Here is a 72,089-nt window from a genome sequence, read left to right on the forward strand (position 1 = left end):
ATAGAGTCTCCAGTAGGCCTAGAGAATTATACTTGGAGGCTACTCAGCTAGAACATCTAGAACATACCAAAAGACAACTCCAGCAAAAACCCTGTTTCCCAAGGACAAATAAAGCAGCTTGCACCAATGACACTGTGCCCTGGATGCTATAGGCTCACCTGCTGCTCTCCCCTTAGTCAGGGTTCTCCAAAGAAACAGAATCAATAGGGTGTGTGTGTGTGTGCGCATGTGTGTGTGTGTGTGTGTTTTCATCTACTCATTTCTCATAGGAATTGGCTCATATGATTATGGAGGCCAAGTAGTCCCACAATCCACAATCTGTCATCTCCTGCTGGAAAACCAGGAAACTGAAATTCAGTCCAAGTTCAAAGGCCCAAGAACCAGGAACACTGATCTCCAAGGGCAGGAGAAGATGAACATCCTAGCTCCAATACACAGTGGATTTGCATTTCCTTTCCCTTTTGGTTTTATCCAGGCCTTCAACAGATTGGATGATGTCCACCGACATTGGTGAGAGTAGATGTTTTTTTACTCAGTCTACTGATTGAAATGCAAACCTCTTCCAGAAATGCCCTCACAAACACACCCAGGATAAATGTCCTACCAGCTACCTGGGCATCCCTTAGCCCAGTCAAATTCCATAAAATTAACCAGCACAACTCCCATAGCAGAACACAGGGATAGCCACTATTTCCAAAGCATACTTTAGATAGTGATTTTTTCTTTACATCACTGTCCCTCAAAATGAAGCTTTATTTGGGTATACCTGATACGAGAACTGGGTCACATTTAGTATCAGGTAAAGGTGGCAAAGATTTCTTCCTTGGGAAGACTGGATTCATAACATGGGAAATTACTGAAAGTAAGAATGATGGTCAAATAAGCTGGTAGATGATGAAAACATGACACATCCATTATGGCCCATCATTTAGTCCACTCTCCTCCACACTCAAACTTCCAGATTATAACTACACTATCAACACTAAAAACAAAATGGTCATGTCAATATAACCCAGCTCTCCATTGTTACAAACAAAAGCACACTCGTCCCCTCCTTAAAGATAGAGAAGATAATGCTTTATGCCTAAATCTGGCTTTAAGTCCAGAATCTACAGGTGATATACATCTCTCCTCTAATTCTGTTATATCTGTATTCTGAATCCAATAAACTAAACCATAAAGTTAACCAATACATCCTATTTTAAAAAAGAGGAAAAATGGAAAATTATTTAAAATATATACATATTTAAATGATACAGTAAGAAAGAAATATGGGTAGATACAATAATCCTCTTTTCTGCATCTGTTCACAATGCTGTGGCTGATATTTATGACTTCTGTCCTCCACTACCCTTTCCATATTCTTTGTCCTCAGTCAGCACCTCGGGTGGTTGGGGTTCTTCTCTTGGTAGTTTGACTCACGTCATCTTTTCTCAAGGATTGAACTCTGGCTAGTCCTGCCTATATGAGATTGCAGTGGTCTTCCAAAAACTTTTACTACAAGATATGGGGTACTGGGGGTACTACAGGGGAGCCAACATAATATTAATAGCAGGAAAACTAACCACGTCAGACCTCCCCCATTGTGTATAAAGTACACTATTTTTCCTTAGTCATTAAGAGCTCACCCTGGTTAATTCTTTTTTATTTTTTGCCTGTTTATCCAATGACATTAGGAGGTGAAGATGTCTGGGTAGCTGTCTTACCTCCAATTCAGCAGAACCACCGTCACATGCCCTAGTGGAAGCATCCCTTCTTTGGGCACTTGTGCTCTATCTACCCCAGCAGGGGCCAGTGTCATGGGGATAAGAAGCAATATTTTATGAGTCTATCATGAGGAGTAATAGTGAAAGGTGCCACTTCCACTTCCATCCTCAGTTTCCTGGCACATGGTTTGGCCAAGGGTACAACTGGTAGAGTATTTATTGTATAGGAGTGAAAGAGGCCTTTGTCAAATTTGTTTTCACAAAGTTTATCAACAGCTTATTGTTTATAAAGCCACTGAACCGTGCTTTAAAATGATTAATTGTCAGAATTCAATATTTTTCCACATGAATTTGTGTTACCTTTGGGATTTTTCAATAAAAATGCAACTGTCTAAAATCCCTAGGCATTATTTCAGTGATATCATAATCATGGAATCAACAGAGGATGAACCCATGAAAATATAGAGAATCTTACACTTCTTTTAGAAATTGGGTATCCACATGAAGAAGTAGAAATGTGACATTATAACTACCATTTTGGAATGATGCTTTGTATTAGTCAGCTTAGCCTAGATTGATAACAGCCCCCAAATCTCAAAGGCTTACAACAGCAACCAAATATTTTTTGGTCACAGTAGATGTCAGCTGCATTAGCTATGATTCTGCTCTCCATTTTCAACCTAGGACCAAGTTGGAGTACCAGCCCTTTCACATCTTGGGATATAAATCTCAAGTGGTGAAGGGGAAAAAGAAAGAAAATGTTAGAACCTCATGAAGGCTCTTAATATCTTTCACTAAAATGCCATGTGTCACTCTCACCCACATTGGCCAAAGCCAGTCAGAGGGCCTGATGTGGAGTAGGGAGCATCTTGATGCCAGTGGGAGAGGAAGCTTATGCCTCTCAAATAATTGGGAACAGTAATGCAAGCTGTCCCATGCCCTGACATGAATATTTACTCCACTCAAGGCAAAGTAGTGCAATCTAAGCTGAAACTACTTTAAAAATGTTTAAAGCTTTTTATTTGGTTGGATAAAATAGATTTAAAAGAACAATCTTAAATCTTTCCTTGGGGCAGTACATTTTCTTAATATTTTTCTTCCATAAAAGGCAGTAATCAGGAAGCTTTTATTATCATAGTTGATTGGTTTTAGAACTTCAGTATAACAGTGCCGTCCAGAACATGAAGAAGATGGCTTTTCAGTCTCTGTTGGTACATCGTCATGAGCCCTAGGATTTACACAAGAGAGTTTTTACTCACATTAATATTCTGAGAGGTTAAGTAAATTTCCTGAGGTCATGGTCATATTAACTGGTGCATAATGGATTCAAACCAAAGATGATTCCAATATTTAATATACTAATCTTTCCATTTCATATTGATGAAGAAATCCTTGTTATTTGCTTGTTACTGTGTGAGATAAGAAGTTCCATGTTTTCTGTATGTCTTTAATGATCTTCAACCTCCTTCGGGACTTTACTTAAGATAAGCCTATGTCCTTAATTATGTCACCATGGATTCTGCCCTGGTGTATTCTGCCTTATGTTTGTGATTACATAGTTTGACTACAAGCTTGGAAAAGAAAGACCTAATATAATGCCTTGAGTCAGCTGCCACTACATATACCAGAATATATTGTATTGCTTCCACTGAAAATTTTGATGTTATATTTCATTAATTCACCACTCTGGGTTGATCGAAAAGTACTCTAAGATTCTGTAACAGATCTATAGTTACTGAATGTGTGTGAAAGGAACAAATCAAATTGTTTTCCAGCTAGCAGGATGAATTATCTTCCTATAAAGGGTACCTATTATAAGGAAATTTTTCTTATAAATTTCAGCAGGCAGCTCCTAATTTACCTTATTCATTTTATACAAAACACATTGAGAAACTGTTTGCATGAAGTCATTGATTAGAAGTTACGTCTGGAATTGCTGTTTTAAAATACTCTAAAGGGATATCTTTTATAGGCTTTACTACTTAATACAGCCCACCAAAGAATGTTTCCCCATGAGCAATAACTAGGAATCTTAGTTTAACATATATATTGAATTTCTAGAATTATTTTGGCAGAGGAACACTTGCAATAGATACCTTATCAACAGGACTTTAAGTAGCCTTGCCGACCCAGGGTTTTTACAAAAGAATTTGGGGAGATCAGGAACTTAAAATTATTCTAAATGTCATCTGAAAAAAATACATACATGGAATGACCTGGAAAGGAGGAGGAAAAGGTAAAGGGAGAAGGAAATAAAGAAGACTTGTTTTCCAACTAGAAAAACATTATTATAAAGTTACAGAAATTAAAAACCATCACTGAGCCAAAAGCAGGGAGACAAATCAATGTAACAGAATACAATGCCAAAACAGTCCTATAAATATGAGAATTTGGTATATAACAAGGGTATCATTTCAAATCTGTAGAGAAAACATGGTCCCTTTAATAAATGATATTGTGAAAACTGGCTAGTGTTTTAGGGTAAAACATCTGGATTTCTGTATCATTCCTTTGCCAAAATAAATTCTGAATGGATCAATGACTTAAATATTTAAAAATAAAATTAAATATAAAAAGTACTTATTATGGATTAATATTTTTATCATGTAATTTCCTTGACTTTTCTGCATTTGTTGTTCAGGTGCATGTTTCATTGAAGCAAGGACCATCTTTACTTCAGTCACCATTGCATCTGTAATTCCTAGCATATCATCAGGCGCCCTCAGAAAATAGCTGTCAAAGAGCTACAAGAAAAAATTAGTAGTTTACCACACATAATTACTAGACACTATTGTTTCTTACAGTGGTCTGCAAATCCATCTGTCCTGTTTAAGAAACTTATGGATAGAAGGGAACCTAACCATTCACATTCATCACTTGTAGGGAAAAGATCAATGAAAAAAACTAAATATCTCCTGAGGTCGATTTTGGGGGTAAATAAGACTTGGGTAGGCTTCTCACCACTCAGCCAAAGACTACGAGCTTAACAAGAGTCAGTTGTGTTGAATTACTGACATGCTGACATGCTGAGATTTTGCCTTTTCTATCCCCATCAGATTAACTGATAGCTTACAAGGCAAAACAGAAATCATTCTGGAGCCTCATGTCTACACCTGAGCATCAGTCTTTTTTTTTTTCTTAAACCACAAACACTGGTCTTTGCAAGGTACTATAGTTCACTCCCCTTTCATAGAATACCTACATCTCTGTTATACATGACTTATAATGAGACTCTTCAATATGGCATTCTCTTGTTGATCAGCTGCCATGGCATTCATTCAGTATGGTAGAGAAGAGCACATTGATTGTTATTGGTATTGGCTAAATTTCCTGACACCTTGTCAGAATGACAAATGAAGGAAGCAGCAAGTCCTCACACAACCATGACTGCTTAGGCAGCATCACCTGGGGTTTCAACACCAGTAGTTATAGCAGGTAGACCATGAGCTTTGGGCCAAGACATGCCCAGTTCCAAACCCTAATTTAGACACATCCTAGAACCACAACAAGGTTTTTCCTTACTTGAAAGACTTTGTCAAAGGCTTGTTCCTGCTAGCTGACTCACTGCTGATACAGGACACGAGGAACCCCAGATATCCCACCATTCCTCATTTGGTGTCTGCCCACTTACACAGAACCCTGTCTGCCTCTTCTCTTGAGCCAGGCCCAGGTGGTAGGGAGCCACATTAAGAATGGTGGACAAAGAATGATAAACTCTCTCAAGCCCATTCCAGGACAATCCAAGTAATCTAAAGGAGGATTCATACAGGAAAACAAGTTAATACAATTAACCAGAGTGAAGGGGTAAACTAGAGAGTTGGAAGGAAAGAGAGGAAAAAAACATAAGCAAAAGCTGAATGGTTGGGTGGTTCAAGGCCTAGATACTTTCGTTAGGCCTGGAATTAAGTGGAAAAGCAATTCAGCTGCCTTCTGCATGAGAGAAAGAGAGAGGAGTCCGCATAAAGGCCATTTATGGTCCAGGACAGAGAGATGAAAGAAAGAGAATTTTTAGAGCCTGGCAGAGAAGTTAGGAGGGAACAGTAGTAAAAAAGAGGGAAATTAGATAAGAAGACATTTTGAAGAAACACAGAATTTGTTTATGTTTAAATATTTTATTCTTTGTGTGGTCTCAGTGGAAAATTGCCAAAGGGATGATGTGTTTTACTTGCTTCACAAAGGGCCTTGCACAGGGCCCCATGCACACTTCCCATCCTTTATGGCTGACTCCTGCAATACATGTCCCCTAAACTCAGAGAACTCCCTTGAGGATCTCTTGTGTGGCCATTGCCCACATTGCTCTGGGATATCATGAGCATTGTTGCCTTGTACAGCTTTGCGGTTTACAAGAGAGTCGCTAAACATTTCACCAAAGTCATTCTGAAGATCCCCTTTCAACAGTTTCATGCAATGGCGATTTTCACTTCTGCAAAACTGCAATGAAGGCCACATCATCTTTTTTCAAGGTCTGTGAGTCACTTGAGATTATGGCTGTTATTAATAGACTGCAAAATCAACCATCTCCTTCTTCACCTCAGCCAGTCAGTTGAGCATTCAATATGTATTGAGAACCTATAATGCCTTTGCCTTCAAGAGGCACAGTTCAGTTCTGTCCTCAAGAAGCTGCCCCCAAGGTGTCCAGCTATGTTCCTATCTGGAGGGAGGAGAAGGCCATCCTTAAGCTTTGGGGCTGATGAGTCCAGCGCTTCTTCAACATTTCCTGTCTCATAAACCCCTCCCCTCCCATTACTTTCTCTGAAAAAGTAATTTGATATTCTGGGAGAAAGGAGGAGTTTGGAGGGCAGGAGAGGTTTCCCACACCCCCAAATCTTTCCAAGTAGCATTCCAAGATGTCACTAAGGGCAGTCCTCTTTAATTCTTCATCTGCTGCTTTGGGGCATCTACCATTTGCTCAGTGGCACCATCTCACATGAAATCAAATATCCTCAAAATCCATCAATTGACGTCTTCTGTTGGAAAGGGATAACTTGGGTCTACTTCATTGGAACCTTCAAATTTAAGACTCTTGCCTAAGACTGTGGGTTACTCTTCCATTACCACATCAATCAAATCAGCTGAATCTTAGAGAGCAGGGCTCTGAAGGAATAGAGGAGGGGTGAGAACACGCCAGGGGAGGACAGCAAGAGGTAAAAGATAAGTCTTTGACAGTCAGATCCCTGAGTACTAGGAGTGGACGTTTGGAGGCTCACTGGAAGGGAGAATGGAAAGATAAAAGACACCATAGAGCCAGGATGAACTCTGTCTACCACTGCACTTTGATGAGGTCCTGCTCAGTACATAGCTTAGAAAAATTCAAAGTCAAGTCAGGTCCCCTAAACCCTACCTAGCTAGGAATCACTGTATGTTCCCCTCCATGAGTCATTTAAGTTGGCATAGGGGCAAACCAAATTTGGGGATGGTTAAAAGATAAAAAGGTGATTGATTTCCATGTCTATAGTTGTCATCTTACTCTAAGACCTCCCATAGTTTAGGGTATTATCAGTGTTATTAACTTTATTGAGCTCTCCTAGTAAACTAGATGTTTCAGGAATTGTACATACACAAAGTCACAACACATACACATCTGCATTTGAAATTCAGAAGCTGATGAAAGTAGGCCATACATGGGATGGGTCTCAAATCCCTTTACCTGAAGAAAAGTCAGAGTAGCCACCAAGGCACTCCTCACTCCTCACAGAGGAGTTGGGATTTTGGCAGAGGCCCAGGATGGGCACAGGTGTCAACTTCTCAGAAGTAGGTATACCAGAAAGAGAAGCTGGTAGGGGGAGGAACACATATGCTCTAAGACCAGCACTATCCAGTAGAAACATAACGGCAGCCACATAGAGCAAATTTTAATTTTCTAGTAACCACATTAAAAAAGCAAGAGAAATATTAATTTAAAAGTATTTTCACCTATATATCAAAATATTTCAACATGTATCCCAAACCAAAATTATTAATGAGTTATCTTACATTATTTTCATACATTTTATTATTATTAAAGTTCTAAGGTACACGTGCACAACATGTAGGTTTGTTACATATGTATACATGTGCCATGTTGGTTTGTTGCACCCATCAACTTGTCATTTACATTAAGTATTTCTCCTAATGCTATCCCTCCCCTAGCTCCCCACCCCACGACAGGCCCCGGTGTGTGATGTTCCCTGCCCTGTGTCCATGTGTTCTCGTTCAACTCCCACCTATGAGTGAGAACATGCAGTGTTTGGTTTATGTCCTTGTGATAGTTTGTTTAGAATGGTTTCCAGCTTCATCCATGTCCCTACAAAGGACATGAACTCATCCTTTTTTATGGCTGCATAGTATTCTATGGTGTAAATGTGCCACATTTTCTTAATCCAATCTATCATTGATAAACATTTGGGTTAGTTCCAAGTCTTTGCTATTGTGAACAGTGCTGCAATAAACATACATGTGCATGTGTCTTTATAGTAGCATGATTTATAATTCTTTCGATATATACCCAGTAATGCGATCACTGGGTCAAATGGTATTTCTAGTTCTAGATCCTTGAGGAATCGCCACACTGTCTTCCACAATGGTTGAACTAATTTACACTCCCAACAGTGTAAAAGCATTCCTATTTCTCCACATCCTCTCCAGCATCTATTGTTTCTTGACTTTTTAATGATCACCATTCTAACTGGCGTGAGATGGTATCTCACTGTGGTTTTGATTTGCATTTCTCTGATGACCAGTGATGATTAGCATTTTTTCATATGTCTGTTGGCTGCATGAATGTCTTCTTTTCAGAAGTGTCTGTTCATATCCTCTGCCCACTTTTTGATGGTTTTTTTCCTTGTAAATTTGTTTAAGTTCTTTGTAGATTCTGGATATTAGCCCTTTGTCAGATGGGTAGATTGCAAAAATTTTCTCCAATTCTGTAGGTTTCCTGTTCACTCTGATGATAGTTTCTTTTGCTGTGCAGAAGCTCTTTAATCAGATCGCATTTATCTATTTTGGCTTTTGATGCCATTGCTTTTGGTGTTTCAGTCATGAAGTCCTTGCCCATGCCTATGTCCTGAATGGTATTGCCTAGGTTTTCATCGAGGGTTTTTATGGTTTTAGGTCTTACGTTTAAGTCTTTAATCCATCTTCAGTAAATTTTTGTATAAGGTGTAAGGAAAGGATCCAGTTTCAGCTTTCTACATTTGGCTAGCCAGTTTTCCCAACACCATTTATTAAATAGGGAATCCTTTCCCCATTGCTTATTTTTGTCAGGTTTCTCAAATATCAGATGGTTGTAGATGTGTGGTGTTATTTCTGAGGCCTCTGTTCTGTTCCATTGGTCTATATCTCTGTTTTGGTACCACTACCATGCTGTTTTGGTTACTGTAGCCTTGTAGTATAGTTTGAAGTCAGGTAGCATGATGCCTCCAGCTTTGTTCTTTTGGCTTAGGATTATCTTGGCTGTGAGGACTCTTTTTTGCTTCCATATGAAATTTAAAGTAGTTTTTTCCAATTCTGTGAAGAAAGTCAGTGGTAGCTTGATGGGGATGGCATTGAATCTATAAATTACCTTGGGCAGTATGGCCATTTTCACGATATTGGTTCTTCCTATCCATGAGCATGGAAGGTTATTCCATTTGTTTGTGTCCTCTTTTATTTTGTTGAGCAGTGGTTTGTAGCTCTCCTTGAAGAGGTCCTTCAAATCCCTTGTAAGTTGGATTTCTAGGTATTTTATTCCCTTTGAAGCAATTGTGAATGGGAGTTCACTCATGATTTGGCTCTCTGTTTGTCTGTTATTGGTGTATAGGGATGCTTGTGATTTTTGCATATTGATTTCATATCCTGAGACTTTGCTGAAGTTGCTTATCAGCTTAAGGAGATTTTGGACTGAGGCAATGGGGTTTTCTAAATATACAATCATGTCATCTGCAAATGGGGACAATTTGACTTCCTCTTTTCCTACTTGAATACCCTTTCTTTCTTTCTCTTGCCTGATTGCCCTAGCCAGAATTTCCAACGTTATGTTGAATAGCAGTGGTGAGAGAGGGCATCCTCGTCTTGTGCTGGTTTTCAAAGGGAATGCTTCCAGTTTTTGCCCATTCAATATGATATTGGCTGTGGGTTTTCATAAATAGCTCGTCTTATTTTGAGGTATATTCAATCAATACCTAGTTTATTGAGAGTTTTTAGCATGAAGGGGTGTTGAATTTTGTTGAAGGCCTTTTCTGCATCTATTGAGATAATCATGTGGTTTTTGCCAATAGTTCTGTTTATGTGATGGATTACGTTTATTGATTTGCGTATGTTGACCCAGCCTTGCATCCCAGGGATGGAGCCGACTTGATCGTGGTGGATAAGCTTTTTGATGTGCTACTGCATTCAGTTTGCCAGTATTTTATAGAGGATTTTCACATCGATGTTCATCAGGGTTATTGGCCTAAAATTCTTTTTTGTTGTGTCTTTACCAGGCTTTGGTATCAGGATGATACTAGCCTCATAAAATGAGTTAGGCAGGATTCCCTCTTTTTCTATTGATTGAGATAGTTTTGGAAGGAATGGTACTAGCTCCTCTTTGTACCTCTGGTAGAATTTGGCTGTGAATCTGTCTGGTCCTGTTCCTTTTTTTGGTTGGTAGGCTATTAATTATTGCCTCAATTTCAGAACCTGTTATTGGTCTATTCAGAGATTCAAATTCTTCCTTGTTTAGTCTTGGGAGGGTGTATGTGTCAAGGAATTTATCCACTTCTAGATTTTCTTGTTTATTTGCATAGAGGTGTTTATAGTATTCTCTCACAGCGGTATTTCTGTGGGATCAGTGGTGATAACCCCTTTATCATTTTTTATTGCATTTATTTTTCTCTCTTTTCTTTACTGGTCTTGCTAGTGGACTATCCATTTTGTTGATTTTTCAGAAAACCAGCTCCTGGATTCATTGATTTTTTGAAGGGTTGTCTGTGTCTCTATCTCTTTCAGTTCTTCTCTGATCTTAGTTATTTCTTGCCTACTGCTAGCTTTTTAATTTGTTTGCTCTTGCTTCTCTAGTTCTTTTAATTGTGATGTTAGGGTGTCAATTTTAGATCTTTCCTGGTTTCTCTTGTGGGCATTTAGTGCTATAAATTTCCCTCTACACACTGCTTTAAATGTGTCCCAGAGATTCTGGTATGTTGTGTCTTTGTTCTCATTCGTTTCAAAGATCATCTTTATTTCTGCCTTCATTTCGTTATGTACCCAGTAGTCATTCAGGAGCAGGTTGTTCAGTTTCCATGTAGTTGTGCAGTTTTGAGTGAGTTTATTAATCCTGAGTTCTAATTTGATTGCACTGTGGTCTGAGAGACAGTTTGCTGTGATTTCTTTTATATTTGCTGAGGAGTGTTTTACTACCAATTACGTGGTCAATTTTAGAATAAGTTCCCTGTGGTGCTGAGAAGAATGTATATTCTGATGATTTGGGATGTAGAGTTCTGTAGATGTCTATTAGGTCTGCTTCATCCAGAGCAGAGTTCAAGTCCTGGATTTCCTTGTTAACCTTCTTTCTCATTGATCTACTAGTCACAGTGGAGTGTTAAAGGCTCCCATTATTATTGTGTGGGAGTCTAAGTCTCCTTGTAGGTCTCCAAGAACTTGCTTTATGAATCCGGGTGCTCCTGTATTGGGTGCATATATATTTAGGATACTTAGCTCTTCTTGGTGAATTGATCCCTTTATCATTATGTAATGGCCTTCTTGGTCTCTTTTGATCTTTGTTGGTTTAACGTCTGTTTTATCAGAGACTAGGATTGCAATCCCTGCTTTTTTTTTTTTTTCGCTTTCCATTTGCTTGGCAGATCTTCCTCCATCCCTTTATTTTGAGATTATGTACATCTTTGCACATGAGATTGGTCTCCTGAATACAGCACACTGATAGGTCTTGACTCTTTATCCAATTTGCCAGTCTTTGTCTTTCAACTGGGGCATTTAGCCCATTTACATTTAAGGTTAATATTGTTATGTTTGAATTTGATCCTATCATTATGATGTTAGCTGGTTATTTTGCCCATTAATTGATGCAGTTTCTTCATAGCATCGATGGTCTTTACCATTTGGCATGTTTTTGCAGTGGCTGGTACTGGTTGTTCCTTTCCATGTTTAGTGCTTCCTTAAGGAGCTCTTGTAAGGCCATCCTGGTGGTGACAAAAACTCTCAGCATTTGCTTGTCTGTAAAGGATTTTATTTCTCCTTCATTTATGAAGCTTAGTTTGGCTGGATATGAGATTCTGGGTTGAAAATTCCTTTCTTTAAGAAAGTTAAATATTGGCCCCCAGTCTCTTCTGGCTTGTAGGGTTTCTGCCGAGAGATCCGCTGTTAGTCTGATGGGTTTCCCTTTGTGGGTAACCTGACCTTTCTCTCTGGCTGTCCTTTTTTCCTTCATTCAACCTTGGTGAATCTGACAATTACATGTCTTGGGGTTGCTCTTCTCAAGGAGTATCTTTGTGGTGTTCTCTGTAATTTCCTGAATTTAATGTTGGCTTGCCTTGCTAGGTTAGGGAAGTTCTCCTGGATAATATCCTTAAGAGTGTTTTCCAGCTTGGTTCCATTCTCCCTGTCACTTTCCGGTACAGCAATCAAACGTAGATTTGGTCTTTTCACATAGTCCCATATTTCTTGGAGGCTTTGTTCGTTTATTTTCATGCTTTTTTTCTTTAATCTTGTCTTCTCGCTTTATTTCATTAATTTGATCTTCAATCACTGATCTTCCACTTGATTGAATTGGCTGTTGAAACTTGTGCATGCGTCACAAAGTTCTCAAGCTGTGGTTTTCAGCTCCAACAGGTCATTTAAGGTCTCCTCTACACTGTTTATTCTAGTTAGCCATTCGTCTAACCTTTTTTCAAGGTTTTTCATCTTCTTTGCGATGGGTTAGAACACACTCATTTAGCTCAGAGAAGTTTGTTATTACCGACCTTCTGAAGCCTACTTCTGTCAACTCATCAGACTCATTCTCTGTCCAGTTTTGTTCCCTTGCTGGCAAGGAGCTGTGATCCTTTGGAGGAAAAGACCCTGTTTTTTGGAATTGTCAGTTTTTCTGCTCTAGTTTCTCTCCATCTTTGTGGTTTTATCTATCTTTGGTCTTTGATGTTGGTGACCTTCAGATGGGGTCTGTGAGTGCACGTCTTTTTTGTTGATGTTGATGCTATTCATTTCTGTTTGTTAGTTTTCCTTCTAAGAGACCCCTCAGCTGCAGGTCTGTTGGAGTTTGCTGGAAGACCCTGTTTGCCTTGATATCACCAGTGGAGACTGCAGAACAGCAAATATTGCTGCCTGATCCTTCCTCTGGAAGCTTCATCCCAGAGGGGTACCCTCCTGTTTGAGGTGTCTGTCGGCTCCTACTGGGAGGTGTTTCCCAGTCAGGTTATACGGTAGTCAGGGACCCACTTGAGGCAGTCTATCTGTTCTTGGAGCTTGAACACCATGCTAAGAGAACCACTGCTGTCTTCAGAACTGTCAGACAGGGACGTTTAAGTCTGCAGAAGTTGTTTTCTGCCTTTTGTTCTACTATGCCCTGCCCCCAGAGATGGCATCTATAGAGGCAGTAGGCCTTGCTGAGCTGTGGTGGGCTCCACCCAGTTTGCACTTCCTGGCCTCTTTGTTTACACTGTGAGCTACTCAAGCCTCAGCAATGGTGGACGCCCCTCACTGCATCAAGCAGAAGCATCGCAGGTCGATCTCAGACTGCTGTGCTAGCAGTGAGCAAGGCTCTGTGGGCGTGGGACCCACAAAGTCAGGCACAGGAGGGTATCTCCTGGTCTGCAGGTTGCTAAGACTGTGGGAAAAGCACAGTATTTGGTCAGCAGTGTACTGTTTCTCCAGGTACAGTCTGTCACAGCTTCCCTTGGCTAGAAAAGGGAAATCCCCCAACCCCTTGTGCTTCCTGGGTGAGGTGATGCCCCATCCTGCTTCAGCTCGCCCTCCATGGGCTGCACCTGCTGTTCAACCAGTCCCAACAAGATGAACCAGGTACCTCAGCTGGAAATGCAGAAATCACCCATCTTCTGCATCGATCTCCCTGGGAGCTGCAGACTGGAGCTGTTCCTATTCATCCATCTTGGAAGCCATACTACATTTTGGAAATTCGTGTTATTTTATACTGACAGTGCATCTCACTTTGGACTAGTCACCTTTCAAAAGCTCAATAGCCATGCCCTTTTTCACTTTAGCTGGCTGGCTGAGGTGAAGAAGGGCATGGTTGATTTTGTGGTCTATCAACAACTGCCATAATCTCAAGTGACTCACACAGCTGGAAAAAAAAAATGGCATTATGTGATATGTGACCCTCATTGCAATTATAGGCAGTGGCTACCATACTGGACAGCATAGAACCTGTACCATTACCATTATAGGCTATTCCGAAGGTGGATAAAGGCAGCCATGAGGCCCAGGCTCATGTTCCAGAATCTGTGTCCAGCACAGGTGGCTTTGCCAGGCACACCAGGTAAGTTCTAGGCCAGTGGTTCTCACCCATTTTGAAGCGACACATTGATGTGCCACAATCAGTTCTGAGGTATGCTATAATGTGTTACTAATGGTTTAAGGTACCAACAATTGCAAATATTTAAAGAGGATATTCAACATTATTTATCTCATTCATTTGCATATTGACTTTCCTTTTAAGTGGGAGAGAAAGGGGTGCATTTATGGCCACTGTATGGGAAATTGTGTTTAACCCTTGCACATGACCATGGGGGTATCATCTGTGTGAACACTCATTCATATTTTGTTGCAGAAAAAAGTAGATAAGTACAAAGCTTTCCTAGGAAGTCTCCACACTTGTTTAATACCTTTGCACAAGCAGGTTCTTGATGAATATGGGGCAAGTGGGAAAGACCCACTGAGTCATCTAAGCCCTGTTTTGCTGGCTTGCCCTATTTTACTATATTCTGCAATGAAATCACAATGTGCATTGAGCCTGATCCCCAACCTTTCTTCCTGCCAAAAGTGATAGAATTCTCCCTGTTCTTATGGGTACAAAAGTTCTAGAAAGAAAGATAGTGGTGGATAGTGGTGCTTCAGATACTTTTTGGATAACATATTTTTTAACATTCAGACTTCTCCATGTCCTTTAATTCTATCTACTCAAAGTGTGGTCCTCAGACCAGAAGCACGGGCGTCATGTGAAAACTCTGTAGAAATGCAAAATTTCAGGTCCCAACCCAGACCTGCTGAATTAAAATATTCACTTTACTAGGATCGCTAGGAAATTCCTGAGCACATTCAAATTGAAAAGCAGTGTCTTAGCCACATTTCCTGGGTGCTCATCTCAGTTTCCTGTGATTTAGGCAGGCCTTTCCCTGGTGCCCATCTGAGTAATGGGCCTGTTTGAGCTATGTCTCTTCTAGAAATTGATAGAGTTACCAGAGTATATAACAGGAACAGCACACAAACTTGGGAACCGCAATGGTTAACTTGGTATCAATTTGACTGGGAAATGGGCACCCAGATTTGGCTCAACATTATTTCTAGGTGTGTCTGTGAGGGTGTTTCCAGAAGAGATGAATGTCTGAATAGGTAGACTGTGTAAACTGAGTAAAGAAAATGGCCCTCCCCAATGTGTGTGGGTATCATTCAATCTATTGAGGATCCAAATAGAACAAAAAGGTGAAGGAAGGAAGGGAGAATTCCTTCCCTCTGATGAACTGCTTGAGCTGGGACATCAGTCTTCTCTTGCCCTCAGACTGGGACTTACACAGTCAGCATTTCTGGTTCCCAGGCCTTTGGACTCAGACTGGAACTACCCCCTCAGGCCTTCCTGGGCCTCCAGCTTGCAGGCAGCAGATCCTGGGACTTAGCCTCCATTGATGGCGTGAGCCAATTCCTTATACTAAATCTCTTTCTAGATATATAAATATATCTTACTGGTCTGTGTGTCTCCAGAAAACCCTAACACAAGAACTATCTCCAGGCTAGAGATTGGTTGGTTCTCTTCATTCATCTCAAGCCTAAGGAAACATCCACAAAGAAGTCTCAAGTTGTGGATAGATAGGCCAGCATTTACTGTACTCCCATCTTGGCTAAAGAATAGATCCTGAAAAACTCAGAGGGAAATTCAAGTGCCCTGGCCCTTCCAAGCCAGTTTTGCAGCCTGCAGCATTTTGTACTTTTCCACGACTTGCTGACCACCCTCCAGGATCCTAAAGCACCCTTCATGTGTGTTCAGGTTTCTAACTGAACTCAAGACCCCTGAGACTGCTCCTGTTCATATTGACACACAGCTAGACAGTGGGCTGCTGGGAAGGTAGCTAAAAATGTGACAATTTCTCATTCGAAACCCAATTGTGCCTTTAATCCCAGCACTTTGGGAGGCTAAAGCAGGAGGATCACTTGAGCCCAGGAGGTCAAGGCTGAAGTGAGCTGTGATCATACCACTGCACTGCACTCCAGCCCTCCAGCCTGAGAGACAGAGTGAGACATTGTCAAAAGGAAGGAAAGGAAGGGGGGGGGAGGGGAGTGGGGGAGTGAGGGAGGGGAGGGAGGGAGAGAGGGAGGGAGGAAAAGAGGAAGGAAGGAAGGAAGGAAGGAAAGAAGGCAGGCAGGCAGGCAGGCCGGCCAGCCTCAATTATTATTTGGAGTCCTCTGAAACCTGAAGGGAGATAAAAGTCAATGGCACAAGAACACAAACTCACTCTTTTGGGGTAGAACCTGTGTGATAAGCATAGCTGCTGAAGTGACGCAAATCAGTTAAAGAAGGCAATCAGCCAGACCTCAAATCATCACCTCTAGTGCATAAAAGAGAGGACACAGAAAGTACAAAATCTTTCTTGTAGAATGATCAAATAGAAAATTGAAGAAAGGTATTTTAGATTTTTTTAGACATTTATTATTAGAGATAAACACCAATGTAATACTTGTCACAGGCAAAATCTATCCATGGCTGCTAAAATTAATGGGTAAGAGTATAAGAAACAGAAAGTTTAGATAGTTTCAACGTATCTTTGTGCAAGTATTTGTTAATTACAAGGAGGAAAATAGCAATTTTACAGTGGAGAAGCCTGGCAGACACAACCTTAAGGGAATAATCAAAGTTAGCATCACCAGAAATAAGACCTATTGACTTCATTTGCCCACTGGCACGATGCCAGCATCTCCGAGAACCACACTCAGCCTGTAGAGATTCAATATCAAGCCTAAGGCTTTCCACACACTGGGTGCAACTAGTCTCCTCTTTCTATTGTTTATTTAAGGTTACAGGTTGGATCTAATTTGGACACTTGCCCAGACCATTTTCACAAGAACTCTTAAACCCATCTTCCTCTGGGTCCTTTGAGGAGAACTTTGAGGCTCATAATGAGATCCACCATATTTGGACCCAAAAGGTAGTAGTTGCTACCCTGCATTCCTTAGGGAGAAGCAGAGAACCCACTTAAGAGAACAGCAGCCAAGAGTTAAAAGCACATGACTCACCCCAGAGGCTCTGAAAAATTTCTAAAAAGAGGAGAATCCAGCCCAGATTCTGGTATATAGTGGAGAAAGATGGTGTTAAGAGAGCAGAAACTACCTTTGTGTTGGCATAACCACAGCGCACAGAGCAGACTAGGAAGACTCAGGCACAGAGAGCCTCATCAGTGTCATCCAAGAGCAGGTTGACTTTGGGTGTTGAATGAGATCAAGAGCTGGGGACTGAGGAGTTGGGTGTGTGTGCCAAGCATGTCACCCCTGCATGTCATGTAGCAAGTGCTCATGGCTTTTGGTACATGAATGAACCAATTAAACTTAATTAAATGATTAAGCTTAATTAAGCTATAATCCAGGCTTTTGATTTCCCAGCAGTGGGTATAGCTCAGGAGATTTGGATTTTATCTATTTAGGGAAACTTCATATAAACCAATGTACAAATCCGATCTTAGCCAACAGAGAGGGTGTTAGTCTGGGGGAAAATACATTTTATTTGGTTGGCCCGCTTGGTCCATCTCATTGTAGCCAAATCCAACAATGAATAATTTTGTTTGGTGGCCCCTGATGCAGTTTTGCATTCCTCCATGGGAGGAATGATGAGTGCTCTCAAATTTTGTCAGGCAGACTGCTGCCTCCCTTTCCACTCTGGGCACATTCTCACAAACACAAGGGACCTGGAGCATCAGGGCTTCTCCTGGCTTGGTGTTAAAGGTACACTGACACATGCTATCTTTGACCCTTTACACAGGACTCCATGGGACACCAGTCTTCTATAGTGCAATTCACTTGTCTTGACCTTCTTGCTCATGCAATTTGACCTTAGCTACCTTAGTCCTATGTCCTTTCAGTCACCTATTTTTTCTGGGAGGTGACATTAATAATCTTTGATTATTAAATCTTTTATATGGTGGCTCTTCTTCATTTCAGTCTCAGAGGATAACTTTCTAAATTCCTTTTTATATTTTATTTAACTCTTTTTTTGAGACAGGGTCTTGCTCTGTTGCCCAGGATGGAGTGCAGTGGCATGATCATGGCTCACTGCAGCCTCTGCCTCCCTGGCTCAAGCGATCCTACCACCTCAGCCTCCTGAATAGCCAGGACTACAGGCACATGTTACCATGCATAGCTAAATTTTTTTCGATTTTTTGTAGAGATGAGGTCTTGCCATGTTGCCCAGGCTGGTCTTGAACTGAGAAGCCATCTGCCCGCCTCAGCCCCCGAAAGTGCTGGGATTACAGGCGTGAACCACCATACCCGGCCTGTTTCCAAGTTCTTCTTACTTTGCTCTCTTTTAATTATCTTTGTGTCAAAACATAGATCAAAATTTTCTGTTACATACTATGGGACCCCTCACACAACTGTCAGTGCTGTATTAAGTGAAGACAAGAGGGATTCAACTTTTCACTATACAACTAAACTCTTTAAGAATTTGTCATCCAACAATTTTTCCTCTAGCCACTGTGAATTTCTTATGGTTCTTTCCTTAAGTTTGGTTACAATAATCAGACCTCCACTCAAATTGCTTAAGTAAAAAGGGAGAAATCTCAGGAGGTTACCTCTTACAGAAATATGACTTGACCACAAAAGAACCAGAACTAGAATTTGGAAGTGGTTCCTAAACCTGTTCTTTGCATTTCTGAGTGGTTGGATAGTCTGTCTCTCCTACTGATTATCAGGGATGACTGGTCACCTCATCTTCACAAATGGAGATGACTGTTTCCAACTCCTCTCACTTTGGTCACTTTTAGTATGTGTGGCCCAACTTGCCACCAGCTCCACGTCTGTAGGATCTAGATAACCCCATGGCTCCATGTTACAAAAATAATTTAAGATTAGCATCAAGATGTTTGCATAAGATGTTTGTGAGAGATAAAATGAGACTAAAATAAACACTGCAATCGTACTTATTAGGATTGAGGTGTAAATATGACTCTGAATTTCATAGGATTTTTTTGTCTTAGATAAGAAAGCCATGTGACAAGAGAGGCAGAGTCAGAGAAGATGCTACGCTGGTGGCTTTGAAAACTGAAAGGGTCACAAGTCAAATAAGATGGGCAGACTCTCTGTCTCTGGAGTCTTCCTCGAGAAAACTTCTAGAGTTTTCCTAGCTTCTAAGCCAGGAAATGTGAGGAAACAGACCCTCTTCTGGAGCCCCCAGAAGGAACCAGCCCTGTGAATGCCTTGGTTTTAGCCCAGTAAGCTTCATTTCAAACTTCTGACCTCTAGAACTATAAAAGAATAAGTTTGTGTTGATTTTTTTAAAATCTACTATTTTTTATATATAGACATACACACACACACACACACACACATTGTATTCACAACCTAGGGATGCTATAACAATACCGTAAACTGTTTAAAATAGAAATTTTTTGTCTCACAGTTTCAGAGGCTGGAAGTCTGAAGTCATGCTGTTGGCCGACCCACATTCCCTCTGAACTGATAGGGGAATCCTCTGCCTCTTCCTGGCCTCTGCTGGTTTCCAGCAATCCTTGGCGCTGCTTGGCTGGCAGATGCATGATTCCAACCTTTCATCTTCACACAGCATTCTCTCCGAGCATCTTCACATCATCTTCCCTGTGTGTCTGATTCTGTGTCCAAATTTCTTTTTTCACAAGGCTACCAGTCATACCAGATTAGGGCCTGCCCTAATGACCTCATTGTAACTTTCTTATCTCTGTGAAGACCCTATTTCCAAATCCAGTCCCCTTCTGAGGGACTAGGGGCTGGGACTTCAACATATCTTTTCTGAGGGGACATAATTCAACCCATAAAACATACATCTACAGATAATTTTATGTAAAAGCCTAAATATGGCCATATGCATACATTTTCATTTATTTTTAGTGACTTTTTAAACTTCTTTTAACTGAGCTCTGTCCTGCCCTTCTTCTCCCTCTTTCAACGTCAGCAGCCCTCCCTCCTCCCCGACCATGGCAACCAATCTCAACAACCTAATATACATCCTCTGTCCAGCTCTCTGTACTTAGATAATCCCACACAGATGTACACACACAGAGTTTATCATTTTTTCCCTCAATAGGATATATGTGCTCTTTTTTCCTTCAATAGTATCTTATGGGAATCCCTCCAAATCATTTGGTTTAACTGTAATTCATATTTTTATTCATTAAAAATATTCCTTTGTTTGAGAAATATTATAAATTATTAAGCCACTGCTTGGTTGATGAGCATTCTCTTTTTTCCTGTTTTTACTCTCTGAACAATGCTGCAGCAAACCTCTGTGTTCGTATGTCCTTAAAACTACCCTTTTATTTCTACTGGGCTACACTTCAAAGAGTGGAATTGCTGGAACGAGGGGTACGTGCCCTTTTAATTTTAATAGATATTGTCAAATGTATTTCCCAAAAGATTTTAGCACATCACAGTTCACCAGCAGAGTATCAGAGTACATTCCTGTCAGGACTCTGAGCCCAAGCTAAGCCATCATATCCCCTGTGACCTGCACATATACATCCAGATGGCCTGAAGCAACTGAAGAACCACAAAAGATAACATTCCACCATTGTGATCTGTTCCTGCCCCACCCTAACTGATCAATTGACTTTGTGACAATACACCCTCCCCGCGCTTGCGATAACGTACTTTGTGATATTCCCCCGCCCTTGAGAATGTACTTTGTAATATTCTCCCCCACCCTTAAGAAGGTACTTTGTAATACTCTTCCCATCCTTGAGAATGTACTTTGTAAGATCCACCCCCTGCCCACAAAAATTGCTCCTAACTCCACTGCCTATCCCAAACCTGTAAGAACTAATGATAATCCCACCACCCTTTGCTGACTCCTTTTTCAGACTCAGCCTGCCTGCACCCAGGTGAAAAAAAACAGCCTTGTTGCTCACACAAAGCCTGTTTGGTGGACTCTTTTCACATGGACGCGTGTTACAATTCCTATCTCCAACACTAGCATATGATATTATAGCTCTTTTCTCCAGTCTAAGTGTAAAATGGTGTTCTATTGTTAACTTCCATTTGCTTTTTTCTGACCACTAGTGAATATGAGCATGTGGGCTAGCCGTTTCAATGTCTGTGAAGTGTTTATCCTTTGTGCATCTTTATCTCATCATTTTGCCCTTTTCTCATCAAATTTAAGAGCTTTTATCATAGGCGTAAACTGTCACTTGCATTACAAATGTACTTTTCTTGTTTTGTATTAGCCTGTTGACTTTATAATTTTAAAAGTCTTTCCTTTCCTTCTTTTATAGCTTCTAGTCACAGTTTAAAAGGTCTCTCCCACCCCTAGAATATACACATAGCCTGCCAGATTTTTAAACAATACCTTGTTATATTTTTTACATTTAAAATTTTAATCTGAAATGGATTTTTCCATGCAGCATAAGGAGTCCATATTTATTTTCTTCCAAATGGAGAGCCAGTTGGGCCAGTGCCATCTATCATACATCTTTTCCCCATTGTTTTATATTAAAGTCTCATTTATACTGGGATTTGTATCTGGCTATTTCTAGCAGCCACTGTAAAGAGGAAACACAAATGCCTGGAAGGGTAACCAACATTTTAGCCATTGTAATTTTGGGGTGTTGAGAATTTAGGTAATTATTCTTCATTGCTTTGCTGTATGGTTTTTTTCCATAATAAACATGCATTATTGGTGTTACAAAAATAAATGGATGGTGGGGGGCAGGGGGAGGACCAGTAAACACAATTAGTTTCATCATTCATAGTGTCTGTCCCAGGACAAATACAAGCCAGCAACTACCAGCAGCAGCATTGCTATTCCTGGAATGGAGACCTGAGAAGATTTTACCCTCAGGGAGAAATGTAATAGGGTTGTTCCCAGAGACACTGGAAAATCTCTTTAAACGCCAGCTTGCCGGAGGTGGGGACTGATTAAGTTTTGGGAAGTCACTTCATTCAGTAAGCTCATTGTGAAATAAGCATGAGGTGGTGATTTAATGTGTGATTGGCAGGCATTGCATATTCAAGCACAAGGAGTTTAATTGATTGGAAGAGCAGGTTGCCCTGAGCTGATGCAATAAATACTACGGTTGAGTGTGCTGTTTGAAACTAGTGAAGTGATGCAATCATCTCCCATGTTCAGCAGCAGCCTAATTGCTGGCAAGAATTTAAATGCTTAAAACGGTACTTGGATGATTACAGAGCACATTCAAATTATGTAAAAGTGACCAGATCCCATAGCTCCAGGGCACAGCATCTGTCCTTAAGTGATAAGGGTCAGTTAAAGCTCTAAAATCGTAATCAGTCCATTGGCCCCAGTGAAGGCCCTGAAGGAAATTTGCAGAGTCACAGCCATCTGCTGCCTAAAATAACAAGTAGCAGGGTATCTTCCCAGTGCAAAATGACCACCTAGCAGCACAGCCCAAGGTGACCTGGACAGGCTCCCAGTCTTTTCCACCTTGCACATTACCTTAGGGAAGGTCAAAGTATGAGTATTAGCCAAAACCTTCTACAGTCCCCTTGAAGGCCTGGGATTTGCAGGAACTAGTGTCTGCTGCAAATAAAAGTACATACTGGGATTCCAGTTCATGCCGGAGGAACCCTAAAGCAGTAGTGAATGGTTTCCCCAAGCCTGCTTTTGTTAGATATGAGTTCTACATTTCAAAGAATATGTCAGTATGTTCAATTATTTGTCTTCTACTTTTAAACTTCCTCATAAAGCAACCTTTTCCGATTACATTCTCCACCCTGACTCACTCTGATTACCTGCTCTGTCATAACCATTTTTCCCGCCAAACCACTCACCCCCACCACTCTCTTTAAGTTAGCCAATCGGAATTAGTTTAGCCTGTGCTGTCTAACCCTAGCCAATAGAGGAACGACACAGCAGAGGGGCCACGTGCCCATCAGGGATAAGAACCCCTTCCCTTCCCTTGTCCAAGTGTGCGCTCATCATTGCTCCATCTGTAAGGGCACACTCTTCTGTAGAAGTAACTTGCCTTGCTGAGAATTAAAAATAAAATTTTATATTCGCGTGCTATTTCTTTTGCGGCACCAAAACTTTATAACAATTAGAGTAAGTACAACATCACATTTCTTGGCACAGCTTTCTACTCCCCCCACCCCCCACCCAAGTGTGCAAATAGCAGAATGCCAAAGCTGGGCTCAGTAAGTCAGTGGGGAGCCAGAACTGAGTGGTCCATGTAGGCTGCTCTCTGAGGGTCTGCAAACCCAAAGATAAATTTTAAAGTATCAGGATTACATCTCTTTCAGGTAATTCTCCTTAAAACAGAATTCTTCATAACTGAGTCCATAAACATTGTTGGCCCTCAGTGAGTTTGAGATGATATTCTATGATGCTGATGAAATACAAAACTATATTTCCACAGTCAGTTGATGCCCTCCTTATGACAGCCAGAGAGCCTCATGATGTCTCAGTGGAAGGCTACTCCACCTTCATCTACAGGTGGTCTAAGGGAGGAGGATCAGGGTCAGGGCCAAGAATTTTTGGGTGGGGAAGGGCAAGCAGGGACCCAGCAGTTTTTATCTTCTCCATTTCAACAGATCTTGAGGCTCTAGAGTTTTACTTGATCAGAGTCATAATCCCAGTCTTGAGCATTTTAAAGCAGGTGTTCTCACGTATCCACCTTGACCAATAAATAAAAATCTCCTATATGTCTTTTAACATAGAGAAATACATTAGAATTTCCTGGCCTGGAATACCTTCCAAGACAAACTGGTCAGGAGATAAAATGCCTAAATATTGGGGGCGTCTTCCAAAAATTCTAATTTTGGTTTTGGAATTATGTATATTGAACCCATTATTTAGCTAAGAAATGAATGACAGGATGAAAAGGGTGTTTCCCCTTCCAGGTGGCCAACAATTTTTGATTCCAAATATTTAATTAGGCTGGCTGAGTTTTTTCACTTGTGATTGGTTTTTTGCTTCTGTTTCCCCTTTCCTGGTTTTTGGCTGCAGAACAGTCCTTACAAGACTCAGCACTTGAAACTTGAGTCCCAGATGTGCCAGACTAAAATGCAGAAAAAAAACCCGATCTTTAAATTATTAGCAACACCCTTGATAGCAGATGAGAAATTTCCTCTTCAAAGACACAGGAAGTGGATTTGTATACAGTTCAAATGCAGCAGCAGGGCATTGAGAGAGTTTGAAAACCTCCAGGTCCTGAATGAACACAGCCTGTCCTCCAGGGTCAGGAACTCAGTGTCTTCCAAGGCCGACCTTCCAACTTGGTTGAACTCTATTTCCTGATGTGCTGAGATAACGCAATAAAGTTGCAAGTAGCCCTCCTCCCCCCGCCCCACACTCCCCCCCACACACACTCTTGCCTGTCCTCTCCCCAGTCCTACCTGTCAGGACAGTTCTCAGGCTTCCTATAAGAGAAACAGGTGGGAAGGCGGAGGAGAGGGATGCTTTGGTTGGGGAGAATGGTGCTGAGGGCAGCCCTGGCATGGGAATGACAGAGGGTAGGATGTTGCTGAAGACTTCTGCATAGCCCTCGTGTGGAACAAGAAAACCAAGGGCTTTATTTATTCTGACCTGTCTTGGTGGCATAGACAGCGTCTGAGTGGACATCTGCTCTGTTCACCTGTCCATCCCTCATTCCCCCTTCTTCAGCTAAGCAGCTGGAGTTTTTATTTTGGGGAACCACCTCATTCTCAGACTATGAGCTTTAGGCAGGGGGCTCCTTCCCCTACACCCCCCTGTCCATGTTCAGGGTGACATGGAACTCAGGCTGAGCCAATCAGCATCATTCTCCTGGGTCACAGAGTTTTATTGGAAGGCGATCCCTGGAGGGTGCTACCTTAGTGAATGGGTGACCTGTAGGAATGTGAATTGGAGCCACCGAGCTTGCATCCCCAATGCCTGTCCTCTAAGAGCCCACCATGGGGAAAGACAGCAGTGGATGCAGAGGCCAGGAATGGAGATGGACTTCTACAACCATGATGTGAACCCAGGAGTGACTGAAGTCACTCTAGCCCTGGCTTCTGAGGTTGTGTTATAAATTCTCCCTTTATTTTTTCTAATCTGTCCTAAGGTTCCGTTCCTTGTAACCAAACATTTCCTGATTCATCTAGTGGTCTTTTGACCACATTGCTTTGGGAGCTGAGCTATTTGAGTGTGAAACATACCTGTATGAAGCTTCCTCTCATTGGAACTGACAGTAAGTCTCTTCCCTTAGACAGGTGACTTCTGTCAGCTTCCCTAACTTCCTCCTCTTCAGGTTAACACTCCCAGTTCCTTGTAATACTTTTCACAGGAGTTTCTCAGATGCTGAGTTCCTTCATTTTTTTTTCTTTTTTCTTTTCTTTTCTTCTCTCTCTTTTTTTTTTTTTTTTAGACAGAGTCTCACTCTGTCACCCAGGCTGGAGTGCAGTGCTGCGATTTTGGCTCACTGCAACCTCTGCCGCCCGGGTTCAAGCGATTCTCCTGCCTCAGCCACCTGAGGCAGGTGGGATTACAGGCGCCTGCCACCGTGCCCAGCTAATTTTTGTATTTTTAGTAGAGACAGGGTTACGCCATCTTGGCCAGACTGGTCTTGAACTCCTGACCTGGTGATCCACCCACCTCAGCCTCCCAAAGTGCTGGGATTACAGGTGTGAGTCACCACGCCCAGCCCTTCACTTTTCTTAAGTATCTTTCACCCAGACCTACTCTGTCTCAGGCACTATTCTAAGCATTTGGACTCATGCAACCCTCACTTTATGACCATTTCACAGATGGAAAAATTGTGCATGAAGGGGTTAGGTAGGCAAACTGCTCAAGGTCACTACCTGATAAGGTAAGTGGCAGATGGATTCAAACCCATCTTGCTGCCTCCAGAGTTCATGTTCTTACCAGGACCCCACACTGTCTCTTCAGGGCACACTCCTCTAAACATAATTAAGTTTGTCTTTAGCTCTTTCAGAGAGTATTTCCTAAATCTAAATGCAGCATTCAGCTGTGGTCTGAGCTCTGGAGTGCTGTGTGGCCATTCCCTCCCTAACTGGAGATTCTGTCATTCATTTATGCTGCCTGCGATGGCATGGCATTTTTGGCCACCACTGCCCACTGTTGACTCACCTCGAGCTTACTGTACCTGGTTAATATATGTCTGTGCATCTTCCATTGTAGTCCATTCACATTTTTGTCTGTCTTCATCCAAACCTTTTACTGGGTGTAGATTTGGTATGCTTTAATGATGTTTGTTCAAAGAACACAAAAGTGAAAATTCAGATGTCAAGTTCTCTCCTCAAAAGGGTGTGGAGTTTCTTATCTCCGAGTTGCTTTTCTTCTCTTTGGGAAAATGAGAACTAGTTAGAACTCCTCAGTGCTCACTTAAAACAAAAAGAAGGCTGGATGCAGTGGCTCATGCCTGTAATCCTAGCACTTGGGGAGGCCAAGGTGGGAGGATTGCTTAAGGTGAGTCAGAGACCAGCCTGGACAACATAGTGAGATCCCATCTCTAGAAAAAAAATAAAAAGCTAAAAAGAGAGGGGGAAAAAAAAGAAAAGGGCATTCTAAGGAAGAAGAACCACATGAACCACTAAATTAGAGGTTCCTACCTGCAAGTCATAGCAGCATGACCCAAGTCATTTGCTACTTGTATATATTTGCAGATAATGTACTTTAATGATTGTGTATAACTTAGAAAAGACGGAAGTGCTCCCTTGAGTAATAGCGCTCTCACCCACTGGCCTTCTTTCTGCTGTTTCCTCTAAGAGGGAAAGGAAGGAGGCAGTGTACCCAGGATTATAGCCAGCAGGAGTGAACACACTCACACACTTCACAAAGGAGTGAACAGTCCTCCACCATTTGTACCTGGCATAACAAGGGCGGGAACTGATGCACCGGACCTGAAGCCCCTTAAAGAGGGAGGATGGGATCTTATTTGCCTTTGTGTTTGCAGAGCTTGCTTCAAAGTCTAGCAATAGAAGGTGCTCAATATATGAGTGACAAATGAACAAAGAGGTAGATGAATAGGTATATCAGTGGGAACAAGTTTGGTGCCATTGTCCTGGGACGATAAGGAGAGTAACTTGAGAGAAAGGTCATCTTGGGTCATCGGAGAAGGTAGCAGTGGCTGGCAAAGCAGAGTCACTGAATGTTAGGCAAGAGTGTTGGTAGTGAACAACCTGTAGGGTGGCAGGAGAACCGAGCTGGGCCTTAGGATACCAGAACTCTAATCCCAGTTCAGCCACTCACTCACTCTGTCATTTCCCCACAAAAGGCTTCTGTTTGCTCAAAGATGAATAAATCATAACTTGGGTTTCTTCCCCAACTGAAATTTTGAGATGCAAGACTTCTAGGCATTTAGTAGGACACAGAAAGCCATTGGTGGCACTCACAGCCTCCGTGCAGGATGGCGCTTCCCTTCCTGGTACACAGCACCTCGTTGCTTTGTGGGTGAGTCTTCATTCTCCAGCCTGACTGTCCTCCAGGTTAGAGATTTTCTCAAATTTCTTATGTGCCTTCATGACACTCAGCATGGCAGTAAATTGAGGATCTGGCAGTCCATTCATGGGCTACATCCAGCTTGCAAGGGTATTTAGTTTGGCTCTTTTTATAAAGGGTATAGCAGGCAAGCAAGGCGCAGTGGCTCACGCCTGTAATCCTAGCACCTTAGGAGGTCAAGACGGGCAGATCACCTGAGGTCAGGAATTCAAGACCAGCCTGGCCAACGTGGTGAAACCCCCTCTCTACTAAAAATATGAAAATTAGCCTAGTGTGGTGGCACGCACCTGTAGTCCCAGCTACTTGAGAGATTAAGTCAGAAAAATCACTTGAACCCAAGAGGCAGAGGTTGCAGTGAACCGAGATCACGCCACTGCACTCCAGCCTGGGCGACAGAGTAAGACTCCGTCTCAGAAAAAAAAAGAAAGAAGAAAAAAAAAAGTATAGCAGGCAGAATCACAGCCCCCAAAGATGTCCACATCCCAATCCCCAGAATCTGTGAATATGTTACCTTATATGGCAAAGGGGATTCTGCAGAGGTAATTGAAGATTTCTTGATAGTGAGATTATCCTGGGTTGTCTGGCTTGGCCCAGTGTAATTACAAGAATCCTTTAAAAGGGCATGTGATGGGCAGAAGAGTCAGAACCAGAGGGATGGCACCATGAGAGGCAATGCTGACCATGGCAGCTTTGAAGCTAGAGCTGTGAGCCCAGGAATGCAGATGGCCTCTAGAGGCTGAAAACAAACTCTCCTGAGAGCCGTCAGAATGAACGTCGCCCCACCAACACCTCGACCTTAGCCCAGTGAGACCCTTTTTGGATTTCAGAACTTCAGAAGTGTAAGATCATAGGTTTGTGTTGTTTTAAGCCATTGTTTGGGGTAATTTGTTAGGGCATCACTAGGAAACTCATACAGAGGGAAATGTGAACGTTTTCAGGCAGGACAGGCACTGCCCGTATTAGGCCCACAACTTCTCATTGTCCACCACCAGGTTTGATGTGCTCGGTTCTGCTACATTTATGCGGCTTGGTTAAGCCATAGTTGTCGTTCAAGTTATTAACTAATTGGACAGCAAGAACATAAGGCTGGGTATCAGAAGTTGTGGCCCTTAACTCTAGCACTAACCAGTGATAAGACTGTGGACATGTCCGTTGACCTCATTTGGCCTCCCTTTCTTTGTAAAATCAAGGGGTTATACCAGACTGTCTCCAAGGACCCTTTCTACTTGAGAATACCATGGCTCTGTGATTGTTTTATTCTATGTAATTTGGGTTTGGACGCTGCATTGGCTATTCCTGCCCTGGTGGTAGGATGGGAATAGTTCGCAACATCAGCAAACATTCACTAAGTGCCTGCCTGGCACAAGACATGCACGTCCTAGGATGAACAAAGAACTCGGACCTCAGCCCCTGAACTTGCCATACGGATGCAGTGCTAGAAAAGGCTAATGAGACCTAGATTCTCTTCAGCACCAGCAATGTTATATTTGTCAAAGGCAACTGATAACTAATGTGCCAATATAACATTTACACATTGAAAGTTTTATTTGTTCCCTGAACCAAGGAATGGAAATTCTTCTATTGTCTTCCCCTCTACTTTTTAATCTCCCCATATTTCCTGACACATTCTAAGGTCTGGATATTAAGAGTTTAAATATTGATTATTGCTTTTCCTTCCTTCTAATAGAAAGCAAATAGCAGTATGCATTTTTTAAAAGAATAATATTTTAACATTTTTCTACACTGAACTTAGAACAGGGAAGGAAGGTTGGGAGAGAAAAGCAGAACACAGGAACACAACGCATGGCAGGAAAGACAGAGAAGATAAGAATGTTCCCAAATACAGTTAAAGGCACCAGCTCGGCATTTTCTATTCTGAAGGAACTTTTACCATAGGGAGAGAGAGACAGGGGTGAGTTGATCAGCTGTGCTAGGGATGGAGCATAATTGTCTCCCTAAATAAGAGCTTTGCCCATTAAAGTGGCATGTAGGTAAGTTTTTAAAATCACCCTGGTTTTCCAATTTGTAAAACTATGTCTTATAAAAAGGAAAACACATCTACAATGTCTATATGCTTCAAACATCTTGTTGTACACAATGTATAAAATTTTATCTGTCCATTTAAAAATAAGTACGTACATGTTAAAGAAATTAAATAAAATTTTAAAAAAGAAAGACATCATTTTACTATCATAACAAAAACTGTCTGAAGCAGTAATATGTTCTAGTTCACTGGGCATGATCCCTTCAGGATGCAGGCCCCTAACCCATACTGGAGTAGGGGGAATCTCACCAGATTTCCTGCTGAGGGGAAGCTGTGAAGCAATGTGAACAGCAAGTTCCTAGAGATGCAAAACTCACAACATCAAAAGAAAGGACAATCTAATCTTACCTCGTACCCCTACATGTTTATGTACTGAGAGGAGATATCCAGGGAAAATATATGGCAGAGAGAAGAGGAGCTCATGGCTCCAAACTGTTTTCGTCACTATTGTAGTAGGGACAATTCTTCAAGTCTATAAACAGACTGCAAAATAAATATCGCTGTCTATTGTCTCTGATTTGAATTAATTTCTGGCTAAAGCCACATTCCACTGTAGTGGTAGAAAATTTAACTTTAGGGTACATTCCCTTTTCCCCATGATGTGCCACAGTTCTGGGGTCCTACAAAGTGCCACTTCTCTGACGTGGGAGTGTCCACGTGCTCCAGGTGACCATTGAGGCAGCTGCTGTCCAGGCCCACAAGGCGTCATAGTCTGGTGGTCTCCACTGCTGGTGTTCCACGGAATTCTTTGGCCAGGCTGCCCACAGCCCTTCTGCCTAGACACACTATGCAGCCTCGCCTCTAGGGTCCTGCTACCTCAAGGTATCCCTGCTGTTTCTGGATCCACAGTCCTCTTTTTCTCCCCCTAACTCTGGAGGAGGTGGTCTTTATCCAGAGTGAAGCTCCAATCTAACATTGGCTTCTTCTAGATATTGTTTATATCAGAAAATCTTGTTCTGCCTCTTCCCTCTTCCCAGACCACTAGGAATTAGGCTTTTGGAAAACAAAAGTCAGCAAGACCGCTTCTGTTTTCCAATCTGCCTCATGCCTTCTGAGGCAAGGAACACGGAGTGGACTGACTGTTTGAATAGAGGTGAGGAAAAAATACACGGAGGGAAAGAAGGAATGTATACCTGGAAGTATTCTGCAGCCACACTAGCTACCCTTTGTGGATGGCAACCTGGAAAGGGCTGCCTACTCCCACCTCTTGGAAGGGGAGTGTGCTATCAGCACCCCTTCTTAGGGATGTGCATTGCTCTCCCAGCACTAGCAACATGAGAGACTCAATCAGTGTTTGTTCTTTCTTGCCTTCTCTCAGGATTACAACACGAAGGTTGAATTTAAAAGCGTTCTGCTCAAAGAGCAAAATTCCTTCTCTCCTGTCAATTTTACTCTATGACAAACCAAAGAACCACTCATCTACTTTGCTGAGTAGATGCTCAATTGTACATACTGTGTCAAGAATTTACCTTCATTGCTCTTCATCTACAAATACCTGCCCAACATGTTCAAATTTCTTAAATTTTTTAATGTTTTCATTTAACCCAACATACAAAAAAACTATTTCAACAAGCAATCAATATAAAGCTATAACTATTTTACATGTTTTATTAAGTCTTTGTAATCTGGGATGTATTTTCATTTATGGCACATCTCAATTAGAACTAGTCACCTTTTAAGTTCTCAATACCTACATATGGTTAGTGGCTACTTTGAATTTTTTTTTTTAACACTGGCAGCTGGAAAAGATCATCTTGTTTCATCTCGCTTAGTCTAACATAAAAAGAAAGTAGTACTTTGAATTTACCTAGAATGGCTTGAAATAGAATTATCATCAACTATTTGGCGAACTCACCTCAGTGAGGCTGCTATTACAGGAATACTAGGAGAAAGGATAGGTACAATTTGTAAAATAAGAATTTATAACTGGTATGTCTGCATTTGTATATCACACAGAGATTTCAGAATATTAAATGGAAGATGTCAAGGAATTCATAGTTCAACAAAAAAGAAGGTTCAACTTCTGAAGTACTCTGCACAGAAAGACATAAATGAATTGTTTCAAAATTGCATTTGTCAGCCAACTGTTTGGAATTTGAATTTTTTTTTCATAAAAACGTTATAAACTATGATTTGCTTCCCAGGCAAAATTAGACTAAGGTTAAAACAAAACAGGAAAATACAAACACATCAAAACTTTGTATTTCTCCTTAATGCCATTTTAATGGAGAAGAAAAGCTCAGAAGGCTTAACCAATCACTCTGTTTAGTTTTAATTGAGAGCTGAAAACATATACTGGATTTTCAAAAATGTTTTAGACTTTAAGGGAATTAGCTTATTGTATTCTGTCCATGCTCACGTTCTTCTTTGTTCTTCATGCTATATTCATATAGTATTATTGCCAATAATCTTAGGGGAGGGACATCAGCCACATTCATAGCCAATGGAGAACAGCAATCTAAAACAGAAGATTAAGAAAGCCAGGTGCAGTGGCTCACACCCGTAATCCCAGCACTTTGGAAGGCTGAAGCAGGAGGATTGCTTGAGCCCAGAAGTTCGAGACCAGCCTGGACAACATGGTGAGACCCCATCTCTACAAAAATTTAAACAATTACCCAGGTGTGGTGGTATATGCCTGTAGTCCCAGCTACTTAGGAGGCTGAGGTGGGAGGGTCACTTGAGCCTAGGAGGTCAAGGCTGCAGTGAGCCATGATTGCACCACTGCCCTCCAGCCTGGGTAACAAAGTGAGACCCCGTCGCAAAAAAAAAAAAAAAAGCGGGGGTGGGGGCCGGGCGCAGTGGCTCGCATCTGTAATCCCAGCACTTTGGGAGGCCCAGGCAGTTGGATCACTTGAAGTCAGGAATTTGAGACCAGCCTGGCTAACATGGTGAAACCCCATCTCTATTTAAAAAACACAAAGAATTAGCCAGGCGTAGCAGCGCATGGCTGTAATCCCAGCTACCCGGGACGCTGAGACAGGAGAATCGCTTGAACCTGGGAGGCAGAGGTTGCAGTGAGCCGAGATCGTGCCATTGCACTCTAGCATGGGCAATAAGAGCAAAATACCATCTCAAAAAAGAAAAAAGAAAAAGTAAGAAAGTTTGAGAGACGCTGAAGTAACTTTGCAGGAAATTAAAGCGAAACAAGAAGGAGAAAAAAGAGTAAGAGTGAGGGAATTGCTTGCAATAGAGAAGTTACTTGAGGTGCAGTTAATGGAACTGAGAAATGAGAAAGGTGTGTGGAATTACCCTAGGAGGAAGGCGTGTTAAAAGTGCACAGAAATCAAAATCCAAATGCCTTCAGACAGGTCCATGAAAGAAGCAGGCTGGGTTAGAAAGAATAGGAAACAGGGGAGACTGTGGCAAACTAGAGAGTTTCAAGAAATACATATTTATTTTTTCGTGAAACATCGGTGTGAGCCAAAGCCAAAACCTCTGTAAGCCGAGTTTTGTCTGCTGGCCACCATTCAGAACTTTCAGCAAAGAGATGAAAAGCAGACCTGGAATCAGACTCCCTGGGTTCACATTCCTGCGTCACCACTCAGGATTCCATGACCTCGATTTCCTCATCTGGGCCAGCATGGTGGCTCATGCCTGTAATCCCAGCACTTTGGGAGGCTGAGGCAGGCAATTACATGAGAGCAAGAGTTCAAGACCAGCCTGGGCAACATGGCGAAACCCCATCTGTACTAAAAATACAAAAACTAGCTGAGTGTTGCAGTGCATGCCTGTAGTCCCAGCTACTTGGGGGGCTGAGGCACGAGAATTGCTTGAGCCTGTGAGGCGGAGGTTATAGTGAGCCAAGATCATGCCACTGCACTCCAGCCTGGGTGACAGAGCAAGAGACTCTGTCTCAAAAAAATTTTAAAAAAAAATCCTCACCTATATAATGATAGTTTCTACTTTGCATGATTGTGGTGAAGATTAAGTAAGATAATGTGGGTAAGGTACTTAGTGCAGAGTCCAGCAGGCCTCTCTGTAAGTGCTTAATGAGCATGCGCTAGAATGTAGTTTCACACCTGTAATCCCAGCACTTTGGGGAGGCCGAGGCAGGCAGATCTCTTGGGCCCAGGAATTTGAGGCCAGCCTGGGCAACACAGCAAGACACTGTCTCTATAGGGAAGGGGTGGGGAAGAGTGGATGGGTGTGGTGGTGTACACCTGTAGTCCAAGCTACTCAGGAGGCTGAGGCAGGAGGATGGCTTGAGCCCAGGAGGTTGAGACTGCAGTGAGTCATGATCACACCACTGCACTCCTGCCTGGGTGACAGAGTTAAGATGCTGCCTCAAAACTTTTAATTAAAAAGCCTAATTCTATCCTTTAATATCTTCCTGAAAAGCTTTGTCCATAAGAGAAAAATTGTATTACTAATTATTTGAACCTCCATGCTACTGGCTTTAACTTCAGTCTCCAGAATCAAAAGACAGCAGCTCCAAGCCGACCCCCACTATAGGCAGTATATTTAGCTATGGCCCTTTATTTAGAAAGGTGAGATTTTCTGGCTCATCTAAAGGCAGACTGCATTTTAAAAATTGTTATCATATAAACACTGAGAAATCTAACTACAAGAGAAGTTTGGTGAGGGTGACAACAGGATACCCAATCAGCATTTCCACCTCAGGAGATGTAGAATGGTCACAGGCTGCATTTGTATGAGAGTCTGGGTGGTCTCTGGAAGAGATGGCTCAAAGGATTTGGAGAGGTCTATTGTGCCAGCCAAGGACTCTTTAATGGGAAAATGACAAAGGGTATCACCAACCATGGGGAGAGCTCATCTTGAGGCTACGTTCATCCTGGGTCACCAAGTGCTTGCTAATAAGAATTCCTGATTTTTGCACCTTGATTTTGTATCCTGAAGCTTTGCTGAAGTTGTTTATCAGATCTAGGAGCTGTAGAAAGCAATTTGGAGATTTCTCAAAGAACTTAAAACAGAACTACAATTTGACACAGCAAACTCATTACTAGGTATATATCCAAAGGAATATAAATCATTCTACCATAGAGACACATGTATGCATATGTTCATCACAGAACTATTTACAATAGCAAAGACACACAATCAACCTAAATGCCTATCAGTGGAGGACTGGATAAAGAAAATGTGGTACATAAACACCATGGAATGCTACATAGCCATAAAAAGAATGAGACGATGTCCTTTGCAGCAACATGGATTGAGTTGGTGGCCATTATCGTAAGTGGATTAACATAGGAACGGAAAACCAAATACTGCATGTTCTCACTTATAAGTTGGAGCTAAACATTGCATACACATGGATGCAAAGAAGGGAACAGTAGACACTGGTCTACTTGAAGATGGAGGGTGGGAGGAGGGAGAGGATCAAAACACTACCTATCGGGTATTATGCTTATTACCTGGGTGATGAAATAATCTGTACACAAAACTCTCATGACATGCAATTTACCCATATAACAAACCTGCATATGGACCCCCCAAACCTAAAATAAAAGCTGGAAAGAAGAAAAGGAATTACTTTGAGGAGTGGTATTGTCTGGTCTGTCAAATGCTATCCATCCACAGAGGAGCTTTACGTCCTTTTTCCTTTTTATCACATTTCTTGAGAAAAAGGTGAATATGAAAGACCTAAAGGTCTTGGAGAAAAAAAATAAAACTTGAAAGCTCGGGTTTGCTGTAAGGCACTTGGAAGACAAGCCCATCCTGGTGGAAGCCTCGTAAACAACCCTGAAAAGAGAGAACTCTGCTATCTGGGAATGAACAGCCACAGGAGCTGCCAGAGTAGCCCAGACAGAGGCACCGCATGGTGCCTTTGCTCTTGTGAAAGTAAAATAAATCTTGGGCCCCCCAAATTAGTATGACCTATGACCTGGAAGCCACCTCCCTGCTTTGAGTTGTCCTGCCTTTGCTTCAAGTTGTCCCAACTTTCCAGACCGAACCAATGTTCATCTTACATATGTTGATTGATGTCTGATTTCTTCCTAAAATGTACAAAACCAAACTGTGTTCTGACCACAATGGGCACATGTCATCAGGACCTCCTGAGGCTGTGTCATGGGCCCGTGTCCTCAACCTTGGCAAAATAAACTTTCTAAATTAACTGAGACCCATCTCAGATATTCAGAGTTTACAGTCTCAGTAGCAACTAGGAGCACAATGTGGCCTAGTGTGAGAGAGCCCCTGGGGGGCCATTGGGACTGTCAGGAAAGTGAGCATAGTGGCGGGTACTGGGAATGTCATCCCTGATTCTGCCACCAGAGACAATCCTCCTATGTCATCCTTGCCCCATGTGCACCTGTTATTTTTACCTACTGCAGTGTATTCTTCTAAGTTGGTTTCATCTCTAACTAGACAATGGCTCCAGGAGGAGTTGAGTCTTACTCATTTTGCATCCCTACCCCCTAGCAAAGAGCCTAGAATTTTATCAATGAATGAGTAGTAGGGTTCAGCGGTAAAGGCTACTTAATGACTACTTCTACTGTCACACATATCCTGTGATTGTCATTATCTGGCTGGTATGGTTTAAGGTAAAATGAGATTAAATTAGAAACTGAGTTACATTATAGTGATTTGATAGAGAACCTGAGAAATGAAGCTGTAATCCCCTGATTTTCAACTAAGAAATCACAACTATTCTAGTATCTTCATTAATCCACAAAAGAATTGATGTGCTTTCTTGGGAGTATCCTGTCTTGTTTGATCCGCATGATCAAAGAGTTTTTAATGCAAGAATCATAGAGTGTTAGACTGGTTACAAAAATGGCTGCATTTCTCCACCCCTCCCTGTATCCACACCCATTACAATGTAACTCTGTGGCTCCTCGCATCAGGAAGTGGAGTCTATTTCCCCACCTTCTGAATCTGGACTAGCCTTGTGAATTGCTTTGACATAGAATGTGATGCAAGTGACAGCATGCTAGTTCTGAGCTAAGGCCTCTAGAGACCTTGCACATTTCTCACTCAGAACCTTGCCCCCATTATATATACAAACCCAGGCTAGCCTGCTGGATAATCAAAGACACATGGTCTAGCCACCCATTGACTCAGCTGACAGCCAGCCAACCACCACACATGTGACGTCATCCTAGACCAGAGAGCCCCCAAAATAGCTGATGCTCACAGAATGTTGAAAAGCTGTTTTTCTACTCTGATCAATAACTTTGACAGTTACGTTCTACCTTCAGTCAAACCAGTCCCTCAATTACTTTCATATTGGAGAATATCCAAAGGGGAAAATGAATCACGTCTTCATCCCTTTCTTGACACAGATTTTGAAAATCGCTAAAAAAGAATGAGTCTACTTGCAGAATTGATTCTTTCCAGGCTTCCTACCAACTGATAACAGAAATATTGGTGTTATACATGCATGCTAATAAAAGACTTCACCAAACTGCTTTATATAAAAAGAGTATACACACACATAAATATGCAAGGCTAACAAAAGGAACTTAATCTAGGTGGTGAGTTGTATTAGTCTGTTCTCACACTGCTATGAAGAACTACCTGAGACTGCATAATGAAGAAAAGAGGTTTAATTGACTCACAGTTCTACAGGCTTAACAGGAAGCATGGCTGGGAGGCATCAGGAAACTTACAATCATGGTGGAAGTGGAAGCAAGCATGTTGTATCACGGCAGAGCAAGAGAGTGAGTGAGCGAAAGGGGAAGGGCCACACACTTTTAAACCATCAGATCTCATGAGAACTCACTATCACGAGAACAGCAAGGGGGAAATCCATCTCCATGATTCAATCATCTCCCACCAGGTGCCTCCCCCAACGCTGGGGATTTACAATTCAACATGGGATTTGGGTGGGGACACAGAGCCAAACCATATCATGACTTAATACCAAAATGGCAGACCCAATGTTTGTTAGTTAGAATTAGGTTCAGCTGTGAGTGACAGAAAGCCTCCCCACCCCCCATTTCCACTCCACCACCTAAATGACAGTAGCTTAAACAGGGTTGTAGTTGATTTCTCTTACATCAACGTTTAGGAAGAATGTTAAGACCCGTTGACTCCTGATGCCAGAAGCCCAGGGTCCTTCTATCTGGTTGCATTGCCATAGGTGGCCTTGATCCCATGAGCCAAGATAGCAGCATGTGCATCCCACACAGTAGGATGGAAGAAAGGAGGGGGAAGAAAAGGCAAGCAATGCTATTGCTATCACCTCAACCAATTAGCTAACACAGCCAGCTGCAAGGAAGGCTCAGAAATGGAATCTCTGAGGCCATTTGCTCAGCTTAAATTCAATTACTATGGCATTTGGAAGACAACTAGCAATCTCTGTCATAGAATGCTTAATATCATGTGATAAGTTTCTACTATGTGACAGTAGTAACATCTTAACTTTCCAGTGAGTTCGGTTCCCAATTATGTTTATATATTGGTTGTTTGTAATCTGGAAAGCAATTTCTCACAAACATTTCGACTGGCTATCTTCCTAGGTCAATAAATACAACCTATTCTAGCCCACAATGTCCTTGAAATATAATTTTCATTTTTACTCAATGATCCTTTATTCCATCAGTCCAAGGGAAAAAAAATACATTCCAAATGACTACAGATTATGTATCTCAGGAGCAGGAAAGTTCCTCCTAAAACAGGAAAGAATGAAGAGAAAGGGGGCCCTTTGGGACTATGAGGGTGCTGTACATTTGCATCCAAGAAAATAAATCTTCTTTTCTAGGGCATTAGTCATTCTATTCTAAGGTTCTGAATTGGGGAACACAGGGCCCACTGGGGGATGACAGATCAAGATCACATTCTGACACATTCTAACCTCATCTTATCTTTGTTGAGGGACTGCACTTCTATAGACCACACAGCCCTAGATATACTTACAGGGCACATGAAGGGCAAGGTCGAGCTGTCCTGGGACCTGGAGCCACCCTTTGGCTTCACTCCTCCCCAGTTCCAGGTTTTACTATTTTCAAAGGCTTCCCATGAAGGCCAGTCTTTAACCAAGTCCACAATTGGCTTACCTGAGGAATTCTTGCCTGTGTGTGTGATAAACACATCCACACCTCTAGAAACACAGATACCAAGAAACAGAAGAGCCGAGCAAGACAAAGACAGAGACAGGGTGAAATGTGAAAAATTCAGAAGCACTTAGATTCTGTCATTTCATAGGCATCTAAATCATGGGGGACATGGACCATGAGGCATTTCCAACACAGAAATCTTTGAAATGATTTAATTTGGTAGTTGACGTTGTTTCCCGCTCCCATCAAGCGGTTTACCATTGCTGACAGATGTCTTTTCTGATTATCGCTGGGAGTCTTGCAACTTTGAAAGCTATTGATTAATGCATCTGTCTTCCCAGCCTTGGAAACCTTTTTACTAGGCTGCTTGAGAGAGTTGGTTAAAAATTCATCTTCCTATATTCAAGCTCTCTAAAAATTTGTATTAGGCTATATAAGCCATATGAGGGAGAGAAATACAGGTTTCCAAGAATAGGTTTTAAATGGGCTTGAATTCTTTTTTGGTCTACCTTTCAGGAATGTGCTCTGCTAGCTGGCTAAAGGCCATGCCGAATGATAACATAGCCTCCTTTTAACTCACTTTCAAATAGGGAAGGGCTATGTGGCGAATTTTGTGTGTGTTTAATTTTATAAGCAGACTAAGTTTCTTTCAGGAGGTTGGGTTTTGATTTCGACTACCCCAAGAAACGTTCCCCAGAACTTTCCTTTAGGTATATACAAAATAGCTTTTTCTGTTGTGTTTCACTAAATTGTTGGGCAGTGAGAAACACCCATCCATAAAGTCTCCTGCCACTTCCTGTGGGGAGGCTGGAATACTGCAGACACTAACTTAAGGTTGGAAACAGTTTGCACAGGTCCAGGGTGACTCCCTTACACAGGGGCCTCACAGCAACTGGCATGCACAGTGTCTAGGCTGTTTCCAGCAGAGCTAGACCTGTCTTCTCTTTCAGAAATCAAGTAAGAACCAAGACCCTGTTGAGCTATTCTTGAACTTCCCTCTTTTCCCTGGGCATTTTATATCATCCAGCAAACCTTGCCCTTAGATTCCGGTGCCTAACCATCCTTTCCTCCCAAGGATTTAGGGACATTCAAACGTATGTTTTCCACTGAGTAACTAAGGATTAAGAATGTACATATCCTTGCATAGTACTTCTCACATCAATACGATTAGTTTGTCCTCTTGGTGCAAACGCAGGGATGGTGATCAAAATATTTGATAACCTATAAAGCATGGCAATCCACAATAAAAATGGAGGCTGGCCATTATGTGAGCTCAGTGTATACCGCAGAATGTTGGCCATGTCGTGAGTGGAAAGATTTCTTCTGGTAATCAATGTCCAGGTTGGAAGATTCCTACCTTGTTCCCATCTTTCTTAAAAAGAGGACATAACTCTTACTGGCCTGGAGCTTGTTCTTGTAGAGGATTCATCCTTCGCTCTTCTGGGAGTTTGAGAGACAGTGTTTATAAGATGTGGTGAGGCTGAGGATCTATCTGTAGTTTCTAAACACGCCCATCAATTATAGATTATCCCTTGCTTCCAATCAGTTACCAGGGTCTCTCAATTCTGCCTCCTACATAGTCCCAAATCATTTCTGTCTTCTGTCCCCTCTACCTCTTTGGTTAGGCACTCTTCCTGCCTTGCCTGGATCTCTCATAACTGGTGTCCCTGCTGTAGGTATCCCATTCTAACCCATCCTGAACACACATGCAGGGAGGGGCTTCTCAGCACAGATCTGAGTGTGTCACCACAGTGCCTACAATATCTAAATGCTGCCCTGTAGGAAATAAAATCCAGCCTCTAATAATTCCAAGCACTTTGTGATGTACCCCACAATGTTCCCACATGCTATAATCAAAGTCCTATGCTCTAGCCAAGCCCAGTGACCTAAAACCCCTTGGAGGCGCAGCTCTTCCTTACCTCAGTGACTTTGTGGGAGCTACTCCCTCAGTCTAGAGTCTGGATTGGAAGTCTTTCCTGATCTGTCCAGGAATATTCTCTACAATCTCAGACAGCCTTATCTAAAAATCAAAAAGACTCTTCTTGAGGTCTTTACAAATGGGACCATGTGTCTGTCACAACAACCCACCCCTACTAAGTGGGCTGTTTACTCCCAGACATTTACTCCTAGAATGAGTGGAGGAGCAGAAAGAATAGGAGTTTAGGGTCTTAAGAGGACACTTGTTGCCTGGGATGGTATTCACTTAACATCTATTAAGTTGTAGCATGTGACATTGCCATTTTTGTAAGTCAAAAATGGTAGAACATCGGCCACTTCATATAGTTCAACCTACTATAAACCACGATCTCCGTTCCCATGAAAGAAAATCCAGCTATTAGTCTCCACCTGCCAGGTCTGCTGTGCAGTGGTTTAGCATCGTGGTCAAAAGCTTGGATGGCAAACTCAGAACTGGATTAGAGTTCCACCTCTGACTACTTGCTGTGTGTCACCTTGGACAAGTTATTTGCCATTTACAAGCCTCTTACATCTATAAAGTTGGGGATAATAACAATGCCTTCTTCATAGAGAGATGGTGAGAATTAAATGAGATCATTTGCATAAATGGCCGAGTTCACAGTAAACACTTTCTAAATGGCAGTTATTGTGAGCATCAAATACAGTATGTGGCTCGCTAAAATGCTCTACAAAAATTAATTTTAATTACCCTGTGTATAACTTAACAGTACAACTAATTTGCAATCTGATTGCTTTGTTGATGAACATAATCTTTAGATCCTGAATACACTGTAGAATTCCTTTCTCCTTTTAAAAACCTTTATTCACAGTATTTATTGACCAGGACCCTGGATGGGGCCTGCCTATGCCTTTCCTTCTCTTTTCTTCCTGCATAGTTCATGTGCTATTAGTAGGACCTCAAGAGACTGGAACAGAATTACCAGGGACCCCAGCACCTGCCCCATCCTCTTTCTCAAACTTCCAGACTCCCAGTGTCTACTGAAAAAGGCAAACGGGTAGGCAAGCAGCAGCACCAGGACAGGTGAGTAATGAGGGTATTTTATCTGTGAGACTGTAGTAACGCCATCCTGGGGGTGAGGTCTTCACAGGATGGCCGTGTGTATTCCTCTGTGGGCTATCTCCTGGCTTGGCCTGTGTTTCCAAGGTCACATGGAGCTCCAAGCGTGGTCACCTAACTGTCTCACTGGCTGACTCTGTGTAGCACTGAGAAGGAGAAAGATAATGGACTAACTGTGGCAGTGTGGGCCAGGTCTGGCATCTTCAAGTATGCTAATCAGTCTTTCGCTTTTCCTCCTTTCCTATAGCAAAGGCCCAGAGGGTTTGGAGCATGTGGCTCTCATCTGCTTCACAAATGACTGGGTGATAGCTGTCCTCTGACTTCAAAGAAAAGCTGTTTCCTTACTGAAAGGCTTCACATTGAAGTTCTCAGGAGAGGAAGACTCATTCTCCCCCAGGTGACCCATAGCTCTGTGCGGCAGAACCACGGTGACAGTTTGTATAGGGCTTTCCCTCCCAGCTTCCTGGGCTTCCTCTGACTCTGGTTAGAGGAGGTGCTCAAGGGGAGAGATCGAGGCCTCTGCTCCTTGCTTAACTCAGTCCAGGGCAGAAGAGAGAATCATGATGCTCCAGCCAGAGAGCCCTGGGAATGGCTGCCAGTTCCTAGGTCTGCATCCCTCCTATTCCTGCAGCCAGACCTCTCCCCTCCTCACTGTCACCATGCTCAGGCATGGGACAGTCCCGCACCTGGGTCAGGTAAACCTAAGAAGTCTATGCAACAACAGATAGAGTGACTCGGCTTCTTTGTTCTTGCTATTTGAGCCTTGTGCCTTCATCTTGATAACTGGCTTCCACATGATGGTGAACAGGCTCAACCTGTTTCCTAGTTCCCCCGTCTTGATGATTTGCCTGATACCTAGTTCTAAAAGGTGGGGGCCTGCCTAGCTCTAAAGGACTTATGGCCAGCCAGAATTGAAGAGAACAGCTGCTCCAAGAACTGCCTGCCATATGACATGGTACAGGAAGGGGCTGGTGTTCACTGCTGGAGACAAGAGAAAGTGGTCAGCAGAGAGGGAACAAGAGAAGAGACAAAGGGGAGAGCTAGGAGAGGAGCCACATGGCACCAGGAACCCGTAGTTAGCTCTTCTGCCTCATGTGGTTTTGATGGCCTGAATACAACTTGATTGTACCCACCCGATTCATGAGGGGACTCCTAGGGCTTTGAGATAAAGCAATGTCAGTGGGAAACAAACAGAAAACTACACTAAGCATTCCTTTTCAGCCATTATTTTAAACATAGGGTGTGTACCTGTGAGGCAGCAAGAACACTCTTAATTACTCCCTTACAAAAAAGTCTAGCTCATTTCCACATCTTTGCTTCCTTTTTAACTTTGCCAAAATGCATACCCAAGCACATTTTGGAGGAGCATGTCCTCAGTCTGGTCACAGTCACTGTGACATCTTGGTCTATTGAATGGTGCCTCTAGAGTTGTGCTCACTGAGCCTCAGCAGCTGTATATGGTAGCTCCAAATTTGATTCCAGGATTATTCCGTCTGCATAAGAATTTTATCGAGTCTATTTTCTATGTCTATTCGGAAAACATATAATATATCCTCAACCAGTTATCACAATCTTCATTAAAATTTGAATTTATCATGATCCCTTCCCTTCCCATCACTAACTAGTCCTCCTGGCAGGATTTGCCTCCTAACTAGCTCCATCACCTGGGCTGGAGTGTGGTGGCATGATCTTGGCTTGATGCAACCTCCACCTCCCAGGTTGAAGCAATTCTTCCACCTCAGCCTCCTGATTAGCTGGGACTACAGGTGTGTGCCACCATGCCCAGCTAATTTTTTGTATTTTCAGTAGAGATAGATTTTTACCATGTTAGCCAGGCTGGTCTTGAACTCCTGACCTCAAGTGATTCACCCATCTCGACCTCCCAAAGTGCTGGGATTACAGGCAGGGGCCACTGCCCCTGGCCTAGGACTCAATTTTTTAACCTCTGCTGCTGGTAATCCATTGAGATCTAGGCATGCAAACATAATAATGGTAATAACGGGCAGCTAGAATTTACCAAGAATTTCCTATGTGTCAAGTACTGAGCTAAGGGCTTTACAGGCATTATTTTATTCTCACAATCTCTCAGTGTTGTCATCTCTAGACTTCCATTTCTAGAAATATGACAGAATGGATATCCCAAAAAGCCTCTTACTGCAAAACATCTAGAACTGATTTACCAAGAACAACAAGCAGACTTGTAAAAGCAAATCTGAGCTGGTGAGAAAGAGAAGGAATTTCCTAGGAGTGAAAACAACAGGAAGAAAGCTGAAGGCAAAGGAAGTCAGATAAGCCCTAATAGCTTTGTCTGGCCTACCGAGTTGACTGATCCCAACCAAGGAGTCTGGGTTTTAAAAGCCACTCAGAAAAACAAGACTAAGCCTTGAGCCAGCTCCAATTAGAAAGCTGAAACTTAAATGCCAACATAAATGTATTGGAAAAGCAGCAAGGCTGAAAAAAAGCACTGATCATTCATGTTGAAAAATTGGATAAAGAAAAGCAAATGAAATCCAATGAAGGTTGAGTGAAGGAAGTTATAAAGAACAGAAATTGGCCGGGCACGGTGGCTCATGCCTGTAATCCCAGCACTTTGGGAGGCCAAGGCAGGCAGATCAACTGAGGTCAGGAGTTCCAGACCAGCCTGGCCAACATGGTGAAACTCTGTCTCTACTAAAAATACAAAAAAATTAGCTGGGTGGGCGCCTGTAATCCCAGCTACTCGGGAGGCTGAAGCAGGAGAATCTCTTGAACCTGGGAGGCAGAGGTTGCAATGAGCCAAGATCACACCATTACATTCCTGCCTGGGCGACAAGGGCAAAACTCCATCTCAAAAAAAAAAAAAAAAAGACAAAAAAAAGCAGAAATTAACAGAAAACAAAACACTTGCATCTAAAGCTAGAACCCTTGAAGAAGTACAACTTGAGTGGAAAGAGGCAACTAGAAAAAATTCCATCCTCTGGCACAGGAAGACTGCAAAGAAACTTGCCTGTCTTGGCCTGGGTCCAGGTTGGAATTCAAAAGGTTCCTATGGAATTCATAAACACAGACCTTCCCTTGCCCAGGTTGGAGCAAGCAAACAACTATTGGATAAAGGAGCATGAAAGAAGTCCCGGGTTGGCAAGGTCCCTACAAAAACCCGGAAAAAGCAAAGACGAAGCACCAGAGACCCTCCACATGGGCTGTGCCCACTCACCGTCCAAGGAAGACGGCCCCTCAAGCCTGTTGAATCCAGTTTCTCTTCCAGACCTCCAGATCCAAGTCCATACCCATTCTCTTGAGTCTTGCTTCTCAAAGCAGGGCGCTGGAACCAAGTGCATCAGCATCACCTGGGAAATGCGAATTTACTGACCCCTAGCTCAGACCCACTGAATCAGGAACTCTGAGGGTGGAGCCCAGCAATCTGTGTTTTAACATGCTCCCCAGGTGATCATGATGCACACTCACATTTGAGATATTTATACCCATTCTTCCTCCTGAGGAGTACCACGAGGACAAGCACGTTTAATACATTCCAATAATGTTGGAAACTACTGCTCTGGATTTTAATGATATCTTAGGCCTATCGAACCCTAAGAAATAAAAGTTTTAGAACACCAAGCAGCGTTTTTATTTTCAAAGCTTTGGAACTTATATGAGTCATTCTTTTTAGGTTTTATATAAAATAGTAAACCTTTAAACACATAGAGTTTTAGCTAGAGAATGAAATTATCTTACATAATTATTTATAATCTATGCAATAATTAGCATAAGACTAAGAGATACCAATTTTCTTCACATGAATAGAGCATAATTTACATAAATTATAATGCTAATAATCTATTTTCAGTCCAAAATTTGTGTGTGTGTGCTGCGTTTTCACTTGCATAGAAAAAACCACTATGTCACATAGAATAAGCATTTATTCTGTTGCTTTGAGTATGTGAATAGTTATTAAATTAGGATTATGTTGCTTGAGATACAAGTAAATCATCTAGTCACCTCTGATTCCTCACACCATGATTGGTTAGTTCTTATTTACAGTTTTCCATAATATTTATTTCAACTTCATGTAGGTCTGAAATGGTCACAGATCTCATTAAAAATGAGAACTTTTATTTCATGGAGTCTATGACATCATGTTTTCTATTTCATATTGTTGTTTAATCAGAACATGTTGGAGTTCCATAAATTTGCTTGTGTCATATTGTAGTGAAGATAAGAGGACTTGCTGCTTTAAGCAAGATCTTAGGATACTCTGGGGTCCTCTGCATTGGTTCAGTTACTACAGACTAAGGTTTATTGGCTCAGTTCTGTGAACCTATAACTTCAATGGATAATTTTTTAAATGATCAGACCTTGGCACAAACTCTATGTCAGTAATTACAACAAAAGATACTATTTGAATAAGAACATTTGTGTCCACTAAGCAAAGCATGTCTGACCTAATTCCAAAGTTTCAGACTAATACAATCAGTGATCAGAATACCACCTGCTTTCATTCTTTCCACTTAAGCACATGGCAGGGTGTGTGTCTATTGGCACAAGTGCAATCAGTGTAGGAACTCAGTAATTTTGAGAACTGCCACAGGTGGAGAAAGTATTTTTAGGCATGCTACCTGCTCTGCCCAAGCAATCTTTGCAGGTGACTCAATTTCAACTTGAGTCTCCTCACTCCACATCTCCTCTTCTTTAACACCTCTCCCTCAAATAGGTCCTTTACTCTCCAGACCCACAGTCAGGCCTACTTTTCTGGACAGAAGGTGTTTGGCCCAGGGAGTCCAAGCCAATTCTGGCTCCTGCCATGACAGACAGATGAGCCATCAGAGAGAACAGCTCCACCTCTGCCACCAGAATGACACACATCCCATATGCATCACCTTCACTCATATCAATATCTCCTTCATTTTCTTTTCCACAGCCATCAACATCAACATCCTCATCAATGTTTCAATGGGTCATGAACACCAGTGCAATTATTACCACGATCTGAAATGCCGTCACTATTTCCTACTTGCTAAGAAATGGTGTGGTCTGTTGGGAAAAGAAAAACAGCTCTAAAACCAGGCTGAAATACTTTCAAATTATAGCTGTAGTTACCATTATTTGTGAGACTTGGGCAAGTTCCTTACTTTGAACATTATTCCTTAGCTGCAAAATGGAAATAATACCTTCCACCCATGGTACCAGCAAAGATTAGACGAGATAAAATACATAAAGAAGCTAACACGGTCATGGCTCCTAGCTGGTACTCAACAAATGTAAATTTTGTATGTTGTAGATCTTCAGTAAATATAGAACAAGTGACTGAATGGATACCAAAGGGAACCAGATATTCTTAATAAACACTTTATTTAGGCTAAAGGTTTTTAAACATTAAGCTGTTGTTCATAGCCCAAACTTTCCTTCAAGTACAATTGCATGCAGAAGGTCAACACTGAAAAAAAAACAAACAGAGCTGCTTCCATTAAAGCAGGGGTAGGGGTTCTGTGGTCCTCTTAGATCCATTTGTCATTGCACATCAAGTCACCTTTGTCCTGGACTCCCAAAAGCACAGTTTGAAAACCACAGACCCAGGATATATTCTTAAAACTAAGTTTTACTATAACTTTTATCTAAGTTCCACATATTTTTGGTTAGTTCTATTTTCTTTTTGTTAATCTAAATGAAATCTTTATCATTACATCTTCTAACTTGTATTGTTGATACATTGGAAAGCTACCTTTATAGATGAGTAAATTATCTTAAAATTTTTTCCAAGTTTTTCAGTCTATTTTACTGGCATTTCCCAAGTACATGATCACACTGGATACAAATGATGATTTTTTTTTCCTCCTCCTTGTCAGAATTTTAATCTCTTATTTATTTCATGTTTTGGTGTATGCCCAAGAACTTCCAAAATAATGTTACATAAAAGTTGTCATGGTACGCATCCTACTTAGTTCTTGATTTTAATTAGCTTTCTTTTAGGCTAGTTATTCCTACTTTGTTGCCAGAGGAGTCCCAACCCCCTGAAATTCTGATTTAATTGGTCTGGAGTAGGTCTCAAGCATCAGTAATTTTTAAAAACTCCCAAGGTGATGCTTATGTTCAGAGATTGAGACCCGCCCCTCAGTTCCAGGTAATTTAGCATGGATATGATGTTGGCTTATTTAATATTGATATTCTTTATCATGTTTAGGAAAAATTTGGTGTTCTTGGTTGCCTAAGGTTTGTTATTTGTTTGCTTTAGAAATAGTGTTACAATGGTCTGTTGAGATGATTGCATTATATATTTATATATTTTTTTTCTTACTGGATATATTAAAGTGATGAATAAAACATCCTTGTATTTCTCAGTTAAACTCAATTTGGCCATGGCCATGGTAATTCCTTTACTGCATTATTCAGTTCAGTTTGCATTTATAATTTGTAATGATATCTTTTTATGTAGTCTCTGTAATAATAACAATAATACTAGCATTATGTTTAAGGATTAAATGTTTGCTATGTTCCAGATACTAAGTTCTTTAAATAATTATTTTATTTATTTCTCAGTCTTTCATCTATGGAAACTGAAGCAGAAAAGGATTAAATATCTTGCCCTTGGTCATACTACTAGAACATAGGAGAGCCAGGATTTGAACTCAGGTAGTTTGGTGCTAGAGGACATGCTTTAGGGCACTATTTCATGCCACCTGTCCATGCCATCATGTGTCACCTGGGTGACACTGAATAACAAGTTCTTTAGCCTTTCACATCTTCAGTTTGCTCATCTGTAAAATGAGGATAATAGTTATCCCTCCCTCATAGGGTTTTAGGAGTAATGTGTAAATTAATACTTGTGAAATCTCAGAACCTTGCCTGGCACTGAGTAAGAACAAAATCAAGTGTTTGTTAAATAGAACCAAACCAGGCCATCTGGCACTCGGGTCTTATACATGGCCTCTTTGGTATCAGGGTTATACTGGTATTAAGAAAATGACTTGAATAGCTGACCCCAGAATCTTTATTGGAGGAAATTCCTTGATTAAGCAGATTTCTTCCATGGTTTTTTGTAAATTAGTTTTCTACTTTTCCATAATAAATTTGTTATGTACATTTTCTCAAAAATCATTTATTTTCCATTTTATTGGCATATATTTTTAAATAATAAGAAGCTTTATACTGTAATCACCTTTTACTTCTTTTGTTTATTTGAATTTTCTCTCTGTTTCTTTAAAAAAAAAAACCTAGTTTTGATTTTATTAATTTTGTTTTGGATTTTTTCCCCAACAAGCCAGTATTTATCTCTTAATGCTATTAGTTTTATAAATAATGTCTGATTTATATATCTATCTTGTTGAGTAGAATGCTTCATTTATCTAGTTTTAATTCAATCATTTAAAGTAATAGGAAGCATCAAACACCATAGAATTGCCTATGTACACTTTTGGGCACATGCAACCATTTTTGATCTGCACTGTTACTCATCAACGCGCTTGTGGAGGGTTGCTCCAATCACTTCATTCACAGTCAGCCCTTTTCTCAGTCACAATTATTCCCTCCCCACTTGTTCTCTAGCCCCTCCCTTCTGGGGCCTCTCTTCTAAAACAGCTATTTTCTTGACTCAGTTTATCTCCTTCCAATATATGATTATACGTAATTGCAACGAGGGAGGTGAGGTTAGATGATTTTCATTCATTTTTCTGATCCAGTTGTAGAACACAAACTCACAAAGTCACAATTGATAGTTCTTCCCTATACAAACAAGAAGTAATCAGAAAACATAATAAAAGAATTGGTGCTATTTACCATAAAAGAAGAAGAGGAAAAGGAAGAGGAAGAAGAGGGGAGGAAAAAGGGAAGAAGGGAAGGAAGAAAAAGAAGGATGGGAAGGAAGGAGAGAGGGAGTAAACTTAAGAAATGTGCAGTAACTACACAAAAAAAAGACTTTCAAAAAACTTTCCGAGAGACATTTTAAAACAAAAGCAGCTTGAATACAAATGAAGAGCATTTTTAATTGAAATAGGAAAGGCTAATATGGTAAGACTGTCAATTCTTTCTAAATGAATATGTAAATTTGTTGCAACCCCAATAAAATATTAATTGATTTTTTAAATATAAGAGCAGCTGGTTCTAAGACTTTTGTATAAATATCAAAATTCAAGCTTAGCCAGAAAAAAAATCTACAAAGGAAGCATAATGAATTAGGCAAGCCCTATTAGATAATAAAACATATTATAAAGCATTTGTGATTAAGCTAGATGAATGAATTGATAGAGAATCCAGAACTAGACTCAAACACATATGCAAATTCAGTTATGACAAAGGTGACATTTAGAAGCAAATGCATTCTTCAAATGATAGTGATTCTATTCATAAAGTTATAACACTTTTTTCTTACCCATGTTTTATTATTATAATATTATACATTTATTATAGTTACATTTATTATAAATATTATGCACTTTTTAATATAAATGAATCTGTAAAGTCCTAGGAAAAAAATAAAGGAATTATTTTATATTCTGGATTGGGGAAAAGCCCTTTTAATATTCACTAAGCACTTGTTGCCAAGCGATTTTTAAGCACTTCACATATATTTATTTATTTAATTCCCACACAATGTTATAATCCCCACTTTACAGATGAGAAACTAAAGCACAAAAAGGCGAAGTGAACTTGGCGCTTGCACCAATAGTTCAGAAGCGGCAGAGTGGAAATACAAAGCCAAATGGTTTTACTCTACAGCTTGTGTTCTCATAAACTACCTGGAAAAAAGACAAAGATGAAGGCCAGTGGCAGGTCCTGGTGTAGCTTGCTGGGCTCCATCCCTCCTTGGCTGTGAAGCATAGGTAGTCCCTGACTGTCATGTCCACAGATGGGTCATTGTTAGCACAGGTATGAAATACTGTGACATTATTATTTATCCTGTGAACGAATAGCAAGGTGGCCCTGCTGGCAGGAGAAGAAATTGTGTACTACCTGGACGTGAGAACCAGGTGATATGATGTGTGAAAGGCAGTTTTGCAAACTGGTTAAGTAATTATGCTAGACCTGGCAAGACCTTACTCTAGAAATACAAGATATGATCACAAACAACCCATGTGTTTCCCACAAAGAAGAGAAAGCTGAAGAGGCAAACTCAGCAAACTTCTGCATGCCCGATGGCCAGGGCGTACTGGCATACTTGTTTAAAATATACCTATTGTGCGGATCAGTAAGCTATAACTTCTGCAGGATTTATGTGTCAGATAGCTCATTTTTGTCAACCCTCCAACCAAGCTTTTTGAAGAATTACTTCAACTCGTTCTTCACTGTCTACTCCAAATTAAATTCCAAATGGAAAAATATTTTGATATAAACCAATCTATAAACTTCCAGAAAAATACATGGGGAATTATTTTTATACTCCAGAGTGAGAAAGACCTTTCTCATTAAGCTCAGATGTTATAATGAAAAAGAAGGATCATTTTTACTATGTTAAAATTTATGTATGGAAAAAATAAAGTCAAAGACAAATAAAAACTTGGGAAAATATTTGCCCCACCCATAGCATGCAAAAGGCTAATTTTCATTATACATTCGAGAGTTATTTCAAAAAAAAACCATGAACAGAGCACACAAACAGAAAATTCACCAGAAAATAAATATAAATGGCATAAAAATATAAAAAGATATTCAACCTTAAAATTTTAGATGGTAATTTAAAATAAAATGAAATATCACTATTCATTTACTGGACAAAAATCTTTGCTAATGCACAGTATTGATGAAAGGAGAGAAAGAGACACTTCCAGACAGTGAATAGACAAATTGGTACATCTTCTTTGGAGGACAATTAAAAATGATACTAGTAATAATAATATAAATAGCTTACTTTTTTTGAGTATCAGCTATGTCAGATAGACGTTCTATGTGTTTCAGATATTCTAACTCATTTACTCCTCATAACAACCAAATGAGGTAGTTTCTATCACTATCACTATGAGAAAACTAAGGCACAAAATGATTAAGAAACTTGTTCAAGATCACATGTCTAGTAAATGGAGAAGCTGAGATTCAAACCCAGAAAGTCTGGAAAATTCAACTTAAAACACCACACCACCACACACACACGCACACATGCTAACTATGGGTTGTAATAGATGTGTTAATTAATTTGACTGTAGTAATCATAGTAATCAGTATCCAGTGTACATATATGTGTATCACATCAACATGTTGTACACCTTGAACATAATATATACACTTTTTATCTGTCAATTAGATATTTTTAAATTAAATAAACCAAGCTTGACAACACCCATAAAAATTCAAAAATTTTATACCCATTATATTCATTAGGATTAGATTTAGGTACTTGACATAGAAAAGAAAATAACTGTTGCTTAAACGAGGTAAAAGTTAATTTCTCTCCCAAATAAATAAAATCTGGAGGTATATAGCTTAGAACTGGCAGGGCAGCTCTTACCCTATAAAGTCCTCAAGAGCCTGGCTCCTTCCAGCTCCCCACTCACCACCAAAAGGGTGTGGCCCTAGGCAGCATGTGAAGTACAAGAACGAATAAAGAATAGAGGACAGAAGGCACTTGTCATCTGTCTCTCAGAGAAGTTTTTCAGAAGCTGTCACGCGACACTTCCCGTTCCACTGCTCTAGCTGCAAAGGAGGCTGGGAAATGTAGTCTTAATTCTGGGCCGCCATTTGCACAGCTTTGCATTGTATTACCAGGGAAGAGGAGGAGAAGGGAGATTGAGGGACATGTGGCCAGCTCTTTCCTTCCTGCTGACACCACAATTCAACTTCTAGGAAAATTTCTACTAGATTAATGGCACATTTGTGTAACAACATATTACACTGATTATTCCCCATTTATCCTTCCTCTCCCTGCCTACCCTGTACCTTGCAGACTGACCTCCATGGACTGCATCACCTGGGCTTCCCCAACCTCTGACTTCCACTTCTATTCAGCAGCTGGAAGAACCAGCAGAAAACCAGAGAGCAAGAGGAGATAGCAGTCAGGGTATTTATTCCTCTTGCTCCTACTCTGATGGCTGCAGTTTGGCTACTGGCTCCATTCCTCACCATGTGGCTGTAGCTCCGTTTGGCTGGCCTCTCTCCCACAGCCATGGTCTCACTGGCTTCTAGTAACACTGCTCCCTCCCCTTATCCCTTCATGCCTGGGGTGGTGAAGGCTTGTCACTGTTGGGAGTTCCTGAATGTTTAGCCATTTATTGCTGGTTCTATTCATCCTGCCAGCACCTGTGTAAATAGTACCTCCATGACTAAACTCGTCAGGTAAGCTTGGGATGTGCCATCTGCTTCTGCTGGACCCTGATTCATACACATATGTGCAAGGACTTTCATTACAGCAGTGCTTGAAATAGTAATAGACCAAAACAAATTAAATATTTATCAATAGGGAACTGATTAAATATCATGCAGTTATAGTAGTAATATAATGTAGCAGTTTAACAAATAATGGTGCACTATCATGTACACTTAAAAATTTGCTAAGAAGGTAGACCTCAAGTTATGTGTTCCTACTGCACTAAAATAATAATAATGTCTTTATGAGCTAAAATAGAGAGCTCTTGATGATAGGATGCTACCAACTGTATATTAAAATATAGATATAGATGTACAGTAAGGTTTGGATTTAGATATATTTGCATGGTGTGTTATAAATGTATATGTAATATGCATTTCTATACTTAAAGGTTTTTAAGGAAAAGACTAGAAACTGAGACTGGTGGTCACCTCTGGGAAAGAATAATGGAGAATAGGGTAGGAAAGAGCTTTACTTTCATTGAATATCCTTTTATACTATAGGAATTTTTACTACATATATATTACCTTAAAAAACTATTTAGAGAAAAAAATATTAATTTTCCTTAGGATACATATAATAGGGAAGCATATGAATAAGATAGTAGCATTCCTTTGAGATTCCATTACTATAAATTGGATTCCAATTTTCTCTCCCCACCACTGTCTGCCCTCTCATAAACCCTCCTCCCATACGGGGGCACACCAAGGGCCCTCGCTTCTAATGAAGGGCAGTACCTCATCCCCTGGATCTACTGTGGTCCTTACTGTGCTCTCCCTATGCATTGGTGTCAATTAAGGGAGTACATGTTCTGTTCCAAAGCTGTAGGAAGTGCTAGAAACCAGGAAAATGAATGATCCCTGTCCTCAGAGAGATTATTTCCTATGGAGGGACATAAAAATGTAAGAGGTGTCAACAGAAGTGAATATAGAAATTGGAGACAGGGCACAGAGACGGTGTGGTCGATTGTAATCAGGGACTAAAATGCAGAACTGGAAGGATTTCCTGTGAGGTGAGAGAGGAATGTGGTGGCAATGGTAATAAAAGGAGAATGGGGTGCCCTCTGAAGACAAGCAAAATAGAGGGCATTTGAAGCAGCAGAAACAATGTAACTTGAAGCAGGACACTTAAGATAATTTAAGACTATTGATGGGAGATTAAAACGGGGAGCCAATCAGCTGAAGGTCATTGGTGTCATCATCATCCTGGAGAGAATCAAAAGGGAAGGGTAGAAGAATGGGTTAAGAATGTCTATTACAGTCATTATTCAGGAAAGAAAAATAAAGACTAGCTAAATGTTTGATTACTACTTTAGACTGCATTAAAATATGAGCATATTAAGATGTTGCATCAAAATGTTCTTGTGCCTTTTGAGGGGAAGACACATAGGCAAGACATAATAGAGCACACTGGGGAAATTGCTGATAGTTCTTGAGGCATGACAAATAGCAAAGGAATAATAAGGCTGCAGAGGTGGGGGCAGTGGCTGTATGATAAAAGTCTTTTCTATCATCCTGGAACAGCCAGTATTTGGCTGGGCAGTGATGTAATCAGTTGTGCATGTTAGAGAGATTACTAGGAGTATGGAGGTGAGGCCAATTAGGAGACCGTGGCACTAATCCTGAGTGAAGGTGGAGAAAGGATAGGCACACAAGAAATGTTGATGCAGTAGAATCAGCAGAAGTTAGTTATTAGTTGAAGGACAGAGGTGAGGAAACAGGAGGAATTGAAGAAATCTATATTTCTAGTGACCAGATTGGTAGGGGTGCCATATACTTGGATAAAGAATAAAGGACGAAAAAGCCTGGGGAGAATGTGTGGAGCTTGAGGTTACTTGTGAGTTCCAACTTCATGATTTCACTTATAATCTCTTCCTATACTCAATCTCTCTTTTCTCTGCTCTTCAATCCTCAACTCTCCCGTCTCCTTCTTACCACAATTTTGCCTAATTAATGCCTCCTCCCTCTTTAAGAATTAGCTCAAGCAACCTTCCATCCAGAAAGTCCCTCATGACATTTTGTCTTCTTCCAATGAAGGCTGAGTTAGGTGGCTTTTCCTCCCACAATCTGGTAATGTTCTGTGTTTATTTCTATCATTATACCTTAATGCACGTCAAATTATTTTTCCTTTACAGATCAGTTTCCCCTACATGATGTTAAGCTCCTTATGGGTAGGATCTACGTCTTCCTCTCTAGTTTCCCCAGCATATAGCACAGTGTTTATTAGGATGTGATAGGCACTCAGTGATTGTTGAATGAATGAATAAGTTTTGAGTGGGAGAAGAAACACTTCTTTTTCTTAGACTTAGGTAGAACCATTGGACGGTGTCAAAAGTTGTAGTTATTAAGGGCTAAGTGAGAGTTTGAAGGTATCTGCAGTCTAAGTCTCATCTAGGAAGTAAGAGTCATTCCCCAAGAGAAAGGTGGGTTGAGGACAGTGATGGGCATTTGGAATTGTTGCTGTGGAGAGTGAAAAGGGGAGGAGCCCAAAAGGTCTGGTTGACATTGGCAAAAATAAAATTATAATGGCAGTGACCCCAGTGTCTGTATGATTCCCTCTAGCAGTTCAGTGGGCTGAGTGTGAACAAGGAGGGGGTTGACAGTGGAACTCATCAAGATCCACAAGGCGGATTCAGCAGAGGACAAAGAAGCTCTGACACAGAGTGACAAATGGGTATAGATTGGATTAGGAAGAGAGGTGGAGCCACAAGAGACAAGACTGAGAGAAATGAGAGTGAGGAAATGAAAGACTATAAGTCTACATCATGCTGAAGAAAAGAAATTGTGGGGTAAGGTAGTGGTCAGGTGTGGCTCCTTTGAGAGACTAGGGTGTTTACTTTGAGATTCCTGAGTTGGACCTCTTTTTCGGGGTGATGTCAGAGCCTAGGTTTTAGTGCAGCCATGGAAGTAGGTTGCTAAAGGGACCTGGAAGTTAAGGTTGTAGGAATCAGAAAAGTTAAATAACTTTAAAGCTGCATATTGAACTTACTGTATCAGGATTCTGAAGTTACCCACAATAAAGGCAGGAATGGAGTGAGAGGAAGAATAGGAATGGGGTTGCAGAGACTCCAGTGAACAATGGGTGTGCCCAGAGATTGAGTAGATGGAGTGAAGCAGATGGAGGCAGGAATCTCAAGGGAAAATGGAAAGGCATTTTGCATGAGAGTTGGAAAGGTAATGGTCTGGAGTGGTGATGGGGAATCTGTAGAATACCAACTGTCCTCTCCCTAACTCTGAAGTTTTCTTCATACTGGAGCACCCTCTCCAACAAGGCAGTCTTCATCTTTGCTCTTTCTTCTGGTGCCTTGATTTAGCTTTCCAGGATGACTCTTGATTTGTGTCCCTAGCCTTGTGCTCTTATTTTTTGTGTTTCTGTGGGTATTACTCCACACTCGCAGAATGCTATGATGCCTTTTCTCATTACAACATATCTGTCCTGTTTTTTATTTCCTTAATGAAAAACTAATAATTAGCTCTGCTGTGAATAAACTAGATTTCCCACTAGATAATTGCCTTGGTCCATTTTTCTTGCTATAAATTCTTGCTGTGTAATTTATAAAGAAAAGAGGCTTATTTGGCTCATGGATCTGCAGGCTTACAAGAAGCATGGTGCCAATATCTGCATCTGGCAAGGGCCTCAGACTGCTTCCACTCATGGCAGAAGGTAAAAGAAAGGTGAAGGCAGGACTGTGTGCAGAGATCTCATGGCAGGAGAGCAGAAGCAAAAGAGAGAGGGGAGGGAGGTGCCAGGTTCTTTACAACAACCAGTTCTTATGGGAACTAAGAACGGGAACAAACTCACTCCTGCACCTAGCCATTCTTGAGGGATCCACCCCCACAATCCAAACACCTCCCGCCAGGCCCCATCTTCAACACTGGGGATCAAATTTCAATGTGAGACTTAGCGGGGCCAAACAACCAAGCCAAATATTCATGCCATAGCAATGATAATGAACTAACATGCTACTATGCCTAAGAAATATATTTGCATTAGAAAGATCCTCCTAGATAAATGATGGCATAATCCAATCTACCCTACAAAGTCAATAAATAAGGAAGCCTGTTGGTGTACCTCAAAGCACACAGTCATGTGTTTTCTAGAGCTGCTTCTTTTATGAGTTTAAATCCCACATGAGCAGTTATTTCAAAGGCAAATTGTTTTAAGTTAAGAGTGAAAGATAAACAGAAATACAGATAATTTTGAATTGTTGGGAAGAAAGAGTAGAATAAGTGTCCTAAACCGACAGTCATTCATGCAAGAAAGCCTATATTCCCAGTTTCAGTTTAAGTAATTTGTGGGTTATACCATTAAAAACATCTCTGCTCTAGCTGGGCATGGTGATTCATGTCTGTAATCCCAGCACTTTGGGAGGCTGAGGCAGAAGGATCACTTGAGCCCAGAAGTTCAAGACCAGACTGGGTAACAAAGTGAGACACCCATGTCTACAAAAAATTAGTTGGGTGTGGCCGTGCATGCCTGTGGTCCCAGCTACATGGGAGGCTGAGGCAGGAGGATCACTTGAATCCAGGAGGTTGAGGCTGCAGTGAGCCATGTTTGCGCCACTGCACTCCAGCCTGGGCAACAGAGCGAGACCCTGTCTCAAAAAAATAAAATGAAAATCTCTGTTCTTGCCTTCCTCTTTATGATCTGACTGTACCTGGCTACCATGAAAGCTGCCTGACATCTGCTAAAACAACCCCATCAACAACATATGGTAATTGAGTACCCTTAAAATACTGTAGTAGGTGTGTGGATAGAGGATATCACGTATAAAATATGGTCCCTGTCCTTAAGAAACTTAAAACTTAAGAGAGAACTAAGACAAGTAGACGTGAACAAGTAAAAGTCAGAACCTGTGTTAAAGCAATATTACTTTCTTTCAACATCAAGGATCCCACATTCTGTTGCTTTGGAATTGTTAGTATTGCCAATGCATTAAAAAGTTCCTTTCAGTATTGGAATCTTGTAGAAGGTTGGCCTCTTCTGAGTACTCAAACCTGTGCATTAGTTTCCCAAACCTGTGCATTACGACATCAGCCAGTCATATGGTAACTGTCAGATCAGCAGTTTCCTCATCCTCCACTTCCTGCAGAATCTGCTGGCACTTTTGTCTGTCTATGATACCACCTGGCTTAACAAAGTAGGTCAGACAGGGCTCTTGGCTCAGACAATGACAGGCCCTGGAACATGCTTTAACTGAAAGAGACTGTGATAACATCTTCTGTAGAGACGTAAGACTAGAAATATCAACAAGAAGGTTACAGCTATAATCTTTCTTTTTATCTTTAACCCATTTTCCTCTTTCTGTGTTATATAGCCTGTGCTCTAATAAAATATACAAATCCAACAATTTCTGTTATTTTACCATAGAGTGTTACAAAAATACCATCTTACATTGTATAGTACATTTTCATTAACTGTACAAAATTCTTCCAAGTCTATGAATTCTTTTTATCCTCAAAGAAAACTCCAAAGAAGTATTATTGACCCAATTTACACAGGCCTGACTTCAGGTTCAGGGCCCATTTCACTCCACCATTAGAGCTGAGTAAGCATTTATACTACTCACCCGCAGGGATGGGAGCTCCCTTCCTTGTAGAGCAGCCGAGCCTACTTCTAAATGTCACCCTCGCTGTTTCTCTGGATCCTACTTCTCCCGCCTGCCAACTCTTTCTGCTGATTCTCTGCATAGAATTCAATTCAATGAAATTCAATAGGCAATTAATGGATGTCAGCCACAGGCCAAACACCATGCTAGGAATTGAGGTTATTAAATTAACACTCCCCAAGGAGTGGCTAGACTAACTGGGGAGACAGAAAAGCAAATTATTATAATGCGGCAACTACCACAATAGAGGGATGCACACGGTACCTCCATAGTTCCAAGAAGGGAATAGTTAAGTCTGCCTGATAGACTTAAGTAAGTGGCAGTTGGGTCAGAAGTTGAATTATCAAGGTTAAGAGGGCATTCTAGGCACATGGATCAGCCTGTGCAAAGGTAAAGGAGTGGGGAACTGTAAGAAGTTCAATTTAACTCCCCTTTCATCTGTATCAACACCCAAATGCAATTGGAAAAAAATTTCCCTTACTTCAAGGCCACTGACCTTAAGTGAGGTCACTAAGCCACTCACTCACTCACCCACAGCCCTAGACTACTATATTACAACTTCTTTCTCTGCAAGCCTCCAAATATTCCCAACCCCTTCGTCAGCCTGCATCTGATAACTTTGCTTACTATTTCACTGAGAAATTTGTATCAGTGAGAAGAGAACTTGCAAAATCACCCACCAGCACATCTACCATCCCACCTCATCTATTCCCATGTATTCTGCTCTCACTGAGGTTAATACGGATGACTGGTGAATCCCTCTCTGTGCTAACTCTTCATTGAACACTAGACTTGAGGCATTCTCGCCTTCTCAAGGCCATTGCTGCAAGCAATCTCCCCACTCTCCCATATCATTATTTCCCTAAGCATATAAAAATGCTATTATTTCTCAAATCTTAAAAAACTCCCTTCTTGAACTCATTATCATTCCCACCCCCTGCCACTGTCTCATTTTCCTTCACTTTCTAGCAAAACTCCTTGAAAGAATTGTCTCGCCCACCGTATATAGTGCCTGTCTCCAATTCTCTGTCGAACTCACTCCAATTAAGCTTTTCCTCAACACTGCTGACACTGCTTCTGTCACATGCTGATGATCTCTACATTGTGAAACCCAATCGCCATTCCTTTGACCTCATCCTACTTGACCTGCCATCAGCCTTTGACCCATTTGATCCCTTTCTCCTTGAAACTTGTTTGTCACTTGACTTCAGGAATTGATTCCCTCCTGATAGTTCTCTTTCTCCTCCTCCTTGAGTTTCTCCACCTACTCCAGTTTCCTTGGCTGGTTTCTCTGCATCTTTCCTAGGACTCAGTTCTTATACTTCTCTTCCTCATCTACTGCTCTCACTCTATAGGTGATTTCGTTCAAGCTCACAGCTTTAAGTACCACATAAAACACTGATGATTCCCATGTAAACCTCCCCTCTGAACTCCAGACTCCTATATCCAACTGTATACCCAAAATGGGGCTTAGATGTGTATGATAGGCATCTCAAAATCACCAAGTTAAAACACCAACTCCTAATATTTTCCCTAAAACTCACCTTCCTATGATGTCTAACAGTAAATGGAAACTAGCCCCATCCTGTGGCTCAGCCCAAAAAACTTAGTGTTATCCTTTTTTTTTTTTTTTTTTTTTTTTTTTTTTTTTTTTTTTTTGAGACGGGGTATCACTCTGTCACCCAGGCTGGAGGGCAGTGGTGTGATCTTGGTTCACTGCAACCTCCACCTCCCAGGCTCAAGCAATCCTCCCACCTCAGCCTTCCAAGTAGTTTCTGGGACTACAGGCGCATGCCACCACGCCCAGCTAATTTTTTTTTTTTTTGTATTTGTGGTAGAGACAGGGTTTCACCATGTTGCCCAGGCTGGTCTCAAACTCCTGAGCTCAAGTGATCTGCCCACCTTAGCCTCCTAAAGTGCTGGGATTACAGGTGTGAGCCACTGTGCCCAGACATCATCCTTGATTCCTCTTTTTTTTTCCCCTCTCAGATTCCACATTCAGTCCACCAGCAAATCCTGTTATCTCTACCTTCAAAACATAGGCAGAATCATAACCCTTCTCATCATCTCCACCACTTCCAACGTTATTCAAGCCAAGGACATTTCTAGATTATTAAAATGCCCTCTTTATCTGTCTCTTTGATTAAGCTCGTACCTCTCACCCCATTCTACTCTCCAGACAGTAACTAGAGTAATTCTTTTTGAATATAAATTAGATCAGGCCACTCAACTGACTTACCATCTCACCTGGATGAAAAGCTCAAATCTTTCAATGACCTTTGCATCTTACATGATCTGTCCTCCACCACCTCTCTAACTAAATGAATGAATGAGGAAATGAGTGAATGAATGGTAGGGGAGAGGAGACTGGGATGAAAGAAATGCCAAACATTTTTAGTCAAACTAATGAGTTCATGCTTTATCTGAATAGAATGGATAATGAGCAAAAGTAAAGAGGTTTAGTAAGATAACTATCTCCAATAAATTCTATTTCTAGGATCCAGCCCACATGTCACCTTCTATACCAATCTTAACTTCATTTATCTGCCAATCTTCCATCTGCACTCAGAAATTCAGCCACAGAAATCCAGCCTCTTTGCTATTCCTTTAATATGCCACATATCCAAACTTCCATTTCTTTGTCCTCTTTGTTCCTTTTGCCTGGAATGTCCTTTCAATCTGAAACATGTCTACTCCTGCATCTAGACTAGCCTTAAGTTCCATCTTTTTGTGAATCCCTCCCTAACTGCCCCAGAAAGAGTAATATCTTTTCTCCTTTGGGCTTCCAGAGTATCTCTTACCCACCTCTAGTACAGATTTTATCACATCACTATAGTTACTTGTTTACATACTGGCAGGTCTCAAGAGGACAAGATCCATGATCAGTTCTTGGATGGGGCTCCTGCACTTTACTCACCTAGAATCTTCAACCCAGTAGGTGCTCAATACCTGTGTTTTAAATGAAAAGGAACTGGGAAAATGAAATGAAAATTAATAGAGGAAAATATATAAGAGAAACTAGGAAAGCGAGGTGTTGTCAAAATGAAAAGAGAAAGGATTTTCAGGAAGTAAGAGGTGCTCAATGCTCCAGAGATTTTAAATAAGCTGACAGAAGTCATTGTATAAAACAAGTAGGAAAGAATTAGAGATGTAATAGCCAAGGTTCAGCAGCATATAACAGAAATCACTTTATATTTAAGCAGAAAGTGGTTTAATATGAGGAATTAGATGCTGATAACATCTTTTGAAGGGCTGAATAAATGGGCTCTAGGCTGTGCCCCCTGGAATCCCAGAACAATCCCACTCAGAATTGTCCTCGCTGGAATCCCAGAACAACCCCACTCAGAATTGTCCTGCCAGTGTAACCTGGATCTCTTCCACAATGGGAGGTCTAAAAATGGTGGCCACTGGAGCTGTTGGCTTCAGAGCCACAATAACTGCTAGCTCTGCATGAGCCCAGACAGGTGCCCTGAACCTGCCTCTGGATACCAACGACTGGCCCCTAGAATCTCTGCTAATGCTGCTGCAGAAAAACATACCTCTGTGACCATGTGCGTTAGTTTTCTATTGCTGTGTAATAAATTACCACAAACTTTAATGGCTTAAAACAATACCCATGTATTATCTCACTTCTACAGGTCAAAAGTCCAGGTGGGCTTGGCTGGGTTCTCTGCCCTAAGCAGAGAGTCAAGGTGCAGCAGGCTGGGTTCTTATCTGTAGGCTCTGGGGAAGAATCTACTTCCAAGCTCATTCAAGTTTGGCAGAATTCAGTTCCTTGCTATTGTAGGACTAAGGTCTTTCTAGAGGTCACTCCCTTGCATGGGCTTTTTCATAGATCCTCTCATAGCATCACAGCTGGTAGCAAGATCCCTCATGTGGGATTCCCCAGCCCCCAAACACTAATCTCTCTGACTTCCTTTACTGCCTTCAGCCAGAGAAAATTCCTTGCTTTTAAATGGGTTCATGTGATGAGATTAGACCTGCCCAGGTCATCTCTCTATTTTAAATCAACTATGCCAGATAACAGTATGATCACAGCAATAGCATCTCTTCATAATCATACGTTCTGGGATTAGGGTATGGAACCTCAGCTGCTATTTTTAGAATTCTGCCTACCACATTATGCTTGCCAGAAACAGCAATATAACCAATAGATACACCTTTCATTAGTCAGAGTTCTCCACAGAAACAGAATCAATGGGATACATTTCTATAGAGAAAGAGATTTATTATATGGAGCTGGCTCCCATGATTATGGAGGCTGACAAGTCCCAAGATCCGCAAGGTACGTTGACAAGCTGGAGGCCCAGGAGAGCTGATGATGTAGTTTCAGTGTGAAGCCCAGCAGTCTCAAGAACCAGGAAGAGCCAATGTTTCAGTTTGAGCCCAAAGACAGAAAAAAATTGAGGTCCTAGTTTGAAAGAAGTCATGCAGTAGGAATTTCCTGTTACTCATGAAAGGATCAGCCATTTTGTTCTATACAGGCTTTCAACTGACTGCATGAGCCCACCCACATTAGGGAGGGCAATCTGCTTTATTGTCTACTGATAAAAATGTTAATCTCATCCGAAAACACCCTCACAGGAGCACTCAGAATGATGGAGTTTTTTTGGTTGTTGTTTGCTTGTTTGTTTGCTTGTTGAGATGGGATCTCACTCTGTCACCCCGGCTGGAGTGCAGTGGTGAGATCTTGACTTACTGCAACCTCTGCCTCCCTGGCCCAGGTAATCCTCCCACCTCAGCTTCCTGGGTAGCTGAGACCACAGGTGCATGCCACCACACCCAGCTAATTTTTTGGATTTTTGGTGGAGACGGGGTTTTACCATGTTGCCCAGGCTGGTCTTGAACTCCTAAGCTCAAGAAATCCACCCACCTTGTCCTCCCAAAGTGCTGGGATTACTGGGGTGAGCCCCTGCTCCCAGCCTCAGAATAATGATCGGCGAAATATCTGGGCACATAAAATTAACCATCACACCTTCCAAATCTCATGCAAGTACTGTACGTTAGATTGGCCGAACCTAAGTCCTATCCAGAACTCCAGATACAAGGGAGTCAGGCAACGCAGAAAGGCACATGGCAACAGTTTCTTTCAAATATTTTGACCCCATGCCACTATTGGAAATGCATATTTTATCACACCCAGTATAAGCACACATATATGAGTACATGAAATAAAATTTTTATAAGACATTACTTACCTTTACTAAGTGCAATGTGTTCTGATATTTTCTTTGTGGTTCTATTTCATTTTTTAAAAATTTCAACCTATTGAAATATAATCGATAAAGAGGCATTCTATTAATATATATTTAAGGTACACAAACTGATGTTTTTATATAGGTACGCTTTGGGAAATTGTTTCTATTTTATTTTAAATCACTCTGATCTTGACCCGCTAAATGGTTTCATGACCTTCCAATAAACGAGGTATCATTAGGAAGGCAGACTGATTTTGAGGGTCAATCTACTGTACCCATTACAAATGACCTTAGGGAAGCCATTTTTCTTCAGTTACATGTCTCACAATGCCTGGAAGATATAACAAATTTCTTAAGTTGAATTGACTGCAGACAGTGGGCTTTCAATTCAAACTGAACACAGACTGAGAAAAGTCTGAATCTTTTTACAGGATAGGTCCCTGAGTATTCAATAAAATAAAAGATGGATATCAGGGAATGCCCTTTTGCCCACTCCCCACCTCAGGAAGGCTAAATTTGAAAGTCCACTGGAATACATGGGACCCATTTTTCAGGGGGAATAAATGGCTACCAAGGCAGTGTTCATGCACAAAGTAAACATGAACAAAGTGAACATGATTAAATATCATAAATTGTTGCTGAAGCATGTAAAAATTGTCAGCTTCTGAGCCACTTATAATAACTACTAAATGACTGGCTTTGATTACCATGTCAGTGCTTAAGGCACAATTTAGAGAATGTTGTTACTAAGACAACCCTCCCTTTCAACAAGTGCCCAGGTTTCATATTTCTGTTCCACACCCCCAAGATGGTGAGCTGTGTCTCTCCAGGAGGAAAGGCTCTAGTGAAGAATTCATCAATTTTCTACTCAATCTCTCTTACAAAACTACTCTCTGGGAAAATGACTTATTGTTTAAGTGTTTACTTTTTGTTATTTGAGCAAGCAGTAGGCATATTCGTGAATCCATTTTCATTTAACTGTGCTCATGCTCCAAGCAGCTTACATGGATCAGCCCAGAGAGGTTAACCTCAATAAATTCTCTATCTCTGTTGCCACGTCACTGCAGAGTTTCACATGGTCAGATTTCATTGTCTGACTGTGAAAAAATTAAGAACTTGGCTTTCCTAAACAAGAATCAATTCTCTATCTCTGTTGCCACGTCACTGCAGAGTTTCACATGGTCAGATTTCATTGTCTGACTGTGAAAAAATTAAGAATTTGGCTTTCCTAAACAAGAAACGTATTATAGAGTCTTCCTCATTCGGTTACATAAGAGTGTGAATGAAGAACAAATAGGGGCATTGTCTGATACAGAAAGTAAAGTTTTAGGGCTAGGTAGCTTGTGGTTGTTTTAACAAAATCTACAAATTGTTTAAAAATGAGAGAGTCTTGAAATCAGTGAAATTATGATGGCTTGGGGAACTTTTACCAATAGCATTATCAAATATCTGGATATACACTCTATATAGGAGCAATAAATCTCAATCATTTGTTTAAGTTAGATTTGATGAGCACCTCCTATGTGGTGTTTATTGTTCTACTGTAAATGCAGAAGTGATCAAAATAGACCAAGTTTTGCTCATTATATAGCTGGAAGAGGCAGAGGATAACTGGGAAACAAATAATGAAAGGACAAGGTAAAGGGCACGTGGGACACAGCCAGCTCAGAGTTGCCTAAAGCAAACACACACTATGCTTCTATCCCACAGTTCCAAGAACTATGACACATTTCTCTAATTGCTATGTATCATAACTGCCAGAGTGTTTCCCTTTCTCCCAATTGCATGTATTTTTTAGGAAAAGGTATAATTTATGGGATTAATACTGGGGATTCAGAAAATCAGTGGATGCCTGAGGATCAGTTTTGAAAATTGAGCAATGCCATAGTAGTTCTGGAGGTTGACAGGCAGAATATCTAATCACATACTTTAAAAAACACACAAACAGCTTCATTGAGGTATAACTGACATACAATAAACTGCTTGCTATGGTTTGAATGTGTCCCCCAAAGCTCATGTATGGGAAACTTAATCTCCACTGCAACAGTGTTGGGAGCTGGGGCCTAATAAGAGGTGATTGGTCATGAGCGATCTGCCCTCATGAATGGATTAATGTTGTTAACCCAGGAGCAGGTTTGTTACCTGGGGAGTGAGCTTTTTATAAAAGTGAGTTTGGCCCCCTCTTGCTCTCCTGTATGCTCTTCGCCCTTCTGCCTTTCTCAGTGGGATGATGCAGCACAAAAACGCTCACTGGATGCCTTTGGACTTCTTTGGCATCTTTGAATGCTTTTGGACTTCCCAGCCTCCAGAACCATGAGCCAAATAACTTTCTGTTTATTATCAGTTACCCAGTCTGTGGCATTCTGTTATAGCAGCATAAAATGGACTAAGACACTGTACATATTTAAAGTACACAATTTGATAAGTTCTGATATATGCATATATCCATGTCAACATCACCCTATCAATGTAACGGACATATCTTTCACCTCTAAAAATGTCCTTTGTTATCCCTCCATCCTATACCTCCCAATGCCCAGCCCTAGGCAATCACTGGTCTGTTTCCTGTCACTATAGGTTATCTCACATTTTCTAGAATATCATTCTCTCTTTTGGGGAATCTGGCTTCTTTCACTCAGAATAATTATTTTGAATTTTAGCCACCTTGTTTTATGTATCAATAATTCATCACTGTTTTGCTTATTAACATATGAATGCACATTGGGATTGTTCCCACATTTTGCCTAGTATAAATTAAGCTTCTATAGACATTCCTGTAAAATTCTTCATATGGACAAATGCTTTGATCTTTTTTTTTTCTGGAGATGGAGTCCTTGCTCTGTCACGAGGCTAGAGTACAGTGGTATGATTTTGGCTCACTGCAACCTCTGCCTCCAGGGTTCAAGCAATTCTCCTGCCTCACCTTCCCAAGTAGCTGAGACTACAGGTGCACACTGCCATGCCTGGCTAATTTTTGTGTTGTAGTAGAGACAGCTTTTACCATGTTGCCCAGGCTGGTCTCAAACTCCTGAAGTCAGACAATCCGCTTGCCTCGGCCTCCCAAAGTGCTAGGATTATAGGCATGAGCCACCGCGCCCGGCCTGCTTTGATCTTTTTAGTGACAATACCTGGGAGTAGATTGGGTCACATACGGGGTGCATGCTTACATTTAAAAAAAAATATATCTGTTTTCCATAATAGTTGCATTTTCACAATCCCATTAACAGTGCATGAGAGTTCCAGTTACCACATCATTTAGTAGGTCAGTCTTTTAAACATTCTAAAAGATGTGTATTGTTATGTCATTGTAGTTTTTATTTGCATTTCCCCTAAGGCCTTATAATGTTGAGCAGCTTTTTATGCACTTATTTGCCGTTCATATATCTTCTTTGGTAATGTGTTTGTTCAAATCTTTTGCCATTTTTAATTGGATTATCTTCACAAAATTGAGTTTTGAGAGTTATGTTCTGGATACAAGCCCCTTGTCATATAGGTCATTTGCAAATATTTTCTCCCAGCCTGTGTGTTATCATTTAATACTTTAAAAAGTCTTCCAAAAAGTAAAAGTTCTTGGTTTGAGAATGTCCAATTTTTTTGTAATGAATCATGCTTTTGGTGTTGTAACTAGGAAATCTGCCTAATCCAGGGTCACAAAAAAATTTTTTAATATATTTGAAAGATGTTTCTCCATTGCATTCTTGATTGTATCAGTTCTGTTGAGAAATCTGCTTTTATTTGTGTATTTTTCTCCAGGTTCTTTTAAGATTCCCTTTTTATTTTTAAATTTAAGCAATATGATTATGAAGTGACTTAGCATAGTTTTCCTCATGTTTTCCTGTGTTTGCAGTTCACTGGGCTTATTAAATCTATACATTTATAATTTTCATCAACTTTAAAAATTCTTGTCCATTATTTATTTATTTTTTCTGCCTGTCTCATCCCTTGGGGATCCAATTACACTTGAAGCATTCTTTTCTCTATGTGTTTTGTTTTAGATGGTTTCCATTGCTATGTCTTCAAGTTCTCTAATCTTTTATTCTGAAATGTCTAATCTCTCATTGATCCTACCTAGTAATCTTAGACTAGATTTTTAATTTTAGTCATTATAGTTTTCATCTCTAGAAGTTTATTTTGGATTTCTTAACTTGCATGTCTTTACTTAACATGCTCAATCTGCACTCTAACTTCTTGAACATGTGGAATATGGTTAAAATAACCATTTTAATGTTCTCTACTAATTCTATTATCTGCATAATTCCTGGGTCAGTTTTGACTGTCTGATTTTCCGCCTTATTATGTGTTGTATTTTCCTGTTTGTTTGCATGCCTGGTAATTTCTGATTGGATGCCAAACATTGTGAGTTTTACTTTAGACGGTGCTGGATATTTTTGTATTCTCATAAATATTCTTGAACTTTGTTTAGGGATTCAGTTAAATTCCTTGGAAATAGTTTTAACCTCTCAGGCTTGTTTTTAAGCCTTTTTAGGCAAGACCAGAGCAGTAGTTAGTGAAGGGATAATTTTTCTTCACTGCTGTGGCAAAACTCTCCTTAGCATTCTACCAAATGGCATGTGAATTATGAGGTCTTCCACACCAGCTATTGAGAACAGGGATTATTCCTGGCCCCCTGTGATCCTGGGTATTGTTTCCTCTAATCCTTTTGGGTGTTTCTTCCCTTGGTCTCAGCTAGTTTCCTAATACACATTAGATATTAAATATAGCAGCCTCCATGGACTACTGACTCCATCCCCAAAATTTAGGGAAACTCCTCAACTCGGCCTCATTTCCTCTTCTCTGTACCGTGGCCTGAAAACTTTGTTCAGTCAGTAAGTTAGGGCAATTTTATGGATCTCTTCATTTATTTCCCATCTCGCAAAGATCATTGTCCTTCATTGACTGACATCTTGTCTTGAGAACAATTGTTTCATGTACTTTGTCTACTTTCTTAGTTATTTCCAGCAGGAATATAAATCCAGTCCCTACTGCTGTATTTTGAGAGGAAATGTTAACTCTAAATTACATTTTAATGTTGAGTCTTACTTCTCTGGTTTTGTTTCCTGATTTTTTTTCTTCTTAGATGGTAGATTTTATGTGGACATATGGGAAATGACAATTGCTAGACATGAGGAGAAATTACAGGGAATGAGCAGACATATGGGAAATATGGTTTAAAAAGAACAAAGAGAAAGAATTGGGAATGAAATGAGAACAAATGGCCAGATCTGGGGAAAGGAGTTGATGGAGAGTGTCAAAGTCATCTGAAATCCCACCTCTCACCTCTGCTAGGCCGAATGTGTGACTGCAGAAGGAGTCAAGCTCATCACTTCAACTTGGTAACTTTAATCTGTCAGTGAGCTGGTCCTCCCAGCAACCTATCAAAGACAAGGTGCATAAATTTGTCATCTCTATTTTTCAGAAAGAGAAACACCAAAATTGTTAGACAACAATCTCAAAATCGCCCAGAGAATAGGGCCTGGTTGAGAACTAGAAATCTTAAGTATATCTTGTTACTACTTTTCCCAAATGGTTATCTAAGCATCACTCATTGTGAGAGGAAGTCACTTCACTTCTCTAAGTTGTCAGTTTCCTTATCTGGAAACTGGAATAAGAACTCCCACATGAGAGGTCAACATGAGGGTTTACTGAGATGGTGCGTGAAAACCTGTGCGCCGTGCCTGACACTGAATATTACATGTACAGTTCTGTGTATTTTCTCTTCTAGAGGGAGATACTAGAAGAATGTCTTAAATACAGAGATGAATCAGCCACCATGGGCTGTCAAATAAGAGCTGGACAGAGGACCAGCCTACAGGCCCACTCCCTACTCTCACCAGGCTATCCCAGCCCTGGGCTATCTCCTAATTAAAGAATCAAAGTCAGAAGACCTGGATTCACCCTCTAGGTATCTGACCTGGGGACAATTATTTAGCCCCTCAAGGAAGTAAAGGCATGAAGGAGACACTTGTGACAGGAGAGAAAACTAATTCAGGCAGACAGAGCCAAAAATTCCTGAGGGCAGAAAAGGACCTGGTGTATTGATAGCAAGGAAGTCAGTGTGGCTGGAATGGAGAAGAAGGAGAGAGAGGAAGAGGAGGGAGGAGGAGGAGGGGGAAAAGAAGAGGGGGAAGAGGAAGAGGTATGGGTAGGTATGGAGAGGGTGGGAGGAAAAAAAGAAGGTGAAGAGGAGCCAGAGAAGGGTGCAAACACTGACAACAAGGTATAAGCCATTGCAAAGCTTGGCTATGCAAGATCCTCCCCCGCACATTCCCTGCCTGTCTTCAGCCTGTTTTCTCCACCAAACAATGCTCATTCCATTCTTAGCATCTAATGGAAGCAAGAAAATGGAAATAACCTAAAACTCCAACAATAGAGTTTAAAGAAATTAACATCTAAGATTCATACCTCTGAAGAACATTTATGACTCAGGAAAATGCTTACACTATATTACTAAATGAAAAAAGTGGGAGTCAAAGCTGTGTAGCTAATCTTGTTTAAATGCATGCATATACACATCCTTTCTTTTTCCCAGAGAATTATACCACAGTGTTATAAAAGTGCTTACCTCTAAGTGGCTGAATTATAAGCATTTTTAATTTTTTAATTATTTTTCAACTTTTTTTTTTACAACAAACCTATTACTGTTATAATCAGAAAATAATTACACTCATAAATGAATTAAATAATTTAGTCCAGGATATCATCATCTTCAATAACATATTTCAATTCACAAATTTATTAGGTACTCTCAGGGTATTAAGAGGGTTTAAAATAGCCCAGTGTTAATGCTGCCCAGGTCTATATTGCAATATGAATTCATAAGATGTTATAGTTATTTGAAAATTATATAAATGGCTTTATATCATAGGCTATTTACTTTGGAGAAGAATTAAATGAGCAGATTTATCTTAGACCCCATTTGCTGGAATTAACTTGAAAAGTATTGTCTTAAGTAGGTCTGTCTCAAAGATCACATTATATTAAAAGACCAAGAACTAGTAGAAAATCAAGACCCACAATGATAAATGTCACTGTAAAATCTTATTACTATTTTTTAACCAAATATCTTCCTCCAAAATATTATAGTGTTTGATATTATAGGTGAACCTCTTTAATCATTTCAGTGTATAGATTTTAGAACATACTGAAATGATAAAATGAAAACATATTTTATTTTGTATAACCTTTGGCCTCTAACTTCCACAACGCTTAAAAAATAGACTATTACCAGCACCATGGAATCTTTCCCTTGTGATCACTCTCAATTACTGCCTCCATCTCCCTCCCCCAACTTAACCAATACCCTGACTTCTAACACTATAGATTAGATTTGCCTGTGTTTGAAGTTAATAAAACTGGAATGAAACAGTATGTGTTCCTTTATGTCTTACTTCTTTCACTCAACATTACTGGGGTTGTATCCATGCTGTTTGATACAATAGTAACTTAGCAATTTTCATTTCTGTATCCTATTCTTTTGTATGAGTATTCCACAATTTAGTTATCCATACCGCTGTGTGTAGATATTTGTGTTGTTTCTAGGCTGCAGCTGTTATAATAAAGGCTGCCAGAAGGATTCCTGTTTCACTGGATTTAGATAGAAGCATACTCATTACAGCTGCCTTATTTAGGTTAGCTGCCTTGGTCTTGAACCCTGGCTGCACGTTACGATCACCCTGCTGCCTGGGAACTAGTTCTGCAAGTAATTCTGATCTAGGCTGGAGTTAAGAACCAATGTGCTAGATATTGAGACCCCACCCCCAGACAAAAAAGGAGAGTAATCCAGTTTAGGGGATTCTCAATGAATTGCTTTCTGGAAAGAGGACAATTAAATGCAATGTAAAAATTGATTTTGTTTGCATTGACTTTATCCTTCATATTTTTACTTCAATTTCCTAAACCAAAAGATTATAGGTACTGGTTTTATGATACTTGTAAGTGGCCTCTAGAGTATTTTGAAAATTCCCCAAATTCTCAAAGGAAGGTTACTTTATATGTGGCTTAAAGATACATGTGTCATAATTTAGCACACCTTGGGTGGAGGATTAGGCTATCAAAAATTTAAACAGACATGACTTTGGTGTCCCAGCTCCACAAATAGTGAGACTTCAAAAAGGCAAGAGTTAATTTTCCTTGGTCCAGATCATAGCCTGGAATTAAATGAGCTCTACTTAATAACAATTGTTGCAACTGAAAATTTGGTTGGTGCTATTTAATTCCCTGAATTCTTGAAACTGTTTTTTGGACTCATGCCCAGGAGCTGTCTTGATAAATGTGTTTCAGAGAATGAAAAACAAAAATGGACAGCATGGCTCTAGAAAGTACAGTAACAAATAGTATGGAAATATCACAAGATCTAAAATTTGCTTTCTCTTCAAGTTCAATCTCCAATCATTGATAGATAGGCAAGAACAGAGGCCATAACCCCAATTATTTTGTCTTATGTGTAGAATACGTTAGAAATTTAATATTATTTATATGTAGCCAGGT

The 72,089-nt window shown here is 40.8% G+C and overlaps 1 long non-coding RNA gene across 2 annotated transcripts; it reads right to left on the reverse strand.

Moving 5' to 3' along the window:
- Window positions 1–23,079: 23,079 nt before the first annotated feature.
- On the reverse strand, window positions 23,080–52,035 carry LOC134810554 (uncharacterized). Of its 2 annotated transcripts, XR_010158932.1 has the most exons (4): window positions 51,942–52,016; window positions 44,724–44,856; window positions 26,138–26,334; window positions 23,080–24,313 (listed from the first exon to the last, which is right to left on the reverse strand). It is a non-coding gene; the product is annotated as an uncharacterized LOC134810554 (long non-coding RNA). The 2 variants fall into 2 exon arrangements; XR_010158931.1 differs by lacking the exon at window positions 23,080–24,313 and having other exon boundaries at window positions 26,122–26,334; window positions 51,942–52,035.
- Window positions 52,036–72,089: the final 20,054 nt, after the last annotated feature.

The sequence above is a fragment of the Pan troglodytes genome, chromosome 6, assembly GCF_028858775.2.
Source record: "Pan troglodytes isolate AG18354 chromosome 6, NHGRI_mPanTro3-v2.0_pri, whole genome shotgun sequence".
Classification (NCBI taxonomy): Eukaryota; Metazoa; Chordata; class Mammalia; order Primates; family Hominidae; genus Pan; species Pan troglodytes.